The 54,772-nt window shown below is 38.5% G+C and overlaps 5 protein-coding genes across 7 annotated transcripts; 3 read left to right on the top strand and 2 right to left on the bottom strand.

Moving 5' to 3' along the window:
• Positions 1-24,731: 24,731 nt before the first annotated feature.
• gla (galactosidase, alpha) lies at positions 24,732-31,124 on the top strand. The gene is made up of 7 exons (XM_030739534.1): positions 24,732-25,055; positions 27,988-28,162; positions 29,276-29,450; positions 29,588-29,679; positions 29,771-29,932; positions 30,241-30,438; positions 30,631-31,124. The coding sequence occupies exons 1-7, from the start codon at positions 24,895-24,897 to the stop codon at positions 30,958-30,960; spliced, it is 1,293 nt and encodes a 430-aa protein (XP_030595394.1). The 5' UTR covers positions 24,732-24,894; the 3' UTR covers positions 30,961-31,124.
• Positions 31,125-31,247: 123 nt separating this feature from the next.
• Positions 31,248-38,694, bottom strand: rpl36a (ribosomal protein L36A). The gene is made up of 5 exons (XM_030739535.1): positions 38,599-38,694; positions 37,898-38,003; positions 35,007-35,074; positions 32,850-32,972; positions 31,248-31,328 (listed from the first exon to the last, which is right to left on the bottom strand). Exons 1-5 carry the CDS (start codon positions 38,599-38,601, stop codon positions 31,308-31,310), a joined length of 321 nt encoding a protein of 106 aa, XP_030595395.1. The 5' UTR covers positions 38,602-38,694; the 3' UTR covers positions 31,248-31,307.
• A 441-nt stretch (positions 38,695-39,135) lies between these two features.
• btk (Bruton agammaglobulinemia tyrosine kinase) lies at positions 39,136-48,255 on the top strand. Of its 2 annotated transcripts, XM_030738961.1 has the most exons (19): positions 39,182-39,224; positions 40,840-40,917; positions 42,228-42,391; positions 42,513-42,617; positions 43,117-43,198; positions 43,305-43,430; positions 43,526-43,590; positions 43,671-43,858; positions 44,381-44,443; positions 44,563-44,617; positions 44,732-44,811; positions 45,142-45,269; positions 45,724-45,795; positions 46,139-46,310; positions 46,429-46,648; positions 46,752-46,816; positions 46,910-47,028; positions 47,534-47,691; positions 47,789-48,255. In XM_030738961.1, the coding sequence occupies exons 3-19, from the start codon at positions 42,251-42,253 to the stop codon at positions 47,858-47,860; spliced, it is 1,911 nt and encodes a 636-aa protein (XP_030594821.1). In that variant the 5' UTR covers positions 39,182-39,224; positions 40,840-40,917; positions 42,228-42,250; the 3' UTR covers positions 47,861-48,255. The 2 variants fall into 2 exon arrangements, with proteins under 2 accessions (XP_030594820.1, XP_030594821.1); XM_030738960.1 differs by lacking the exon at positions 40,840-40,917 and having other exon boundaries at positions 39,136-39,224.
• A 139-nt stretch (positions 48,256-48,394) lies between these two features.
• Positions 48,395-49,733, top strand: timm8a (translocase of inner mitochondrial membrane 8 homolog A (yeast)). Its single transcript, XM_030738964.1, has 2 exons — positions 48,395-48,610; positions 49,253-49,733. Exons 1-2 carry the CDS (start codon positions 48,500-48,502, stop codon positions 49,412-49,414), a joined length of 273 nt encoding a protein of 90 aa, XP_030594824.1. The 5' UTR covers positions 48,395-48,499; the 3' UTR covers positions 49,415-49,733.
• Positions 49,734-50,362: 629 nt separating this feature from the next.
• LOC115786659 (magnesium transporter NIPA2) lies at positions 50,363-53,509 on the bottom strand. 2 transcript variants are annotated; one of them, XM_030738963.1, is made up of 6 exons: positions 53,419-53,509; positions 53,007-53,139; positions 51,987-52,043; positions 51,602-51,692; positions 51,260-51,420; positions 50,363-51,135 (listed from the first exon to the last, which is right to left on the bottom strand). In XM_030738963.1, the coding sequence occupies exons 2-6, from the start codon at positions 53,137-53,139 to the stop codon at positions 50,504-50,506; spliced, it is 1,074 nt and encodes a 357-aa protein (XP_030594823.1). In that variant the 5' UTR covers positions 53,419-53,509; the 3' UTR covers positions 50,363-50,503. The 2 variants fall into 2 exon arrangements, with proteins under 2 accessions (XP_030594823.1, XP_030594822.1); XM_030738962.1 differs by having other exon boundaries at positions 53,337-53,496.
• Between the last annotated feature and the right edge of the window lie 1,263 nt (positions 53,510-54,772).

The following is a 54,772-nucleotide window of genomic DNA, read 5'->3' as shown; positions in this document are numbered from 1 at the left end:
CTTCCAGCTGGAGAGATGATCCAGCATAATTCTTACCTTCATTAAGACTTTCAAACATCTGCGACTAAAATGAAAGTAAACCAATAATAATCCTAAAAGCCGATAATGCAGCACCACTTAAACTGAAGACACAAATAATGCAAACTGAAACATGGTAAACTTTGCGGTGTCAGTGTTTGTGTTAAGTCTTGTCTTTCAGTAGGTTTAATTCAACATCTGCAAATTTGCTTTGATCATTTTAATATAGCTGTTCAAAAGGGGTTTTCTTTGTTGTTGTTTTTATACAAATCCACATTTTTCAGGCAACAATTTCATAAGAATCACATTTTATTACCGCAGCGTGATGCTCATATAGTTTACCTGTGAGTTTAACAGAGGTTTACAGCACACCATATATTATGGCCTGCAATTTCAAATAACATCAGTAATTAAACTTAATATTTACATGATCTGCATCACTTATATGAGTTACGCTGACTGTTTGGTTTTGAGACAATTATAAATTACAGGATGTTCTCCTTTCCTTTTTTGATGGTCTGGTATATCCTCTACTAAATTAGGTGATAAAGGCAGCGCTGAAGAACCTTTCTTTAGTATTTAGAGAATTCAGCCAGCTCTTGTTATGGTTGTCATGCAGACACATCTGGGTCACGTCACACACTTAGAAACCTATCTAAACTAAATCGATTATTCAAGCCCAGCCCAGGCCTGGAAAGTGAAGCCGGTGCAGGAGTGATTAAAGCTGCATTCTTTCTAATGAGGAAACAGAGTGGTTTCCCCTCTAAATCTTTCCAGTTGATTCAAATGACTAACTCACTGGTGTCCACAGAGAACAAATTAGTGCGTTTTTCACAAAAAGCAAACATTACATTGAGATATTGGTTCTTTTACGTAATTAAAAATCGAATTTTCCATAACTTAAAACAAGCCTATAATTATGATCCTTGTATCCTGATTGTGTTTCGTTTCCCCTTATTAAGATAAACTAAATGCAAAGGAAAAAGTCAGCAAGTAAGTACCAACCAATACAGGGACTGACACCTGTGTGTCTGCGTCTGCTCCACCTGTCTTGCTGCTATGCAAGTGAGCAGAATTTTCTCCTCCTCCTTTTCTTCACTGTCCAACAGACACGACTGTCACTGTCATTAATGCCCAAGAGAGTAGGGGAGGAAGACAGTTTGCATCCTTTTTCCACTGCTGCTCTGACACGAATCAGAGTTGGAGGTGTTTGGCTCTGAGCGGTGAGCTAAGAGGGAACATAATTATTTTTCCTGCGAGATGATGCATGTGTGAGCAGACGCACATCCTTTTCTCATGTGCGTGTGTGTGTGTGTGTGTGTTGTGTGTGTGTGTGTGTGTGTGTGGAGTTAAGACAGCTAAATGTCTCTGGCTTCTCACCAAAGAGAGAAAAAAACTTAGAGACTTACACGGTCATTCGCTGCTCTTAAGGAATGGTCATTACTTTCATTACTTCTATTTCTGTGTCTCATAGTCAGAGTCAGCTGAACACCAGAGACTTTGATACTGTTATTTTGTATGCCGGTGTTTCTAATTCATTTATTTTGTAGACAGGCATAACAGCATGCATACAGAGAAATGCTGGTTTTATGTCACTTTTCAATTAGTTTTGGGGATTACTTTTTGCAGTCACGCTGCCAGTTTGGTGAAAATATTTTTATCATTAGCAACAGAAAAGAGAATCTATCCTAGAGGCCTTCTTCTCCTGGGGGCATTTATAAAGTGAATTGCAAAGATCTGGCGGTCAGTTTTCTCAGGTAAAAGTCTTTTTAAATCCTCTAGAGGTACACCTCTAATACTATGGTATTTTGGAATTTTAGCTGGATGCGTGGGAAACTCCAGTCTCACCTGAATTTTCCCTAAATCACTTTGGAATCACATCTTGTATAAGTACAGTCCTGTTTTACCTGTTATCATTCTTTCAGCAGGTTGTGCCCAGGCTGTAGCCTCTGTAGAGTCATGTGTGCTTTTTAATGACACCACTGTCAGAACAGGTAGGGCACGTTAACCCACAGGACCTGTGACACAGTCAGAAACACAGCCAGGCATTCTTCTTTAGGAAAACAAAAAAACCTTGTTGCTGATCACCAACAAATTCTAAATTCTTCCAGTGAACTCCCTTCTGGTTTGCACCCTTTGCAGCAGTCTTTGGAGTTATCAGTAACTTCTGTTTAACCTTGAGTGTTTAGGTTATAAAGGTGGTTCACTTCTTATTGTACTTTACATCTCCATAATTTATGCTCCTCACCTGATCTGTTCTAGAGCAGATATTAATGCACTACTTAAACCTGTCAAAGCCTTTGACTTTCCCTGATTAGCCTATAGGCAACTGCTTATCTCTGTAAGCTGATTAAAGAACTGACCTTATAAGATTTTATACTGTACTGTTTAACACTGATTGCACCTGAAAGCAAAAAGTTAAAATTTATCCAAACCAAAAATACCTCTAAGCAGCAAATGGATTTAAAGAAATACACAATTTTAATTATGGTCTGATCTACCTGTGCATTGTAAAGTTGTACTTTTTTAAGACTATTAACTTATGCATTTGCACACCCAGTATTTTTTTTTCCCAGCTTTTGCTACTGGCTTTGGATTCAGGGACATTTAACTTTAGTAATGGACTGTCTGCTTTAATGTAGTTTAAAGAGTTTGTTCTATTTGCCAGCATTGTTCTTTTTATGTGAACATGCCACAAGAGCAATCAGGTTAATAATATGTGTAGGCCAATGTTCTGCTACTTGGTGACATGATAGTGCAGTGGTTAGCATTGTCACCTAACAGTAAGAAAGACTGAGTTTGGATAGCTTGGCCTTTCCATGGCGAGTTTGTATGTTCTCCCTGTGTGTATGTGGATTTCTTTTAGGTACTGTGGTTACCTTCACAGTCTAACCTGCGTGTTAGGTCGAATTGGAAATAGATGGAGTGATTTTTTTTTTTAAATAAATGGAAGCATAAATGTAAATACAGTATATAAGGTAAAAACATAGATTGTACAAGTCTAACAAGACATCTGCCTGTCTGTCTGTTTTTCTATGGATACTTTAATTAAAGTACACAAGTGCATTCACCCCAGGTGACAGACTTGAAGCGGACTGCTACTTGGCTGTTGTGCCTCCAGCTGTCCATCTTCTTGTCTACAACAGAATAAAATCAGGGCTTTTTTGTTTTTGCTGTGTTTGTTTTTGTAATTTCTTTAAGTAATCTTCAGGAATAGTTCTCCAGGCTTCTAGAAGGACTCTAGAAGCTCTTCTTTGGATGTTGGCTGCCTTTTGTTCTGTTCTCTGTCAAGATGATCCCAAACTGTTTCAATAATGTTGAAGTCTGGGTTCTGGGGAGGCCAATCAGTGACTGATAATGTTCATCATCTGGTTATGCATTGGCTGCATTGGCAGGGTGTTTGGGATCATTGTCATTCTGAAAAACAAAACACCCCAAAAACTGATTTTTAGGGTCTAAACTGGCCCTAATAATCACAAATATGTCTTATATAAAAATATCTATATGTTCAAATAGATCTACAAATCAGAAAAAATATTTCCTGTAATTGCTTATTTGAAGGTGGCACCAGCTCTGACAATTCAAAAAAAGGTCAGTTTATTCTGCACTAATTAACAGCAGGGCAAAGAAAAGTCCCTTCCTTAAATATCACATATCCAGGCGAATGCCAAAGACAGCATGATAATGAATGCTTGTGATGTCTTTTAAGGTTAGCTTTTCCATCTTGATCTCGGTTGTTTTCAGCAGCAGCTCTCCGGTAAGGCTGAATCTCTAGGACCCTGTCGACGTGCTAATTCTTCTGCTTTGTCTCTGCCCTAAATTAGTGTGCAGTTTAACTTCAGACATCTCAAACAATATAAGTAAATCCTTTTTTTTTAATGATACTACCATATTGCATAATTTAGCAATGATAACCTGAATTTCATTAATTGACTAACTTTATACTGACTTTATATTGACTAATTGACTTTATATTGACTAACTTTATACTGTACAGATTTTCTTTGCCATTGTTTTCTGTTCATTAGCTTCTTGATGAGACTTTCAGTGATTTTTGCCTTTAATGCATACAATCGGTTCATATAAGTGAGAAAGAGTTGTAACGTTTCACTTAATTATTAGCATTATTTCTAGAGGAGACTTCAGTATGACTGTTACATGTTTCACACATTTCCCAGTGCAATGCTGATTTGTTGCTGTCAGTGAGTCGTGGTTTGGATTTCTGCATGTGCTTTGTGCTTTAGCGCATCTTTTTATCTTTGTCCAAGTTTTTTTTTCTTTTTCTTTTTTTTTTTACTATGTCGAAACTTCCCTGTACGTGCTAAGCCAATTAAGAAATACTCTGTAGTTCCAGCACACTCTGGGCTGAAGCAGCACTCACTGACTCGTTGCTTTAGACACCAACACTGTAAGGACTGCATTGCCTCTGTGGCTTATCCATGACGAGACTGCAGCACTAGAAGCATTTTGAGTGCTTCAGCACCTGCAGTCACAGATAACTGTGAGTGCCGTAGTAGGTCTCCCAACCCGAGCCGTGCCGTCCTAATATCAAATCCCTCACTATGAGTGTGTCCTCCTTTTACTGAGGTGGGTGATCTGATCATTAGAAGAAATGTCATGGATCTCATCCTCAACTGTTGTTTTATATGCTTACTGTTTTACGTGGAACTGATGTGCTGGATCCAGGCTACGAGTTCACAGCAATAAATAAGAAAAAAGGCTGCTTTCATGTGGTTTGAAAATATGGGACACTGTTGCTTTGCCTTATGGGAAAGTAAGGAAAGTACTTTAATGAAGCTGTCTCCCAGTACATTCTGTGCGAGGACACTGTGCTTATAAACCAACTGCATCATGGGAAAATCTTCTTTCTTCTAGAAATGGAAACCATCTTTTCTCCCCGTTCGTAATGCCTACTTGGTGCACCTTACTGGAAACAACATAACATCCAGAATCAAAGCTGGTAGGCTTGTAGCTGAGGGCTGCTGGATTTGACAAATTTAATCTAATCTGTACATCAGTGGTGGATGAAGCACAGCAGACCAGTGACAATTTTGCAACAGGGCAGCTATACTTTAGATACAGAGGCAACTGTGGCTGAGTCAGCCTCATCAAAAATGTCATTTGCAGGTCTGTGACAGAATGTGAATGCTATTCTCTACTAAGCCCCCCCCCCCCCCCCCCCCCCCCCCCACACACACCTTCCTAAACATTAACATTGGCCAAAAAATATATAAATAGAATTCACAGCATACAAAGGTGATTGCCATGTAACTAGGATCTTTACATTTCAGAAGGAGAGCCATTCAAGTGTCAATGAACACGAACAACTCAAGACAGGTTGAGAGGTGACTTGCCTTGCGAGCCGATGTGCTGCCTTCAAGGCTGAGGTGTCACATCAACCTGCTTCAACTGTCACTGGTGATGTTGGTCCAGCAACACCTCGAGTCAGTGATAAGGATGGGTTGGTGAAAATCTGCTACTGTAACACAGTGGCCTCTGTCGCCAAGGTGTTGTCTGAAATACCTGAAATACCAAATCATTCTCATTCCTGGGGAGTAAAAATAATGTAGTTTTGGCAAAGCTGTTGGCATGTCATGCAGAAAGTGTGTTTTAGTAATGTTGGTGTCTTTTGGCAACAGTGTCATTAGTGAAATGGGACTGTCACCCCAAACTCATCATTTTTCAGTGTGAAGGGTTACCAGTATGAAGGGGTGTATTTGTGAGTACCCAAACTTTATCAGTGAAAACAAAAGTTTAAAAAGATAGATAGATAGATAGATAGATAGATAGATAGATAGATAGATAGATAGATAGATAGATAGATAGATAGATAGATAATGAAACTAATCAGTTAGAAAAAAGTCAAGTGCAAAACTCAAACATCATAACAGTACATAAACCACAGTCTCCTATCTAATAGAGCTCAACCTTTTAAGACACAGGCAGTAGCTGACAAAACAGCATTTGTCATGCCTTGGGATGAGAACATGTTGGAAATACGTAATAAGTAAAGACTGGATGCTGCTACTTTTGTTTCTATCTTTGTAGGTAAAGTAGGAGAGACTAGTTTTTCTGACTGGCCTCATATTGGTACCTTTTGGACAGTAAATCAGTACTGGAAATCAATGTCAAACCCATTTGTTAAGCTGAGCTCATGATAGGGTAAAGTCTTGCTTGGCAGCTCATTGATGGGTTAAAAGTTTGTCTTCTTCCACAGAACCATTTAAAAATAAGCTGGAAGTGGTCCAGAGACACACAAGGAGGCAACTTTGAAGTCAAAATCAGCCAAATTTAAATCAGTTGTGGCATTAGGGCATTGTTCAAATACTTCTTAATAATTTGTGCCTCCTACAGCTTCTCATCAAGCTGAGTCCAGACTTTTTTTTTTTTTTTTAAATATCCCCATCACACCAATCAGTGTTCATCTCTTCGGAGAGGAGGGGAGCTGCATTGTTTTTACAAGTCTCATTAGTGGCAGCTGCATTAAAGTTCAGTGAGCAAAGAGGCCAATAGTGACTCAGCAGGGCTTTTCACCTACTGTAAATATGTGACAATGCTGTCAATACAGTGACAAGCAAAACCAACAGAGAGCATTAAATGGGGAAAAGCACATTTTAAAAAGATTTCTTGCTTCTCTTATCTGAGAAACAAAACTTGGCAAAAAAAAATATCTGACCAACTTTTTCTATCAAGCTGGGGGAACCTTAAAATACTGATAAAATACAGCAAACCCAGCACTTCCTCTAAGTCTTGTTGCCTTGGAAACAAAGGGGCCCGTTGAGGAGCCAAGAGTGAATAATTCTGTGAGACATGGGGACGTAATTGAAGAGGAGGCAACGAGTCTATGGAGGCTGAAGCATGAAGGTGTGTATATATATATTTGAGTGTTTGTGTTTGCTTGAGTCTGCGTGATGTAGAATGCTCGTGCTGGAGAAAAGGGACTCTGCTGTTTGAAGGAGAAGCACCAGGATCGACACCAGTGATTCGAGCGTGCAAACTCTTCCCTCACCTTTTTTTTTTTCTTCCTCATTGCTGTGAGCAGTCTCTGCAGGAGCTTCAAAAATAAACATCACATCTTTCTTTGTTAACTCGGTGAGCTTTGCAACACAACACTGTTTCCGTGCAAAAACATCCACCACGCCGAAATGTGAAAGACGAGACTCAGGAGGATTCGGTAGATGATACCACCCCCTTTTATTTACTGTCCACTTCCTGCAGAGTAATAGTCTGTCCTATCCAGTTATCCTATGTGTCGCAGCGTGGGCTAAACCTGCTTGCATTTTTTTTCCATTCTCTGCCAGGGCCCATGATGTATGGAAGTTAACTGTATAGCTGAATGTCATAAAATGTTCTTATCTGTGGCCATTTGTCAAATCTTCAACCTTACTGCAAAATCTGAAAGTTCTTCCACAATGTCATTGCGGTTTCTTCTTTCAAATCAGTTTAAAGAGAGTAGGTCATTACTTGTACATTAGTCCTCAAGATTAAACCTGCACCACTTAATGGTTTCTTCTTCTTTTTTTTGTCAATAATGAGCTGAGGGAAGATGTAGGATGTAAAAAGAGCTGGTCGTATGGTTAACCCACACAGAATGGACTCTGTGACTCTCTGTGGTGACTTTTCCTTCTTTTGGCTCATTGTTTAGGATGCCAAATTTCCTTTTTGCTTTTTAAGTTTCATGTTTTGTGCTTTCATTTACCGACCTTGTAGGTCACATACTCTCTTGAGCCTCACATTCCCCTGGCTCTGCCTCCTGCCAACCCCCTATAGTCGTCTGCATCAGGTTTTTGCTCCCAGCCATCCCTTTACATATACATCCCAGTTTTCCTTAATTCTTTGTGGGATTGTCTTTCTTAAATCCTGTGTTCATCACTTTCCTGCACTATAGTGTAACTCTCTTTGGCTTTTCACACTACTCCTACTCTTTTCTGCAACTACATTGCTTTTTTTGCTCACCTTCTGTCTGGATATGTCACCTGTTTGGCACTGTTTGTGTATAAAAGACAGATTCACTGTATCACCTAGTCATTCCTGATGTCCCTTCCTGAAGGCTTGAGGTGAGTATTCTGGATGATATCATCTTTTTTTTTGTAATGGATCTGACTGAGGAAAATGAGGGACTACACGCTGTACAATACAGCTGCAACTTGTCAACCACAAGGTAGGCCCACCCTAAAACACACACAGATTTATCACCTTTTACTGTAAATGTGAACCATTATTTACATAATGAATATCATGCCATATTTAATAACACTTAAAACTAGTGACTGAAATCATAAGATCATCAGATGATGGGTAGGGTCTCTCCCCCACCTGCACTCCCAACTGGAGAGTGCAGGTTTAAGGCATTTCCACATTGGCTTCATTTTTAAATCCTGAAGCTGCATCCATCTTTTATACATAGTCTGTGATTCCAAATAAAGATTTTCTGTCTTTCTCTGCATCATGTTCAACCTTTTCAGACTTTACAGGCACTCTGCTGCTTTAGTTAACTTTCAGCACTTTTTTCCTCAGCAGCAAATCCCAGATTGTTTAGTAGCTTAGAGCAGAGAGCTAAGAGAGAATGACTATTAGACTTAATTTGTCAAATGACCAGAAACATGACTCCACATTAGTGTTTATCTTGCTAGGTATACATGTGCAAAAGTGTACCTGCTCTCTCAAAACAAGTTAACAAGTTTGTTTTATTTAGCACCTTTCATGCAAAAATTCAAAAATGAACCTTAAGTGCCTAAGAAAGAAATAAACCAATGGATTACATAAATAAAACCTCTGTAATACCAGGATTTGAGGATAAAACAACAATAAAAAGCACAAATAAAACACTGCCTTTGTGAAAATAAATGAAAGTCAATAAAAAAAATACATTAAGGCTACAGTATTAGGTAATAATATTACTTCAAAACAACAGCCACGTTAAAAAGATGGCTCTGTAATTTACTTTTATAAAGAGTGCTTGATATCAAGAGTGCTCCACAATTTAGAGGTTTAAAACAGAAAGTGTCCTCACTGCTATTCATAAGACACAGAACGAGAAGCAGTGGATGACAAGATCTAACATCAATTGCTATTTCTGTTTTGGCTCTCCAGGTAAAATTTGCACACACATTCTTGGTTCTCCACTATAAAAAAGTTTTTATAATAGCTTCTTGTCATGAAAGTAAGGCTCTGTGGCTGCTTCATCTCCCCAAAAACAGACTGCCCTTTAACTGCCCTTTCTTTTCTCTTTTACCAAAGCAAAAATGGAAAAAAAAATTTCTGTGATGTTGCAGATTAGAAATTGTTTTGAAACTAAACGAGCTGATTTATTCGAGCTCAAAAAATGGCTGTGCACGTCAGTTTTATTTTGTCTGTTTTAAGTAGTTTTATCACATCAGATGAATTATGATGCCCTTGCAAAAATTGCCTTCTAATCTACAAAAAAAAAAATGATTAGGGAAAAAACTCACAAATTCAGAAAGAAAAACAGAATTCTGAGTGTAATGGCGGTCACAACCTTTAGTATCTGTCAGATAATTAAAGAGCTGTGAGCAGGCTTTGTTTTAACCTACCAACCCCTCATTAGCATTTAATATGAAAAGAACTAAGCATTGAAATTTTAGCATTAGATTTTAACCTATTAGAAATCCATTCTAATAGGTTAAAATCTCATTTGAATCCAATTATGCCTTTGCCATTTGATTCAAGTGTTGTGAAGCTTACCAGCCAAGTGCAACAGGGGTAATGAGCTAAAGCCTCGATTTTCACAGTCTGTAAACAATAGGGGGGGATGGGGGAGCATGGCTGTGGAATTGCAATCATGGGATCTCCTGAATGCACAGTGATCGTGCCTTGTTACCATGGTGATCCTGTTCATAAAATCTTAATTCCTGCATCACACTGACCATGTTTTCCCTCTAAAGAATCATAGTGAGGCCAAATTTTCTGGCTTACTACACTATCTTTGTCCATTAAGATCACTTGTGTTGTTTTGCTGTCACAAAAGAAAGTTTCTCGTTTAACTGATGGAGAAATATGACTTTTTTTTTAAGTTTTCCATGATTCTACTGCACTTTGCATGACAAGGTGACCTGTTCTCTTTCAGGCTATTGCTTATTTCCATCACCAAATAGAGCAATATAACAATACATATCTGTGATAACAGAGAGGCAGAATGTGTGCGTGACATTATTTGTTTTTCTCCTCAAAGCAAAGAGAATAAAAGATGTGCTCTGGGCTGCAAACTCACCCAGAGAAATCAATTTGCAGGTTCATGGTTACCTGAGACATATTGAACTTCTATACAGAATAATTTCTTCAGGTAACACAAAAGCAGTGTCTCAAAGAAAACACAAGCTGAATTTTTCAAACTCAGATGAAAAATTGAACAGAAAGTGCCGGCCAAAAAGCTTGAAAGTGAGTCCATGCTCTCAGGTTACTGTACACCTGGAGTACATTAAAACTTTAAGGTCTTAGTCCAATATACAAGTGTAAGCTTTCAAGCTCCAAACTGCTTGGTACATGGTTAGTCTGGCATAAGAAAGCACCTGGGGCATTTTTGGCACCACAGTTTATCACTATGTGAAAAGGTCAAGATTGCATCCATTACATAGATGCTACATATAAACCATGAAAGATGCTTTTGAACTGGTCAGAAGGTTGACTTTACTCTCACTTTATGCATTGCAAGAGGCCTTTTTTGTTTATTGTCCAGGGCTCCTGTTGTACTTAAAAAAAATCTACCTTGCAATCATAAATAACCTGCAGAGTTTATTGACTCTATAAAGTCAGAAAACAACCAAACAAAGGTCACTCAGTGTGGACTTACACAGCAAAATCGGTGAAGTAAAGCACAATGAGTGGCAGTGATGGAGGACTAAAAAAAAACAGCTCGCAGCTATTCGTGCAGTGGCTGAGAAAAACAGCTCACGCTGGAACAACACCTTTTGACATGACTGCTTTATAAATGTGTTTTTCTGTAAGTGCTAATGAACTCCAGTTCAAACACAAAAAAAAAGTGCTACACTTCACAACATTTTCTTTATTAGTCCGATTAGTCACCAAATGAGAAAAGTGTGCATTACTGTAAATAATTTTACATATTGGTTCAAACCTGCCGACCAGCTGGGTTCTTTCTCTGTGACTGTTTCATGTTCTCCCTGTACCTGTGTGAGTTATCTCCAGTCACTCCAGCTTCCCCCTGCAGTCCATAAACATGCATGTTAGCTTAATGGGTGATTCTAAACTTGCCACAGGTGTGGATGTGAGTGTGAGGTGTGAATGTGTGGTTGTAATCTCTCTGTTAGCCCTGCAATAGATAGCAATAGCATATTGTCCAGAGTGTAACCTGCATGTCACCCAATTCCAACTGGGATAGGCTACCCCCCATGCCGAAACTGTGAATTGGATAAATGCTTAAGAAACTGGATGGATGTATGCGTAGGCAAACTGAGAAGACGAAATACGATTAAAGGGTCACAAAGGCTAATATGTTTTATCCTTGGAGGGTAGCATGAATGTTTTCAGCCTCCTAAAATTTCATTACAATTTTCAAAATATTTCAAACAAAACTTTTCACTTTTCACACGTTACATGGCAAGCTATTCCATCTGCAACAAGCTTGTCTGCTACTTCCTCGCTGTGGTTAAGCATCCAGCAACAGTGAAGAAACAAGTAAAGAGCATTTGCTTGCACTCTCATGAGAGGGACTGGACAAGATCAGACTGCCATTCCCCTTGAAACTAAAATCAAAGAGGTACCCAGTGTGATAAAATGTGCACAGATAATATGTTTCCCTTGGGACTGCGGACACATCAAGTGGAAATCATAAATGGTCAATCCATCAAGTAGATGCTGCTGGTAGCTCCAGATGGAAAGTCCGATGATCACCAGCGTATTTAAGGTTCATCATCTGAGCACAATAATATCAGGACAAAATTTCAAGGCAATCCATTCAGTAGCTGTCTAGACATCTGAGTCTGGACCAAAATGGTACTTTATCCAAGTCACATTGCAAAAATCGATCACTTCCCAATCGATACAAAAATAAAAACAAAGGTACTCAGTACTGACCTAAATCCCCCTGCCATCATTTGGTTTGCATCTAATTACTAAATTAGGTGAAGTGACCTATTCCTTATATGGAATAATGTGTTCCAGATGGAAAGCCTAAAAAAACATTTTTACCAGACTAAAAGCAATACACCACAGACATGACAAATGCCGCAGAATAAGACTGATACAGACATCAATTAGACAGTTTCAAAGTTATTTAAATTAATGTCTCCAGTACAAAGCAGAACAAATAACTGATCTCATCCAAAAATGCATTACCACACAACAGACATTCTATCTAATTACTGTTAAAAACATGCATCATGAGGAATCCTTAAAGGTTGGATTATCCTTGGCAGGTCATCAGCATTTCTGCAAAAGAAACTGAAGCTAAGGTCAGCCTTTGTGTACTCCCTGACTATTTAAGGTCTGCAAACTGAATCTTATATTGATTCTACTATTAAAATTGATTTTCTCAATATATACCGAAGTACCCTCCACACAGATGCTCTAATTCTCTCTACTGGGGTTGCCTCTCCTAAGACCATTAATAATAATACTTCAGATGTAATCATTAGGAGACTACTATTGAGCAACAGTCTCACATTGGTGAAAGAGTAAAATCATAATATGGCACATAATTCTGACAGCAGAAATGCAACAAATGTTTATTATCCTTAAAAAGTAAATATATTGGAAAGGACCAAACTAGAGGAACAGGGCACTTCTTTCGATTCAACCCTTTAGCTATAAGGCACTGAATAATGTGTTTGGTGAATAATTTATTAAGGCTTATTGATTTTTTTTAAAAAAAAGAAGAAAATGCCTAAACATCTGCAGGTGAGCAGAAACTAAATGTCACAACACTCAGAAATCAAAGTCAAAATAATGTTTAACATCAAATTATTAATCAGCGAAAGACTGAATATTAGTAAGAGGGGAAAAAACTGTGTAATGAGCTATTTAATGAATACATGCCATCTTTTCACTTTGCTCCAGAGGTCTTAATCTGCTGGAATACAGAACATGCAGTTACATTGTCCCCTGCTGAGAGTGGAGAGATTTAATCTGATTCCTAAAGGACCAAGAAATCCATCTTTGCACTGTGTGCTTACATCTATGACATTCTTGGAAAAGCAAATGAAATATTCCCGATGGCATTTCATGAATGCAGCAGCATACTGAGCGAGTGGATTTAACCATACAGAATATAAGATTGTTGGAATATATATATATATATATGACATAACGACTTTCTAATTGCATTTTGACTTGTAATAATGAAGCACTAAATTGTATGAAGAATCTAATTAAAGATATCTACAATTCGGTTGGATAACCATACAACTTAGTGGTTCATTCTTTCTAATCACATGGTAATTATAGATATCCTAAATTAAAAAACTGACTAAATACTGAAGTACATTTTTAACTGTAGGCTGGAAGATTTTTGCCACTGCAACATCCTGTCATCTCTCAACTATCCAATCCAGTAAAGGAAAAATTGGCTAAACAATGCGCACATGTGCTTTTCAGACAACTAATGAGTGATTATATAAATTTTTCTAGATATCTTTAAAAGACTTTTATATTGAATAGAAATTAAGATAACATACACTAAGCTGAGATATAATTCTGACTGGACAACTTGTGATTATGACAAATCAAAATGCATCTGCAGATCTTTAAATTGCCAACAGACCCCAAATTTTTGGATTTAAGAATGTCATTGCTATTTGAAAACAACTGCTTGTTTGTTTGTTTTTTAATATAACATTAAAATGGATGGAAATGCTGTAAATACAAAAAATACAGTAATTATTAATAATAAATCTGTAAGAATTTTAAATTGTTAATTTTCCACCGATCTTTCGCAACATCTGCGCACATAGGCGTAGGAACCAGGGGGGATGGAGGGGACGTGTCCCCCCCAATACTGGAGACAGGCGCATTTGTCCCAACCAAAAATTACACAGCAGAGGAGAAAAATACTTGAGTTTGAAATCTTTAACTCGCGTGCTTTTATTTTTGAAGGCACAACATTCACCCCCCCCCCCCCCTCCTCTGAACGGCTCTGAGTGTTTGGGAGGTAGGAGACAGCGGCAGGAGTCAGAAACTCTTGAATGAGGTACAACAGTCTATCGGGATCGTTGCCATGAACAGAGCCGGACTGAGGTATAGGCGACGTATGCGGCTACCACCACCAGGGGGCCCCCAAGCTCACATACATTTGTCATGAAACTTTATGCTAGTGCACTGGTAACATTTGTCTATGCACTGGTAACAATTATCTGCGCACTGGTAACATTTATCTGTGCACTGATAACAATTATCTGTGCACTGATGACAATAATCTGTGCACTGGTAACATTTATCTGTGCACTGATTACAATTATCTGTGCACTGTATCTATGCACTGGTAATATTTGTGTGTGCTCTGGTAACAATTATCTATGCATTGTTAACATTTATCTATGCACTGGTAACATTTATCTGTGCACTGATAACAATTATCTGTGCACTGGTAACATTTATCTGTGCACTGATAACAATTATCTGTGCACTGTAACTATACATTGGTAAGATTTATGTGTGCAATGGTAACAATTATCTATACATTTGTAACAGTTATCTATGCACTGGTAACATTTATGTGTGTACTGGTAACAATTATCTGTGCACTGGTAACATTTATCTGTGCATTGGTAACAATTATCTGTGCACTGGTAACATTTATCTGTGCACTGGTAACATTTATCTGTGCATTGGTAACAAATATCTGTGCACTGGTAACATTTATCTGTGCACTGGTAACATTTATCTGTGAACTGGTAACAATTATCTGTGCACTGGTAACATTTATCTGTGCACTGGTAACAATTATCTGTGCACTGGTAACATTTATCTGTGCACTGGTAACATTTATCTGTGCATTGTTAACAATTATCTGTGCACTGGTAACATTTATCTGTGCACTGGTAACATTTACCTGTGCACTGGTAACAATTATCTGTGCATTGTTAACATTTATCTGTGCACTGGTAACATTTATCTGTGCACTGGTAACATTTATCTGTGCATTGTTAAGAATTATCTGTGCACTGGTAACATTTATCTGTGCACTGGTAACATTTTGTCCCCTTAGAATTATAAGGTTCTATCTACGTTCTGACCAGTTTTGAGATATTGAGCTTTAAAGTTTTTGCACTCTGTATAGCAAAAATTACACATGGAATAAGTCTTGTTCACACATGATTATGAAACACACCCTATATGTATTCTAAATCAGTAATATCAAAATCGTATTAAATGTGCAAATGTTTTTTTTTTTTTGAACAAGTATAATGCAGATAGAACCTTATAATTCTAAAAACTCCTTTTTTGTTTGGAATTATAAGGTTCTATCTGCATTATACTTGTTCAAAAAAAAACATTTGCACATTTAATAGGATTTTGATATTACTGATTTAGAATCAGTAAATCAGTAATACTGATTTTGATATTACTGATTTTGATATTACTGATTTAGAATCAGTAAATCAGTAATACTGATTTTGATATTACTATGATATTACTATGATAATACATATTACTATGATAATATTACTATATTACTAAATCAGTAATATCAAAATCCTATTAAATGTGCAAATGGGGTTTGTTTTTTTTTGAACAAGTATAATGCAGATAGAACCTTCTAATTCTAAAAACTCCTTTTTTGTTTGGAATTATAAGGTTCTATCTGCAAAATGTGATAACTACTACTGATTTTCAAGGAATGAAAAATAGTTAACTTATAGTAAGTTTTAAACCATAAGATTATAGATATAATAGAGTGTCCACAAGTATGGTTAAATCAAATTTAATGAATTCTGTGACTTTTTTAAAATTTCTTCTTTCATGGCAAACTGTTTTTACGGACACATTTCCCTTCCCTTTATTTGAAGAAGATGATGCTTGACAAAGTTTTATCTTTGAATGTTTCAATGCTACAAAATCTCCATCCATCCATTCTCTTCCGCTTATTCTGTTCAGGGTCGGGGGGGGGGGGGGGGGGGGGGGCTATCACAGCTGACATAGGGTGAGAAGCACAATACACCCTGTATAGGTCGCCAGCCTGTCGCAGGGCCAACACAGAGAGACAGACAACTATTCACACCTATGGTCAATTTAGAGTGACCAATTAACCTAACCCCAGTAACTGCGTGGCTTTGGACTGTGGGAGGAAACCCACACAGACATGAGGAAACATGCAAACTCCACACAGAGAGACCCGGGCCAAGGTGGAATTGAACCCAGACCTAGATGTCAATCTAGCTGTGAGGCAGTAGTGTTAACCACCATGCCGCCTTGCTGCACAACATCTATTACACAATTTTAAAATTGTACAATTTAAAAAAAAATAAAATAAAAAAAATCAAACTTTTCATTAAACTCATGTTAGCAGACTGAGCCCTCTTTTTTCCCATCCTTTATTTTTCCAAAGTTTTCTTAAGATAACTCAACATATAATTATATGAAAACCAACAAGTAAAAATAAAATTTATAATAAATAAATAGAACAAAATAAACATTTGATATAAATTTAGGAGGCGTATACTTTGACATATAAACAAACCCAAATTTCAATGAAATTTGTACAGAGAGTCAAACAAATTCTGGATAATTTACCACAATGTTTTTTAGCCTAGATCTTTTTAAATTTTACAAGCTGCAATCTACCTGAAAAAGCATTCTTTAAAATTCTGAATTATGAGTCCATGTCCACTGAGTACAAAAATCCAAATAAAAACTCATCCCACTTAAAAGGCAGATTTTTTAAACTTGGATCTTTAGTTAAAATCATTCTGCTATAAAAATGTCACTGACAATGAACTGTTTTCTTTCGGTTGTATTTATTCAGTTTTCTTTGCCGTCCCTTTTCTGGTGTTTTTTTCTTTTACTTGCTCTTCTGGAGTTTGATGACAGAAATAAAAATAGACAGAGCTCATTAGCATGGTACCACTGCTAGGTCATAGAATATATTAAAATCTGAAGTCATTCTTCAATCAATAATATTTTATACGTGAGGTAACTTATATTATGACTTTTGACTATTCTCAATATTACCAACTACATTGTTTGTTTTTTTATGTTAGCACTGACCACAGACAAACAATACAAAACTAGTGTTAGCCCGCTAGCTTCGTAGCTAACATTGCAAAGAAACAGCTCAGTGCAATCAAAAAAAAAAAATCAAAAGTTAAGAATTTTCCTGCCATTAGTACTTCTGTCTGTTGTCAACTCATTTTTGAAATCCTCAAGCTTTAGATGTCTTGTAAACACCCCCAGCTTACCATGAAACATTTTCTCTATAGCATCTCCTCTGCTCCTTTGCTTGAAATTGGGCACCAACATTACAAAAAAGAAGCAGCCTGATTGGCTCTCTTGTGAACATTTCAAGTGCCTATTGGTTCACAGATAGAACCTTATAGTACCAAGTTAAAGCTTGATTTTGCAGATAGAACCTTATTATTTTGTGAATAAAACGCCAAAAAATATATATATTTGAAAAAAATCTCTTACATATTGTTAATAAGTGGTCAGCAAATAAGTATATGACAATAACTCAGTTTCGTCAAAAATGTCAGAACCTTATAATTCTAAGGGAACGATTTATCCGTGTATTGGTAACATTTCTCTGTGCACTGGTAACATTTATCTGTGCATTGGTAACAATTATCTGTGCACTGGTATTATTTATCTGTGCACTGGTAACATTTATCTGTGCACTGGTAACAATTATCTGTGCACTGGTAACATTTATCTGTGCATTGTTAACATTTATCTGTGCACTGGTAACGTTTATCTGTGCACTGTTCACTGGTAACAATTATCTCTGCACTGGTAACGTTTATCTGTGCATTGTTAACATTTATCTGTGCACTGTTCACTGGTAACATTTATCTGTGCATTGGTAACAATTATCTGTGCACTGGTAACGTTTATCTGTGCACTGGTAACATTTATCTGTGCACTGGCAACATTTATCTGTGCACTGGTAACATTTATCTGTGCATTGTTAACATTTATCTGTGCACTGGTAACATTTATGTGTGCATTGGTAACATTTATGTGTGCACTGGTAACATTTATCTGTGCATTGGTAACTATGCACTGGTAACAGTTATCTATGCACTGGTAACATTTATCTGTGATCAAGCCAGTTTGCCCATGTCCTATGATTATAAAACATATATGTAAATTATACATGCAATCATATCAGTGTATACAACACTATTTTTCCAAGAAACATTTGAAAAATAAGAAAGTAAAAGATCAAATAGTATTTTTTTAATGCTTTTCTCAGAGTATTTATGGATCTGTCAGGTTTCCGATATGTGTCCCCCCCAATAGGAAACTCATTCCTACACCCCTATCTGCGCATGTGTTCCAATGGCAACCTGTGTTTCTGTGGCAAGAGACTGACATCCCCCATCCACCACTGGACCTGGAGAGAGCAATTCATGCTTTCATCAACAGTTGTCTGGACTATTGCAACTCGCTTTATGTGGGATGTGAACAGCGTCTTTCCAATCACCTACAACTAGTTCAAAATGCAGCAGCACAGCTGTTGACAGGCACCAAACGGCGTGATCACACTTTTAGCCTCTCTACACTGGCTTCCTATTGCTTGTCAAATCCTGTTTAAAATACTATTTCTGGTTTTTGAGAGTCTAAACAGATTAGCACCTGTTTATTTAACTGAATTGTTGAGGCCCTACATCCCGATAAGAGAATTGAGGTCCTCCGATCAAAAGCTATTGACCAGATACAAATCTAATTTGAAGAGTAGAGGGGATAGAGCCTTTGCTGTGGTTGCCCCTAAACTCTGGAATGACCTCCCTCTCCACATAAGAGAAGTTCATTCCCCTACTACTTTTAAAAAAACTTGTGCTTGTGCATTTCAGACTGGTAGATAGATCTTCTTGGCATTACTATTGGCACTACTATTACAGTCCTTCATTGTTTATTGCATTGTTTATGGTTTTTATTGTGTTTTTTTTTTGTTTTATGTTCTTTTGTTTTATATTATTTTATTTGTTGTTTTATTTGTTTTATGCCCTGTGAAGCACTTTGGTCAACGGCTGTTGTTTTAATGTGCTATACAAATAAACTGATTGATTGATTCATTCATTCATTGATTCATTGATTGATTCATTAATTGATCATTAGGAAAACCCTTTTCCAAACAGCTGAAAACTATGGAGAGCCGTTTATATTATTCCATGAAATAAATAAAATATTTGTAAAATAAATTTTTATTATTATTTTATTTTATTTTAATTTATTTCAAGATTTATTTATTTATTTATCTATTTATTTATTTATTTATTTCATAATGGAGTTTTATTTTGTAAAGCCATTTTACATATTTCAGTGACTTTTATTATTTAACCCCGTTTTTCATTTGAAGCTCTTTTTATTTCATCTTCTTATATAAAAATGGGGGGGCGGAGTTTTATCATTATTTACAAAACAAAAGTGTCACAAAATAAAACTCCTTTATGAAATAAATAAATATATAAATAAATTGATAAATAAATAAATAGATAAATAAATAATCTTGAAATAAATTAAAATAAAATAATAATAAAAAATAATAATGAAAATTAATTTTAAAAATATTTTATTTTATTTCATTGGGATATTTGTTCATTTCATGGAATATTTATTAATAATTTATCAATAGCAGTATTTATTTATTTATTTATTCATTTATTTCATTTTGAATGAAATGGCTCTCCATAGAAAACTGTTGTGTGGATTTAAGAAACATGAAATATAAACTTAGCACAAAAAAATACATCAATTTGTGCTTTGGAAGTGGAGAGGATGGAATGGCCTACCTGCCAACCTGACCTCAACCCCATTGAATACTTGTGGGATCATCTTGTGCAGCTTGTTTGTGCCAGATTGACAAAATGCTGTTTGAAGAATGGGATGCCATCCCACAGCAGTGTGTGACCAAGCTGGTGTGGCACCATTTGAGGTGAAATAAACAAGCTTTCCAACCGTATATGAATTTTTGCCAAGAAGCATTGTTACAACAAAGAAGTAATCAACCAAACAGACCAAAACACAAATTCCCTTACTTTTTGTGCTAAGTTTTGTTAGCTGACTGCCTCCACCATTAGATATTTGCAGCTTCATAATGTCTGGCAAAGAAATGAAGGCCTGCCAATGCTGGAAAGTACCAAAAAGCAGAAGATTTCAAAAAACATGTGAACTACTCCACCGGTAAGAGGACAACTACTCCAAAGTCACTAGTTTGAGAAACAGATGGCTCACAGGTGCTCAGCTCTCAACTTTATTTCAATAAGAAGAGATCATTTGGAAGAAAAGAACAATTTGTTGCAAAAATGAAGCATCGTGAAGCAACATCATAGTGCAAAATCCCAGATAAAGGCAGGATATAGTCACAGACCCCCTGGAGTCTAGAAGCTGATGGTGGAACAGAGTAAGCAGATGGTTGATGGAGACTTTGAATGAGATGCCCTGGGCAACCCGGATGAGGTGGAGATGGGGAGGAAAAGAAGTGCACAACAAACTGCCTGAAAGGGGGAGTGACAGATCTTGAAGAATCTCAATGGGACTAGGGGCTGATTGGCTTGAAGAGCACATGAAAATAGATTATGGGACAAGAGTAATGACATTGAAATTTTGACTGAGGTGAATTTGACAGAGAGAGAGAAAAGAAAATAGAGAAGCCAGAATAGCACATGCCATCAAAAGGAATACATACAAAACATGAAAACAGACTTTCCTAATTGAACTAATTCTCAGTTATAATGAGCTGTTGTGTGAACAGCTTGACTTATGGTAAATATGGAGCCATCTGACAGGAGCCTCCTGGGAACCTACTACGTGAGGAGTTCCAAGCATGTACCACAGGAAGGAGGCCCTGACGTGGACCCAGGACACACTGGAGAGATTACATCTCTCAGCTGACTTGGGAATGCCTTGGTGTTCTCCTTGAAGAGCTGGAGGGGTTGGCCGGGGAGAGGAAGGTGTCTTCAACAAAAAATCATTATTTCTATCCTTGTTGGTTTTAAAATATATTTTCAACCAATTTTTACACTTGTTTGATTAATAAAAGTATGGGTTTTCATGAAGTCTGACGTCACATGAGACTAAGAACGAAGCAGCTCTACAAACCACAGAAAACCAACGTAAATCCTCTCATCATTAAACAGGGGAGTTTCATGCTGAAAATAATCTTTAGTTCACTACCAAAATGCATGCACAAGTGATTTGAATTTTACTAACATAACCAAGCTGAAAAACGCCGTCAATAAATTGACTAATTTATGGGTCATAAGTTTGCTGCTAAAGGTTATTAACACAGTCCAACGAGGACCTAATTAAAGTAGCAACATCAGCACATGTAGGCTCTTTCCCCTGTGACACTGGCATGAACTTAAGCACCTAATTACACAACAACAAATTATTCCCCAGCGAGGATATGTGAGCCATACAGTGTTAGTCGTCGTATATATGGAAGCACAACTTTTTGATGGCATTTACTTGCACTGCCACCTGTCCCCATAGAAATCAATACAGTAATGAAACTCAGTGGTGAGAAGGCACACTGTAACACAGCTTTGCCTTTTATTTTATCCCCCTACACTTCATAACAAAGTTGCCAACATAAGTCAGCCATGACAGTCTCTTCAATTATGTGACAGTGGGGAAGAAAGGAACATGATGGATTGGTGTCAAAGCTCCGGGGAGCCATATACGACAGACAACAAGCACATATGTCAACAATCTCGGTTAACCACTGTAAAGATAGAGGCATGCTCCTCTTTTATGTAGCCCTGTGAAGAAAAAACAACAGCAACAACAGTCTCCATCACAACTGTGGGCGACATCCCATTTTTACAAGAAGAAAACTGTGTATTCAGATGAGCTGGATTGGCCCATCCATCAGCAGGGAGGGGAGTCAAATTGAAATCTGACATTTAGAGCCTCAACGCGTTTGCTCACTGGCTCTGATATGAACTATAGCATGTGACAAATTGTTTGTATCAGGCCTGTCCCAGGGTGAAGCCTCTGATAATGTTTAGGGTTGAAATAGGCACCCTTGACATTTCACTGAAAGGTCATGTTTTGTGTTCATTAATGCTCCCTTTTTACATGCACCCAGCAGTGGGGGAGGGTGGTGGTGGTGGTGGTGGTGGTGGGGTGTATTGTCATAATCTGGGTGTGTGCCAACTCAGGGATGCTGCTTCATTTGTTCAGACTCCTCTCAATATCAGGACGCAAGGAGTCATGAGCAACAAAGACAGACTGTCAGGAGCAAAATCACGGGGGGTATTGGGGGGTTACTGAGGCAGTCTGCTGATTCTAATTATGTCACCTCTCCTTTGCAACTCTGTGCAAATCCCCCAAAATAACTGATCTGACTGACAAATAAACCAGTTGTAGCTGTCCCTTAAATTGCTGCAAAGTACTATGATTGGTGCAAGACTCATCAGTCTCTCTGCATGTGTGAGACAATTTCAGAAATAAATATATCCAGGATTAATTTGATTCTATACAGGGGTGTCCATTTACCTCTAAATTAAGAAAGCTACCTGCAATCCACTTAATGGCAGTGGCAGACAAATTAGTATCTCGCATCCATAGTTAAAAAACAATTTGAAGCGACATCGATGTGTACAAAGTCGGCATTACTGCTGATGCTGTGTGAGGCATTTTTGATTAGGCAGGCTCCCCAGGGAACAATATGATAAACCGGTCCTTTTTTCTTTTAATAGTGTCTGTTGGAAAGCAGATACAAGTTTCAGGTGAACTTTTTTATTTATTTAAAAAGATCTCCTATTTTTAAACATGGGCACGAGGTGATGCTTCCCTGTATTAATCTCCCCTTTACTTGCCTAATAAAAATTAAGCATGTATATAAAGTCTTTCTGAGGCCCTTTATCTATTGCTCTCAGCAAGACCAGATTACCAACCAGACCTCTGAGGTTTAATATGTGACAAATAATTTGATGTCACTCACCGGCAAAAATCTTTCTCCAAATTTGATGATTTAATTTTTTTAAAACTCACACTTATGTTGAGACAATCACTTTAATCATTAAACTAAAATAAGTTGACAACAGAATAAATTCATTATATCAATTTAATAATTTTACTGAACTTAATCTAAAGTAAAATAATATCTTAGTATAGTGTTTTGTTTTAACAAGTTGAACTGGCATGGATAACATAATGTTATCCCTGCATATTCTGCAAATATTCCAAAAAGCTTCTTGTAAAGTCAGGAACACCTGGCTTTTTTCGTCTTCGAGTAACATAATGTTTCAGTGGGGTTGAGCTCAGGTGACCGTGAAAGAAACTCCATGGCAGTCAACACTCCTTGATGTTTTTTGGTCTTCAAGTATTCTTGCAAAGCTTCGAGGTATGTTTGGGCTCTTTATCCTTCCTCGGTATGACTCCTTCTCCACAAAGATGCAAGCCAGAAAAGATACTATATCTCTGGAGTGCTGCTTCTCCTTGGACACAGTGGAGTGGAAACAGTTGATAACATTCTCATACTTGACCATGTATTGCTGTGGGGTTGATACTCTTTCACGTACTACTTATTCCCACTGCCACAATGCTACTTAAAAAAGCAATATCCTGCTGGAAACCTGATGCGCAGTCATACTATAACAGGTGTACGATTGCTATGAGGTGAATTACTTGAACGAGTTTCTTAAAGGATCAAGTCCACTTGATCTTAAGTGTACTGAAAACTATCAACTTCAAAGAAATAAAACTTGAAAAAAAAATTATGTTAGAAGTTGATTAACTGCAACTTTTTGAAACGGGAATTTGCCCTACAACATCAAATCACCTATATGCATTTATCTCTGTTAAACATATTGATGGAAACTGAAATTCTATTTCAAGTAATGCATGTTTTAAGAAATGTAGGATTCAGACAGGCATTTGAAATGAGATACTGAACATATAAGTGTATCTTTAAAAGGTTTTGTAGACTGCATCTGTTTTAAACTGTGTTCTAAACTTGTGGAGAGTGCCTTATTAACTGCTCTTGATATATCTTGAAAAAGGAATCAAATAATTTCATTATTTAATCTCATGGTTTAACACAGAGTTAAAGAAACAAGACACAAGGGTGAGCAGATGACAGACGAGTTATATGGCGGTAGAACTAGTTGCCTATGTCTGATGTAAGATCTAACACATTATTTACAGTAATTTGAACCAAAAATATTAACTGTATATTTGTAGTTTAGTTAGTTATGTAAGTAATATCGCGATATCGTTCAGTCTTTTGAAATATCTAGTTTTAATTTATTTCTATTTCAGTCAAATAAAATGTTTCTCACACGCAGTTTTATAATAGTTATAATAGTTCAGTTTATAATAGGTTAATGTGTACTACATTTACTAATTCCTAATCTACCTGATTGTTGCTGCTATTTTTGTATTCTGGAGAATCACAAGACACAGTCACCTGTCGCTTCACCTGACTTCTCGTACTTTTCCTTATTTCTGCCGTGAACCGCCCTCGCTCATCGTTTCCAGTAAGGCTATTGGACGGTAACGGACGCATTTTAATTCTATTGGTCCAGAATTGTGTCATTCATCCAGGGGAGGCGGGCTGGTTGCCTTTGGCACGAGGAAATGAGTAGCGAAACAACAACAGTCGCTCTTTACCGGTGTGTGTACAAGTGTCCAGCTGCACCTCTAAGCTGGTTTGCCAACCGCCAGTAAAACAAGAAGAAGAAGAAGAAGAAGAAGAAGAAGAAGAAGAAGAAGGGTCGAGCTGAAAAGTAAAAAATGAGCAGGGCTACGTGTCTTCTCGCGATTATGAGCTTAATGAGTCCTGCTGCTGAAGCGCTGGACAACGGGCTGGCGTTGAAACCAACTATGGGCTGGCTGCACTGGGAGAGGTTCATGTGTAATATCGATTGTGATACGGACCCTGATAACTGCATCAGGTAAGGGGGGGTGATCAGCACAGCCTGATGTGTTTGGGTGCTAAAGCAAAGCACTTGCCTAAAAGTTCCAGTTAAAACTTAATCTCTACATCTCCCTGAAGCACATTAGCATACCTCACGTAAGAAGCAGCATTGATTACCGGAAGTGGCGTTTGCATTTGCCCAGGCACTCAGGTAACTTGAGAGGAGAAAAAAATGCTTATGAAAAATAATAAACAGGCCATCACCCTGTTTATTACATCTTTAATCTGCCTTGAAAATGTGAGATTTTTATTGAAGTACAGAGGAACTCGTTATGAAAGGCTGTCATAAGAATAAGAGCAGGAACACGTGGTTGTAATGGCTGTTGACAGCTGATTAAGTTTCCCTTTCTTTGTTCTTTGGATTCAGGCATTGGGGGGACGTTGATGTGTGAGATATTGCTGTCAGCAAGTATTGTGATTAGATGATTTGCAAAGGACGCAACATAAAAGTCATTTCTTGTTAAATTCCACATGAGAAATATGTAAGGTAGCATATTTACACAGGTGGACTGGATTGGTTGTTATAAAAATAACACAAATATAAATGCAAAACAAAGCCTTAAAAAAAGATAAAACTTGCAGATACACTGTAGAAAGAGATCATGTTTGCTATCAGTCAGGATGATTATTTCTTCTTCAATTAAATAATAGTTTTGCAATCCATACTTATTTTACACAGAACAAGAAAATGCAACAAGTCCTCTGATTTGATTAGCTGAACCAAAAACTGTTTGGTTTGCTTAAGAAATTATGTTATTCCTTATTTTTCATCATATATGTCCAAACCCTTGACTGGTACTGTGTGTGTGTGTGTGTGTGTGTGTGTGTGTGTGTGTGTGTGTGTGTGTATATATATATATATATATATATATATATTGAGTATGTGTGTGTCTCTAAGCCTTTAAAGGAGAATATGGTGGCTGCAATGAAGAAAAGCGAGTATATCAACGTTCAAAGAACTCGGGTTTACACTGCTTTGATGCAGCGTTTCCTGCTGCACTAAACAGATGTTCTGATGGTGTACATGTTAAAAATGAATGTTAGTAAAAATTCAGTGTCCAGCCCAACAGCCTCAGTTTTACTGGCCCATGTATATTTTTACTGGCCTGCGAAAATAAAAAGTTTTATTTTTATATTTTAAAATATGAATACAATTTATATATAAATGTATGTATGTTTATAGTAATCTTGCATTGAGATAAATGTGGTCTAATATACCCCATGCCCCCCCCTTCAGATTCACCCCTGCATGTATCACTGCCATATAAAGGAGGTTGGCTGCCGTCAGCCTTCAGTGAGCTGCCTAATTTAAACATCGTATCAGACTAAGTTAACAGTTTATCTGCACATTTTATTGTAACTTCTGTAGCTTTTCTGTAGATTTTTCACTGTGTTAAACAAACAGTGGTGGATGGGAGCAGCTACAAAGTTCACTTTTCTTCACATTGACGTTTGTTGATCAGGTGCTTTGATGAAGGACTTCCCCGAGCTTTTTCCTAGTGAAGGTTTTAATGGCGATTACAGGAACAAGTGCTGCTACTGACACTAGAAAAATGTTTTGTTCATTTCTGCCCAAGCTCACCATTTCGGTAGCGACTCCATTTCCCCACACCTTCGGAGCTGGTGTTGCATAATCAGTCATTTTGGTGAGAAAACTTGGACTGGATGGGCTTAATGTCGTAATGCCTTTAATTCATACACGTGGCATTTCTCTTGTAGGTCTGTTTTTAGTCACAAATGTGGGTAAATCGCTCACACACGGCAAAAACTGAGCCCTGCAGAATTTAAACAAAACACTTTTTATAATCGAGTTATTCAAGCTACCCGATGAATTGTTGCAGCCTTTTGGCTCATAAATCATGCTTATGAGCCAAAAGCTCAGGCTTAGACTGCTCCAGACAATTTTTAATTTTCTTTCATTCTTTTTAATGAGAGGACAGACCCTATTATGGTCATTTCATACACAGCAGCACCACCCATCTGCTGTTCAAACCTTCTGTTTGCAAGGGTGGGTCAATCAGCACAAATGGAAGGTGTTCTCAAAGGATCGAGGAGCTAGAACAGCTGATTTCAGACAGAATGAACTGAGTGGCTTTAGCGAGGCTCAATATAAGATAAGGATTACCGTGGTCACCAGCATAGCATTAAATGTCTGCTGAATGAATCTTTCTGTCATCAGCAACCTGGCATTGACTCTTAGAATATCTCCTTCAGCATGCATTATACGCTATATTACCAAAATTATTTGCTTGTCTGCCTTCACACACAAATGAACTTAAGTGACATCCCATTCTTAATCCATTGGGTTTAAATGAAATAAACCCCCTTTGCAGCTATAAAAGCTTCAACTCTTCTGGGAAGGCTTTCTCAGAATTTGAATTTGGGAATTTTTCACCATTCTTCCAGAAGTGCATTTGTAAGTTCAGACCCTGATGTTGGACGAGAAGGCCTGGGTCACAGCCTCCCCTTTAATTCATTCCAAAGGTGTTCTGTCAGGTTGAGGTCAGGACTCTATGCAGGCCAGTCAAGTTCTTCCACACCAAACTCGCTCATCCATGTGTTCATGGACCTTGCTTTGTGCACTGGTGCACAATCATGTTGGAACAGGAAGTGGCCACAAATTTGGGAGCAAGAAATTGTCCAAAATGTCTTGATATGCTGTTATGAGAGTGACACATTTTTTCACAAATGTTTGTAGAAGCAGTCTGCATGCCTAGGTGCTTGGTTTTTTACAACTGTGGCCATGGAAGTGATTGGAACACCTGGATTCAGTGATTTGGATGGGTGAATGAATACTTTTGGCAATATAGCGTATTTGTGTGTGCCAAATTTCCATTAAACATGACATTGCACACTGGCATCTAACTGCTACTATCAGCTCCACCTGTCTCCTCCTGTTCCCTTGGCAGTGAGCGTCTGTACATGCAGATGGCAGATGTGATGGTGAAGGAGGGCTGGAAAGAGGCCGGTTACGAGTACGTCTGCATCGATGACTGTTGGCCCTCCCACCAGCGTGATGCCCAGGGCCGCCTGCAGGCAGACCCCAAACGATTCCCAGGAGGCATCAAGAAACTGGCCGACTATGTGAGTATTAGATATAAAAAGGAATGAAGCGTCTGGATGTGAATGTAGTATTAATGCCATAATTCCTCTGTGGACATCAAACAGAAGGAGGTTCAGAGAGACTCAGTAAAAATGAGAAACACTTTACTAGCTAGAAGAAGCCAAATGAAACTGTGAGAGGATACAACTGCTTCCAGTTTTTTGGCAGCAATATGAATAATATACACAGTTAAAGAAGGATAAACCATGTTATGTTCAACACACTGCTGTGATTTTATGTTATGCAGTATTATCTGTTTAAAATTTCAAATGTCAAAAAGTTTTTGAAGCCCTGATTAAATATCTCTAGAAATAAAAGTGATTACACGGTCAGCTTATGCATTCATTTTACATCCATCCAAGCTGACCTGCAGGTATTTACATAATGAAGGGGGAAAGGACCAGATGTGGAACCCAGGTCTCAAATTACCTACCCAGTACAGCACCTGGAGCAAGGGGAGATGTGCAGGCATATATAGTCTTGGATAGGACTGTGCTGCCGTTCACCCTCTTTGCTGCAGACTCACAATAGAAAGGAGCTGGAAGCCATTATGACAGGAGGATTCCGGCGTATAAGGCTTCATGTATAAAAAAGACAGCTAAAAAGTAATGTTCAGCAGGAAAGGAATATATTTAGGCCCACTCAGGCAGACTTGTGTCTTGTATTAAAAGCATCAATTTTTCAGCTGTGCAACATTGCCACCTACTGGAACAAATACATCACCTGCTCAGAAAGTTTATGCTTGTAAGCTGAAAAAAGCTTCTTTTTTTTTCAGTAATGTAGCCCCTTTAAATGATTTAATTTTTGAGCATTTTACCCAGTGAAAACCACTTGCTACAGTCTGTGCAATCCAAGAACTGAATTTTTCATTGCTCTGTTTTAAAGGAGGCCTTCCATAAATATGCAGATTACTTATTTCTCTCTAGTTTCATTTGCATTGCTGCAACATTTTAACCAGAAATGTGAGATTTTATGGCCACCAGCACTCATATGACCCTGAATTGGACAAGCAAAAGAAAATGGATGGCACTGGTGCCCCTATTTGACATTCAGTGAGGTGAATCAATAAATATTTTATATTTTTATGCATTTAGGTCCACTCTAAGGGCCTGAAACTGGGTATCTATGCAGATGTGGGAGAAAAAACCTGTGCTGGATATCCTGGAAGCCTGGGTTACTACGAGACAGATGCCCAGACTTTTGCTGACTGGGATGTGGATCTGCTCAAATTTGATGGTTGCAATATGGTTCTGACTTTGCTCGGAGAAGGTGAGTTTTTAAGAGTTGCAGTGCCAGTGTTCACATATGGTGCAGATGTATTTCCTGATTACTGCTAGTTCACCTCACTTAACAAGGACAATTTAAGCTGGTCAAAGGGTTAACTGCCAAATATTTGCTGTTTTAAGGCTACATAAACATGTCGAAAGCACTGAACAACACTGGAAAGTATATCCTGTACTCTTGTGAGTGGCCATTGTACGAGTGGCCTTTACGCCAGGTGAGAACCTGCCTTAATGTGACTGAAGACAATGATCCAAAAATAAACAGTGTGTATTACTCACAAAAAAGGAGTATTTCTGTGCCTTCAGCCTAACTACACTGCCATCCGTGAGACTTGTAACCACTGGCGCAATTTCGGTGACGTGTTTGACTCATGGACTTCTGTCAAATCCATCCTGGACTGGACTGCTCTTCATCAGGACCTCATCGTCCCTGCAGCTGGACCTGGGGGCTGGAACGACCCTGATATGGTACTTTGTTCTGCTGGAGGTCTCGGACATCCTGCCTTTTGACTTTGAACTAACCACAGAACCAGTGGTTTTACTCTCACAAATGTGCTTATTTTGCGTTTTTGGTGAGCTGTACGAGTAAGACCCCTCTAACATTTTTACATCATTCTTTGTGCAAACCACACAAAGGAAATAATAGTGTAAATTTGTGAGTTTAACAGGTATGTTGATTTTGCTACATCAGCTGTGTTCATCTTCTCATCTAATGCTAATAGTAGGTTGTGGACACACTTGTGAATTTAGATATTTAATGAGTTTTATTTCTCTAGCTCATAATTGGGAACTTTGGCTTGAGTCACGACCAGCAGGAATCTCAGATGGCATTATGGGCCATCATGGCAGCTCCTCTGCTCATGTCCAATGATCTTAGAGACATTTGTCCTCGCTCCAAGGAGCTCCTGCAGAACAGACGCATCGTAGACATCAACCAGGACTCAATGGGAAAGCAGGGATCCCGCACTGCTAAGGTGTGTGTGAGACAAAGTATAATCATCTTCTGCATTTGTGGTTCATGTGGTTTAGAAATGCTAAATGCTTTGTGATCAGCTTGGCAGGCTCTCTGGCATTCAGTGCAACTGAAATGTGGATAACAGCAGTCAAAAGTACACACAAAAAAAAAACTGTACTAGTAATCAGTAAAACTTCCACTTATTCTACAGGTGGACAGTTTTGAAGTGTGGGAGAGGCCTCTGTCTAACAACCGTCTGGCTATTGCTGTGATGAACATGCAGGAGATTGGCGGCCCTCGAGGGTTCAACATCAAGGCTGTCCCCGGTTGGAAGATCTGTGATCCGCAGTGTAATGTCACACAGATCCTGCCTCAGTACAAGGAGATGGGAGTTCAGAATCAACACAGCAAAATAATTGTAGCTGTCAACCCTTCAGGCACAGCTCTGCTGACTGTCACTCCCATCAGCAGTGACTCCACGAGGCTTTACAAGCTCATCTGGAAGGGTACATCTGTCAAACGAAAGCACACTATTTTGTAGTCCTTAGGTGGTTATTAAATGCACTTTAGATCTGTACAATATTTAAATTGTCTGGGGAAAAAAAAAAAATTTTTTTTTTTTTTTTTTAAATCTTATGTAAAACTGAGTGCATACATGTTTGCTTGATGCAGCCTGGAAACTGATTACTCTGTCACATTTATGTCCAATAAATTGAATGCTTGCTGTTAACAGTCTAGACCACTGAAAGGTTAATTTACCGTAAGAGACAAAGTTTGAATATAGGACCTCATGGAAAAATATTTTAAAAGAAAGATTCAACTCCAAAGTATGTTTTGTTCCATTTATTGAAAATAGAGACAACTTCTTCCATAAGAGTGGACCACAGTTTAGAACTGGATGACCTGGCCCTGTAAGAGAACAAAGGGAACATGTTAAAATGTGTAAGTTGTACACTTGGTTTCCTTAAAACAAAAAAAACAAAAAAAAACAAAAAAACCTCAGAATTGCTGTGAATGTAATTATACTCAGACTTTTATATTATAGCTAAATAAAACCGAATATGGTATTATCTTCACATCTGTGAATTTGCCAATATGCAGACTGAGCAGACAGCTGTTAACCTTCATACACCAACAGCTTACAGAGAATACACAACAATTCCAAGCTGAATATTTGTATAGTACTAATTTCAGACAAACACATGAAGCTCGCATATATCTAGAAGGAAAATCTCAGATTTAAGTTCAACAGAAAATCAACCTTGAAGAAGACAGCCACTTTAACTTTCCTTTGACTTGTATTAACAGTATAAATACAGCATACTCAACGCAAGCACAGTATGCTAAAACATCAAATCAACCCTGAGTCCCATCAATCAAAACAAATATGACCCCCCCGAAAAAAAAAATGCAAATTCTTTATCTGGGCCACATATTTAAACTAGCAGACAAACACTTCCTGATCCATCCTGTAGCGTATGAAAGGCACGTTTACTCCTTGTGCAGCCATGGCTCAATTTCAAAAACTGTTTTCACTCATTATCTGAAAATTGTGGGTAGAATCAGCTCGGGACATTGTCCTTTACCACATGTAACAGTCGGAGAGTTTGTCAGATACTTTTACACTACTGGGAAAACCTCTCTTTTTTAAGAGGGTGTTGCCTAGATAGGACTGTCAAAAAATATTCTTTAAATCAAATACATATTTTTTTTTAATCAATCAACTGTCAGAAGAGAGAACGAAAAAGAAGGGGGAATTCAGCACTACCGGCAGCTCTGTCTCTGAGTTAGATTTCCACCAGAAACACCATTTATGGCTAAGGCAAACACGGCTTTTTGACAATTTTGACAAGACATGTGATGACCACTTGCTTGTGAGGAGAACACTACACTATTACCTGTGCTATTCTCACGCTGTGACAAACGAACATTGCATACTTTGTATTAGAGAGGCTTAAGATCATTTCATATCCGATCCGATTGCATCCCACATTTGCATTCTCATGCACTTCCTTTGGGTAATATCTAGAAAAGTGTGCCGTGTCTGACACAGACAAACTTTTCTTTCCTAGCAGGAAATGCATGTTTAGCTGGACAAACAGGTGATATGCAAAATGTGCATTTTATCACGCTATCTTCTTGTGTTGTATTCTGTAGTTCTCAATTCTGGTCATATTTGCCCTTTTTGGATCACTGTCAATGCATCGCCTGATTAAAAACAAACTTGTAGCTTTATTGACATGATTGTGGGTAATTATCAGTTTAAAAATATGTGGAGCAAAATGACTCCATACAAATATAAAAGGTGAGTTGGTATACACTAATCATGACATCAAAGTGTACATTTTAGAAAGCATTAAAATGACTTGGAAAAGCACTCGTGAAATAAAAGTTATCAACTTTAATTTTTACAATACAAGTGAGTCCTACCTTTCTCTTCTTGTCACCACCCAACTCGAAGTGCTTACATCTCTTGATGGCCAGCATTCTCTTGGATCGGCAGTTGGGCTCCACACACTCGAGCCTCAACACAATTTTCTTTGTAGTCTTAGCCTGTGTGACAATATTTCAATGAGTCATTTCCCCTCACACATGCGTCTTTACATGACACATCCAACAGTACAATGCTGTGCAAAGGTATTTGCCCGTTCTTGATTTCTTTTTGTTTGCATTTGTCACACTTAAATATTTCAGATCAAACACACTTTAATATTAGACAACAATAACCTGAACAAAAAAAAAAAAATGCAGTTTTTAAAACTATGATTTTGTTTAAGGGACAAAGGTTATCCAAACCTATGTGGCCCTGTGTGACAAAGTAACTGCCCCCAACTCTAATAACTGGTTGTACCACACTTGGCAGCAAGAACTACAATCAAGCGTTTGCGATAACTGGCAATGACTTTTCACATCTCTGTGGAGGAATTTTGGCCGACTTTTCTTTGCAGAAGTGTTCTCAGCCACATTGGAGGGTTTTCGAGGATGTACAGCCTGTTTGAGATGCTTTGGCATGACCTTTAATCTGATTTAAGTCTGTACTTTGACGAGGCCCGTCCAAAACCTTCTCTTTGTTTTTTTTTTAGCCATTCAAAGGTGGAATTGCTGGTGTGTTTTGGATCATTGTCCTGCTGTCTTAAGTGTCTCATCAGCCCACAGAATATTTTCTTAAAAGTCAAGGGGGTTATCAAGAAATTTTTTTGGCAAATGTGATAAGTTTGTCTTCTTTTTGCTCAGCAGTGGTTTTCTCATAGGAACTCTCCCGTGGATGCCATTTTTGCCCAGTCTCTTTCTTACTGTTGAATCATGAACTCCAACCTTTACTGAGACAAGTAAGGCCTGCCATTCTTTAGATGCTGTTCTGGGTTCTTTTGTGACCTCCCAGATGAGTTGTTGATGCGCTCGGAGTAATTTTTGTAGGCCAGCCACTCCTGGGAAGGTTCACCACTGTTCCACATTCTCTCCATTTGGGGATAATGGCTCTCACCACAGTTCACTGGAGTCCCAAAGCCTCAGAAATGGGTTTGAAACCCTTTCCAGACTGACTAAATGTCACTGACTTTGATTATCATCTGTTCTCGAGTTTCTTTAGATCATGGCATGATGTGTTGCTTTTTGAGATCTTTTAGCCTACTTCACTTTGTCAGATTCTATTTAAATGATTTCTTGATTCAGCAGTCTGGCAGTAATCAGGCCTCTATTTCCACGTTTCCACTGCAGAGGTGCGGGTGCTTGTGCCGGTTCCAATGAACCGGCGAACCACTTAAGAACGGGCCTGCGTTTCCACTGCACTTTGCGAGCTGATCTTTTACATATCAGTGTGGATGAATCCTCGTCTGGAAACAGAAGCCAAAGGGCACAAACATGGCAGAACACGCTGTTGTGCTGCAAACATATTTTACGGTCCACACAAAACTACTGCAGAGTCTGTGTGCAGCACAAGGTAAACACAGCAATTACGAGCAAGACGACAAGTACACACTTTGCGTCCTTTTATCTGTGATATGAACTGATACAAGTGGCAAGTTTGGCCCAACCTAATTCACAGCTGTGAAAAATCGCATCGCTTTTCTTGAGTAATACACACCATGCAGTGACATAGCGGTATAAAACTTTACATCGACATGGCAGAGTCACGCCCTTCTGCTACTTGTGTCGTGCGTTCTTGGTTCCAGACCAGCTAGTTTGTGGTGCTTTAGTTGATCCTGTTTTTCAGACAAGCACAGAGTGTGTTTGCGGTGGAAAAAAACGCTGAATGGTTCAAACACTGGCACTGGCACCCGGTCAGTGGAAGAGGGGCTTATGTGGCTAGAGAAAATGAATTAAGTTTTGCAAAAAATGTGGATAATCACAGGTAATTTATGATTTACCAACAGGGGAATTACTTCTTCACTCAGGGCCAGGTAGGTTTGGATCCACCCCCCCCCCAAGTGAAATAATCCCATAAAAACTGCATTTTGTATTTACTCAGGTTATCTATCTAAAAATTAGTTTGAGAATCTGAAATGTGTGTGACCAGTATGCAAGCAAAATAAGAAACCAGGACATGTTAAATACTTTTTCACAGCACTATATGAGAAAGTTAGTTACCTTCTTTCGGAAAATTGGCTTCGTTTGACCACCGTACCCACTCTGCTTCCTGTCGTATCTTCTCTTACCTGGAAAACATTTTCAGTTCAGCTCAGTCAGTCAACACATATTTGAACCACTTGTAAAATAAAGCAAGGATGCACTGATGAATGTGCTTTGGCCAAAATTGGCAGATATTTTATTTTCCTTTTGTGACAGGAAAAGCATTACTGGTGAAGTGTGATAAACAGCTAAAACTCCTATCTTTGATTATTTAGAAAATTGTGGCCAGTGTTGTTCCAAAAAGTGATTGCCATTTTCCTTAGTAATTTACTTCTACAGGGTTTATACAGGAATCCTAGAGTTAAATTTACTACCTTTTACTACCTATTTTTACTACCTCTAAAATATTTTTACTACCAGGACGAAATCGAGCAGCAGCCTTTTTTGGGGTAGCGGTGGATTCACAGCACTAAGCCATGTACGATGATAGCCCATCTCTCAAAGACAAAACTGTATCCCACTTACTTGAAGGTGTAACTGTGACTTTGTCTTGACTAAGACCTCATACACATTAATATTCCAAACACATTTCAAAAAGTGGCGCAGTAGGTAGGCGCGCGTCTTGCAGCCAGTGGGTTGCGTTTTTGGTGACCTGTCCCTGTGCTGCGTTGTCCTTGGGCAAGACACTTAAACCACATTTCCTAACGGTAGTGCCGGTCTTTGGCTGCGTGACCGCAGATGCTCGTCTCTGGATGAGTGATCTGGAACAATCATTTCGTTGTGTGCCTTGTGCGCACAATGACAATGAGTTGAATCTATCTAAATTTGTTTTTTTAAGAATATAAACAAAATGCAATGAAATTCAAGTTTCACAAGCCAATTATTTATTTTCCAATAAAATCTTGGAATACTGGTTTGCTGCTGAGGTGTGACGGCAATACTACGGCTCGTAGCTGACCTTGAGTTTGCAGTTGCAGTGCTTTGTGTAGCACCAAAAAACAAAATAGGAATCTGCTCCCTACGCGCAAATCCGCTGCTGGTGAATGGTGGATGCTCGGTGTGATTTAATCGCCGTCACACCGTTTCAGGTCAAATTTATATTTTTTCTGCACACTTTACAAAACACCTCTCGATCATTCCCCATGACCGGCTTAACCGCTGGGGTCCGGGGTATATTTGGCCATTTTTTACTACTTTTGTTTTTAGCTTCATAGTTGACCTTAGAAACTGTTTACCTTGCCTTGTTTGGTATAATTTTTTTTTTCATCACGACCTCATGTGTGTGACTGTATAGTTATTCTTTCATTTTGACATACTGTATTAAGACATTGGACTTACAATCACATAAAAACATAAATTCAGGGTAGAAAAAAAAAGATTTTTTTTACTGTAAAATTCAGAAACATGCTTAACAAATTATTTTTACAATTAAAATGCAAATATAAGTTGTAAATTTGCAAAACTTGTGTAAAAATATAGTAAATAGTAAAGTTAAATACAACTATTCACATTAAAATGCAGGAAAGGCCTCGGGTGTTTTTGTGTACAACTATTTGCACAGCAATCAGGACTCACATTAAGATGCTAGACAAATTATTTATGCCACCTCAAAAAACAGTTTCTGTCCTCCACAAGACTGAGGGGCCCATCACAGGCAAAACTTGCCAGTAATGTCTCTTTTACCACTTTTTCACCTGCTCCGCAGCAGTCAAATGCACCCAAATGCATCGTGTTACCGCATAATTTTCTGATTGGTTGATTTTTCCACCAATAGGAAAGGGGATGTATTTTGTTTTGTTTTTATTAGCAAGCACTTCCTGTTAGCGAAACTCACATTTTCGCCGTTTATTTCTGCACAAAACGCGCATCGAAGGTGAGGACCATATACAGGAAAAAGCATGACGTAAATTATTGGGCATAACTCTCGTTTTACTTGGCCTATTAACGTAATTTAAAAACTGGCACATAGTTTGAAGTCTGCACTTTCGATTCATGGCAGCAGCGTCCCGATGCTACGTCATCTGAAATCGGCGATGTCATTTTGACGCGCCAGTGCGTCCGTGTACTCCGGAGGGTTAAGCCAGTCTTTGCCGAGTCATCGAGCCAAAGTTGTGAAAACTACATTTTCCCATGACGAGGCGCAAAATGACTCCGCGCATGCGCACAGCAGATCGGACAGTGGAACCGCTCGTCAACAACGTCAGCTCAGGTCCTGCTGAGTAGTTTTATTTCTATACAGATCTTATAGTTAAACGAACTTAAAACAAAAAGTCTGCATCAATGGAAAGATCAAAATATATTAAAGGGGTGATGAAAAATTTACTACCAAGTCAAATTCTGTTTACTACCTTTTACTAGCCTTAATTTGACCTCATTTAATTTACTACCCCGCGGCAACCCTGTCCTAATATGTTTATTTTGGTAAACAGGTTCAAGTTAACAGGATTTACAAAGGGGTTATATATAAAATTAAGAAATTATCTGTTTTGCAAGTGTCCTTACTTTCGTCATAAATACATTTGTACTAACTGTTTTCTATATGTAATCAATCCATTCCTTTTTGGCCACTTAAAATATATAAAAAAATGTTATGTCAGGTGCAATTTCTGCTGCCCTCTTGGCCAGATCCATCTCAAAAGTACATTTTTAATTTCAATGAGACTCTTTACCTGGATAAATAAAGGATATATAAAAGTCACTTTGCTAAAAATTGACTGCAGCTTCTACCTTGTGACAGAAATGTTCTTTCTGGCTCAAAAGTACTTGATATAATTCACGATAGATACATTTGACAGATTTTAGGTCTACGAGTCATTTACAACACTTTAAATACTGAGTCACTTTTTTGGCAGGACACCTGTGTTAAAAGACACTAGTGTAACCCTTAAAGAAAGGGCAAACATATTCACCCTGTGCATAAAGGGAATCCTTCCCCTTCTTGTATTGGGTAACTTTGTGGGGCTGGTGCTTCTTGCACTTCTTGCAGAAGGTCCTGCGAGTTTTCGGGACGTTCACCTGCACAACACAGAGAATAACGTTTGAGCAGACAAGCAATAAATACACAACGATTTCCCTGAATAACCTGTAAGAGCAAAAGTGACACACAAGCCACTTCGAACAGGCTCTAGCCGTAAAAAGCACATTTATCAATGATTAATAACGCAGCTGAGACTGAGTTATGTTAAAACATTGTGATCTTAGTGGACAGAAAGCTTGAATTTATAATTTTAACTGTGAGCGGCAGTGTTGAGGCAAGCTAACATGCTAGCATCGCTTCTATTTTACCGGCAATTCAGCGTAAGCATGCGCTGATGTAATACTGTCAACATAATAAAGTACTTTTTAGCATAATTGCTACCTGACTATGACAGATTTTTGCTTGCTTTTTTAACAGAAAGAGCGGCTGGAGCGTAACTACCACCAACAGCGGCGTTTCGCCACCAAAATAACACCCATCAACCTAAAAGGATTAAACATGCTAAATATGGCCAATGCCACCATCGTTGCATGTATCGAAACATTATCGACAAATTTAGGGTTATTACATGTAGATATTATACTTTAATCGACAGGATTGAGCTGGATTGTTTAAGCTGTAATAGTTGCATACCATGGCTGCGACCCGATGCAGTAGGAAAGAGGAAGGAGAAGGCCGGAAGCAGTTCTTAAAGTAGACCAATGAATAGACCTCAGCCGTGGCGGTCTGCCCCCTAGCGGCTGGATATGCAAAGCGCACAAAACCGAAAAAGATAACAAAGCGCTCTAATCTTAGTCACAGTCATAAAGTGCAGGACTTAAACTGACAAGAATCCGTAAATATATTAATACACCAAGCTATACATTTAGTCACTGAAAAACACAAAGTGCAGACTTTATAGTGCCTGCAGAAGTTATAATGTTCTTTTTAACAATCTAATGGGCATTTGAGAAAACAAGAAATCCCCTCAGGTAATAGTTTAACTATATGTAATATCCACATATGTCCCCGTGTTAACGTTTAGCCCGCTTCCACTTATCACCAAAACTGTCTACAGGGGTTGATATGAAAATCAGCAGCAAGAAAAAGGAGAAGTAAGCACCGCTGATTCCTCTCGATGGGTGTGTTTTAAGCTTGTTGCATCACAGACCAATGCACATTTTATGGAAAGCCAGCTACTGAGGCAAAGGTTCTTGTCACCCTTCAGGCCTCAGCATCTACAGTTGTCTATCTGATGTGTGTCATTTTTGGGTACCTGGGTAAGTACCAATGCTTTCTAAAATAAGTATTTTTAGTCACTTTGTTCACAGAACTAAAAATGAGAGAAGCAGACTTTGAGTACACTTCATCTGAAAGACTACGTAGACTGGTGCAAGTACTCAACTGAAACCCACCATAATTTAGTTTGTATGCAAATCTTTACTGGAACATTTTCAGCTAAACCTCAAGGATATATAGCCTATTGAATGTTTTCTGGACATGAATGCACTGTTGTGCGCTGAGAAAGTGCTGAGAACTTGCTGCATGTTTGTACACTTTCATGAAAGTGTTTTTTTTTTTTTATAGCACAAAAGTGGTTAAATACATGTTGCATCGCTGGTCAGATAGTAGCTTCACATGGTTACCAACACTTTACTTTATGCCTGATGGATATCTTGCATTAAACTTTCATACGGACACTGAGATGTTTTTAATACGTGCATGCATCATGGGAAATTTTCATATCCTGAGAAATACCCCTCACAGGTTACCACAGTGTTTAAGTGTATGCAGTATCTTAATATGCCTGAGTATTCTTTGTGGTTAGAATACCTCTTGTGACATTACTCTCTTTTTTTCTCTCTCTGTTTGTTATGTATGCACACACACACACACACACACACACACACACACACACACACACACACACACACACACACACACCCACACACACACACACACAAGTACACGTTTTATTGCACATACCACTTATCTACCAGGAAACATCAGGAAATACAGCATCTTTAAAGGTTCCTGTTAACATTAGTCTTCCATGATAAGCTTGTGTCTGCTGTCACTCACAGCAGACATTATGCAGTTAAATTTGTACATTTTACAATTTAAAAAAAATATTTTCATGAGTAGTTATAATTATTTCTGTGCTACCTAATTGCCCTACACACACACACAGGGTGTAGTGATACAGTGGCCTATTTAAGAGTATAGAGTTCAGGTCACTCACAGAGTGAAATGCAAATGCACATTATATTCTTTTGCAATGAAAACCTTTACATCTGTGATTTGTTTTTAGTTAATTTGCTAAAAAAAAAAAAAAAAAAAACTGGCCACCATCAGTACATAACATGCCTTTCAAATGTCCAAATCATACATAGCAACATTTGAGAGAGGTAGTGTCAGGTAAGAAGAGCTGCAGGGTATAGAGTTTCTTCTCTCTTCATATTGCAACGCAATACTGATGCAACTTCCCTATAGCTTTGTCTGTGTCAGCCACCATGAGTCAACTCCCATCAGAAAAAGCAAAAAACCATAATTCTGTAAGTAGCCACAATCCATCAGTAGCTGCACAGTTTCAGTCTGAAGGCTTCACTTATTTAGAGGCAAATATCAGTGTTTTGAGTATCCGTTATCAGAGTTTATTGACCTTCCCTCAAGTTAGTGATGTGAGAAAACACAGGTCGTGTCAAATGAGGAATGAGTAAACAATGTTTCACAGAATAGGGAACACCTCTGTCTGCTCACGACGGCACAAACAAAACCAGTGGGTACTGTCGCTCGAGTGTGAAGAAATTTCAGACAGAAGGGTGCAACAGAAGCTTCTGGTAGGGCTGCAGTTACACTTCATGGTGATAGAAGGAAGTTCTCTCTCTCTCTAAGCTGAAAATAGGCTGAGCTGAAGTGCGCACACATCTGACAGAAACTGACGCATAGTGAGCATTCAGCTGTGTGACACGGGTGAGTTTGAGAATTTGATGGCTCACATTTGAACAGTAAGTTTGACCCTGTGACTTCCCTGCATTAGCTCGTTTTTGCTGCCTTTTGAGAACATGTTGTTGGGAATACAGCAGTTTTTTTTGGTCGTTTGATGAGATTCCAGTTTTAGTTCTGCATTGGTCACAACTAGATCTGACTTAGCTTCCTAATGACGGGCCAGTCTACACACTGACCTGTGGCTGGTGTATCTACTGACATCCAGTTGGGTAAATCATTCAATATCAATGTCATTCGACTTTCTTTTCATTAGTTGTCACGATTTTTCTGAACTAAGTTCCAGCTAAGTTTTTTCTTCCAAAAAAAAAAATCAGGATTTTAATGTCGCTGCATTACTAATTTTGATAAAGGGATGTTACTGTCCCTTTATCAAGTGGAGTGGCGTAATGCTCCCCTCCACTCTCATTTAGAGACTGTATGTCTTGTTTTTGAAGTGCAAGTTTCATTTCAATGCAGGTTGTTAGGAGGTGCTGCAAACAAGACACAGTATGCTGCCATAAAGCATAAAGAGAGCCTTTTTCATTTGCCTACTTATCTCATGATAATGGTAAAATGTATTTATGTGCCAGAGGGAAAGGAAGTCTGATAGTAAGAGTGATATTTTACATGATATGATTGCCGGCAAACAAATTTTATTTAGATACTGCTTCTGTAAACACCAAAAAACTAATCATATCTACTTTGTATAGGGATGTGAAATGAAATAACTATACTATTTCTGGATCATAAAATAGCCTTCAAATCAGGTAGAATAGATTCATGCTAAAGACAAAGACAAATTAAATACCATATTCCTTTAAACTAGCTGAGAAGATGACCAGGATGTAACAGCTGAGAGAAACAGATGTGCCACAGAGGCAAATGTTGGAAACCGATGATGTTGCCAGGATGAAAAGCAGGGCTTATGCAAACTACAGCTAATCAGACACTGATATGCACTCACACTGCATGGCTGTTCATCTCGTTTCACATCTCCAGTCTCACCTGTTACGGTGGCATTGCTCCAGCTCTATGAACATTGGTTAGGTATTAAATTCTGTTAAAATGCTTTTCAAAGGAAATAAAAACACTGAATAAGTGCAAAGTGCAGCAAAACCCAAGGCTTGATTATAACGCTGAGCACAGTTAGCTGTGACTTACAGTTAGCCAGTCACAGCTCTCAAAATGACTGTTGTCGAAGTCGAGGTGTGAACATACTACTTAGTGATGTTCTCTCACAAAGAAGGTGTTACACTGCTCTCATGCTTTATAAATGCATTCATCACTTGTTCCAGTGTAGATGAATCCTGATTGAATCATGTCAGACTCTATACTGGAAGAAATCTTCGTTAAAAGATCTCAGCAGAAGAAGAAGACCTCACCCTTAAACTACAAAGAGAGACTGTTTGTTCTCACTCCAGAAAAAATAGCCTACTATGACTATGATCCTGACAAAGCGGTACGTATATAGAACTACAGAAAGGTTTGTTTCATATTAATGTTGGCTGGCAACTTTGAACCCCAAAATACACATTTTGCTCTTTTTCTTGGGCTTGCCTGTTTCCTCTTCTGCTAAGCAGAAGCGAAAAGGTTTGAAAGGGTCAGTTGACCTAGAGAAGATCAAGTGCGTTGAGATAGTCCAGCCAGAGCCCAATGCCCCCCCAGAGCGCATCTATCCATTCCAGGTAGGCATTTTTCTATCTAATATTCACTACTAAGGTTACAAACAGGACTCATTCAAATGCTTCTATCCTGTCTAACCCGTCTTTGTATGAAATTTATACTTTGCTTTCTTTCACTGCTACCTCTTCTTAGCCTCACAGCAGCATGAGTGAGGCTGTCCAACAGCTGTCCAGTCCTCCAACAGTTAACACTGTGAAAGTTCGTGGTTAAGAAGTGAAACTACCTCTCACACTCAGATGAACCAGGGGCTTTTAGTGCCAGTGTTGCCATAAATAGTAAAAAAAAATTAGGATAAAAATGCCTTAATTAGAAGAAAACCCAAAGTGACAGTTTGTGGGGTTTATGTGTTGAATTTCCCTTAATGCATTTGAACAGAGTTTTGCCTCACTTGCGGCAATCTATACTGCAATAGCATACTTTCTTTTATCAACTTCAGAATGAAAAAATACAAACAAACAAAGAAATAATCGCTGTCTTGATGTGATGTGGATTTTTCCACAGATCATTTATGATGAAGGGCCGCTGTACATATTTTCAAAGACTGAAGATGTACGGGTTCACTGGATAAACAAGCTTAAAGAATGTAAGTGTACATGTACAGTCTTGTTGCAGTATCTCATACCCGTCTTACAACAACATGACCATATCTTATGCATCTTAAGTTCGCGTGTGTTAATTTATGTGTACAGTGGTGCGCTTCAACAAAGACCTGATGCAGAAGTACCATCCATGTTTCTGGGTTGATGGGGTGTGGCTGTGCTGCCACCAGGAAGTTAAACAAGCCATGGGTTGCAAAGTGCTTGATAGTAAGAATGGTGAGAATTAGACTCTCTGTAATTTTAAAGTCTGAAATGATCAGTAACTAAACCTTTAAATTTATCAACACATATATCAAATAATGCCTTTATAGGTTTTACATCTCAACCATCTCGGCGAAGGGGCTCCAGGAAACCACTTCCTCCGACCCCTACAGAGGTACCCAGTACTTTGAGATCACCAAGTATGCACTATTTTGTTTTTTCTATATTAAATGACCAATCTTTTTTTTTTTTCAGGAAAAGCCTACTCGTCCTTTGCGTCCACAGCCTCCTGACCCGCCTGCTAACCCTGCAAGCATGACTGTCGTAGCTGAGTACAATTACACACCCATGACACCGCAAGACCTGGAGCTACAGAAGGATGAGGAGTACACCATCCTGGAGAGGTCTGACGCAAACTGGTGGAGAGCCCGAGACAAATACGGGTGAGGTGACTAGAGATCGCACAAAAATTAGGAGACCTACAAATGTCATGACCTGACTCAAAAGAGTGCGACAAAGAAGGAAGACTGCAAGTAGTTCATCACACAATTAAAAAAACAAGAGCAATCAATTTACACTGGATACTTACAATGCTGTCTAAAGTAAACCAACTGCAAGCTCCATAATCATGAAGACAGATATTCAGTGATCTGTCTTTGTGATTATGGATGATTTTGAAGCACGCAGATAAAAAATAATTCTTACAAGTCTATAACGAGCGGAAGAAAGTTCTAAAAATGGCCATGCAGATTTTAACTTCCAGGGCTGCATGACTCTTACTTCAGAAAAATGAGAAAATTTGCATAGAAATGAATTTATCTACTATTTGATTCATTTGAATGATGTATAAGAGTCAACACGACATGCTGCCGGTGTTGACAAATATTTTATGGTTAAGCAAAAATGCATGTTTTGTGTGGGCTCGTCTGTTGATGTTATCTATAATCTTTTCTTTTCTTTTTTAGGAATGAAGGTTATATACCAAGTAATTATGTTGTTGAAGCAGAAAAGGGGCTAGAAAGATTTGAGTGAGTATCAGTGTTGTTTTCCTGCCTCTAAATAGGTGTAATTATGTCATATATGTGTGTACTTGTTGTTGTATTAATACAACAGAATCCAGGAAACATTCAAATTATTTTTTTTACAGCTGGTATTGCAAGAATATGAACCGTAGCCAAGCAGAAAAGCTGTTAAAGACTGAGGTAACCCCATAACTAAATTATCAGTGTATAATATATATACGACATCACCTAAAAATAAGTTTCTGGACTATATGTAAGTCAAAACTCATGAAATATGTTGCTTCCCGTCATCAGAACAAAGATGGAGGCTTCTTGGTACGGGACTCAAGCAAAGCCGGGAAATACACTGTGTCTCTGCTTACTAAGGGCGGTGGGTGAGTAAGCTCAGTGGTGTTAAACACTGCTACCATTTATATAGAATATCCACTGGCTCCAGTCATGTGTGAACGCGTGAAAAGAAGAACTGTTTGTAATGAAAGCGGAAACCGTGGCCCACAGTGGGAGAGAGATGTAAATTATGTATGCAAAACCAGGACTAATGCATCTGCTGAACTTTTTTTATTCCAAGACTGAGCTACACTGTTCAGAACACTGAGGAGATTTTACCTGATTATGCATATATGATAAATGGTTCCTGTTGTGTGGTTCCAGTGAAAATCTGTGGACCAAATCTACTCATGCTGCTCTTACTCTTCTCTCCACAGGGAAGCTGCTGGAAGCTGCCGACATTATAACATCTGCACCACCCCGCAGGGCCAGTATTACTTGGCAGAGAAGCATAATTTTAACACCATCGCAGAGCTCATCAACTATCACCAGCACAATTCAGCAGGTCAATATAACAGCCCGGGATATATGGCTATTTAATAACCCATATTCTGGACTTTAATGCTGTGGTATTGGTTGCACAATACAATAATTTTCAAATTTGATTATGGTAACAGGAAAAAGGAAATGAGTCATAGGGAAGTAAGTGTGTGTGTGTGTGTGTGTGTGTGGGGGGGGGGGGGGGGGGGGGGGGTTAGAAATGGGTTCAATTATTCTTTTCTCCTTATTAAGTTCCACTTTATTCAAGTTAAATTTATAGTTTTTTTATGCCAAAGAATTAAGAAACATGTTTTTTGTTTGTTTCTTTTTTAACGTCTTCTTTTAAGGTAGTCCATTCAAGCACATATCCAAGTTAAATGATTTAGTCAAATCATACAATCCGCATTTCTGTCATCTTACCCATCAAAAATGACCATTTTAATAGGTAATGTGGTTTGTTTATTTATTTCCCTCACTAGGTATGGTAAGCAGACTCAAACACATCGTTTCTAACCGGACACGGCCCCCATCCACAGCAGGGCTTGGTTATGGTAAGTGTATGACAGCACTTGAACTGCAGACACAGTTTTAACAGTGTTTTAACAGTGTTATGGGATATTTGTATATTTGAGGAAGTACTTTCACTTTTGTGTCTGCAGTTAGAGCAGAAGATTGATAATATTTTCCTGTCTGTGTAGTGGATCAAGCTGAAGTCCCCTGCTTTTTTAGCTTCAAAAAAGAAAAATCTTTTCAGTCTTTTTGCTAACCAAGAACAGTATCTAATTTATCTCTCAGCAGCAGTGCTAAAAAGATATATTCAAAGTGTCAAACTGTTATTTTAATGAGGTTGCTGCATCCTAAAGGAACTCCTTCATTCTCTTTTGTTTGATGCAGGTGTGTGGGAGATCGACCCACACCACCTCACCTTCATCAAGGAGTTGGGCTCCGGCCAGTTTGGCGTGGTGAAGTATGGGAAGTGGCAGGGACAGCATGATGTGGCCATTAAAATGATTAAAGAGGGCTCTATGTCAGAAGATGATTTCATAGACGAAGCCAAAATCATGATGTAAGCACAACCAACACTCCTGATAAAGCTGATCTCTCATACTCAAAGGGTAATTCTTATAACTTCTTTGAGGAAAACCAACGCATAACACTTCCTTCTCTTTTTTTGCTCAAACAAGGAAGCTTCGCCATGAAAACCTGGTCCAGCTCTATGGTGTGTGCACCAAACAAAGGCCTATTTATATAGTGACTGAGTACCTTGCAAATGGCTGCCTGCTCACATACCTCAAGGAGGGTCTGAAGCAGCACCCAACAACCGTCCAGCTCCTAGAGATGTGCAAAGATGTCTCAGAGGGCATGGCCTACCTTGAGTCACACCAGTACATCCACAGAGACCTGGTGAGAGACAATTACCTACTGTGTGAAAGTTGAAAAAGAAAAATCCCACTGCATTCCACTGCTGAATGTTTAATGATTATGCTTCTGTTTGTTTTGTCATCAGGCTGCCAGGAACTGTTTAGTAGATGGAAACGGCACAGTCAAAGTGACTGACTTTGGCCTATCAAGGTAAAATGCTTCCAGAAAGAACATTCACACTGGTAAATCATGCAGTACAATATTATCCCATAATTCCTCCTGCTTCTCCATATCACCCATCAGGTATGTTTTAGATGATGAATACACAAGCTCGGCAGGTGCAAAATTTCCTGTTCGCTGGTCGCCACCGGAGGTCCTTCTTTACTGCAAATTCAGCAGTAAGTCAGACATCTGGGCATATGGTAAGTAATGCATACTCTACACTTTTTTTGGGGGTTATTTTGTTGATGTATTTCAAAGTGAGTGGACAAAAAAACTCCAAAAATAAAACATAAAGGAATAAAAGACTCAATAAGTAAATGAATATTTACTGTGCTGCATAGAGAAAATAACTGTGGGGAAACAAATAGGGGTAAATACACTGGGAAACTCATGTATAAATAAATACACCAATAAATAAATTGTTTAAAAATCGCATTAATTGAATAATTAAATGGAAAATAAATTTATGTCACATTTTATATATTAATACCTACATTTTTTTCACAAATTTGTATGCACGTAATTGTATGTTGTTTTATTGATAGCCTTTATTTTTTTTATTTTGACATTTTTTGGGCCACTTTGGCCTTCTTAAAACTGATGAGAAATATTCTCATCACTTTTAAGAGTTATATGAAATTTTTGCAGCATTTCATATATAACGAATAATCATTTTAAATTCTAACTGTTCATATAATTTATCAGGCGTTTTAATGTGGGAAGTGTACACTTTGGGACGGCTTCCGTATGAGCGCCTCAACAACACGGAAATAGTGGATCAGGTGTCGAGGGGGCTGCGCCTCTACCGCCCCCAGCTGGCCAATGAAAAGGTTTACAGCATTATGTCAAGCTGTTGGCTTGATGTAAGTGAATTTTGTATTTTATTGCGATCCTCAGCAGATGGTGTTGAATTGCGAATATTTTCTGAATCTTAGAGTTTCTCTCTGATTTTTCTTGCAGAAAGCAGAGGAGCGACCCAACTTTCAGGAGCTGGCGCTGACTGTTCAGGATTTGCTGTATGAGCTCCAGTAGGCCTCAGAGTAATTTATCAGCATAAAACATCAACAGTTCACGCTGAAGCATACAGAGCAGCATCTTCAGACGTGCCTGGGAAGATAACACAATTACTGAAAGAGTTAACAGCACACCGAGGTCCTGTGAATATCACCATTGCTCACTGATTATACTGTCCTTTTCGTCACATAAGTAAAAGTACGTTTCTATAGAGTAGCGTTTAAATTGTGTATATTTTATGAAACCCCACCGGATTGAGATTGTATGAATTTAGTGACTTTTGTTTAATATTTGTGGAATGTGCAAACATCTTTACCTGTCTAAGCAAGCTTTGTAAGCCCATGTGTATTGCACAAATAAAAGCCAAGTATGCCCGGCTTTGAAATGTCTGAAACATAGTGTGGAATAAATATGAAAAATGAACATGCTGTTATCCTCATTCACGTATTAGAAAACAGATGTTTAAATGTGCCATCAAATGGATACGGCTGTTATTACGCGTGCATGATGACGGAGCGTGTCACAGAAACGCGCAACGTGATTGGCTGAACTACTTCCCGTTTCCCGTCGTTCATACACACGTGAAGGTCAGCAATAAAGCCGTTCGGCGCTGAAAAATTGCCAAATATTACTAATACAACCTCTTTATAAGCAAGTATGGACGGCCAGGGAGCGACAGCAGACCCTCAGCTTCAGCAGTTCATCGAAATAGAGTCTCAAAAACAAAGATTTCAGCAGCTGGTGCATCAAATGACGGAGGTTTGCTGGGTAAGATAATCGCTAAGCTGTCAGTACAGCTCTGCTATTTGCCTTTTTTTTAAAAAATACTATTAGTCTAATGTTTATAGCTAATAGCTAGTATGATTTGTATTACACAAAAAGTTACAAATTCGTTTTTGTTTTTAATTTGCTGTGGCCAGAAAATTACACCAAAACTGGAATGAAACGTTTTATAAACACCGGCTGAGTCCTGCCTGTATCCAAGCACAGTGCTTTTCTTAAGCAATCATTAACGTTTTTTTTTTTTTTAACCTTTATAAGCAGACATTCAAGAGTAAAATGTTTGCGAGGCAAACGCTTACATTTAATTTCCCCCAAGCCACTACCCCGATCTAATCGGCGCTTTGGAAAAGAGTAGCGGGGTGAAGTGAAACGTGGGGGAAATGTAGTATTTTAAGGTTAATGCCACACTGGACAAAAATCAGACTTGTGTGAGGTCACGAAGTACCGCTAGAGAATTTGCTTTGTGCTTATTAACGGGTACAAAATACACTTTTGACTTCTACTTTCAGTGTTTAGAAGGAGCATGTCCGAGTCATGAAGTGGCGCTCCTGCGCTACAATGTTACTGTGACGTAAAGTTGTTACTCTTTAACAGGAGCTATTGCTTCTTCTCGGTGTCTATTTCCAGGAGAAGTGCATGGATAAACCTGGGCCGAAGCTGGACTCGAGGACGGAAACTTGCTTTGTTAACTGCGTGGAGCGATTCATTGACACCAGCCAGTTCATCCTAAACAGACTGGAACAGACTCAGAGGAGCAGGGGGTCGTTCTCTGAGTCCATGTCAGACTAAAAACTGTCTCTCGGAACACTAACGGGCATATGGGCACTGCTCTGAGAGGAGTCGCATCCCTGACCCTGCTGTCTGTACAGTACGTATGAACTGTCCAGCCAATGGGGAAAAGGAACATAAAATGTTACCTTTCCATACAAGTGCCTGAGATTAACACCAACTATGGACTCCTGTAGTTTTGTCTTCTGCTGGCATCTGAGTGTTGCAAACAAACTTAAACTGTGGTCAGTGTTAAGTCACAGAATTCAAACTCAAGCTGTGAAACTGAGTCTGAATGTTAAAACATGCAAGAACACACTGAGCTGGCCTGCTGGGGTTTGTTTATTTGTTTTAGGTTTTTTTGTGACAGCACAAGGACTTAACTACATGCTGGTGTAATTAAAGGAACTAAAGATGTCTTGACAGAAGAGGCATGATCAGCAGCTAAAGATTCTGGGCTGTATATATGCAATAAACAAAATGCCAAACAATACTGTCCATCTTTTGGAAGCGTGAGGTCAACTGATGTTGTAATTATGTTTTAATTGGCATTATCAAACACACAAAATACAGTTCAAGCACAGATATGTTACAGCTTGGCACACATTGGGAATTAATATATACAAGTAAATAACATTCTTTGGTTTGTATGAGGTAATACAGTGACTGACATGAAAAATTATTCTAATTTAAATTCAGAGCATATTAACACTTAACCCTAACACTGACTCCAAATCAGCTCACACATCTTTATGTATGATGAAGGTTAAAGCTGCAAAATTGTGACTGCATTACAGTCACAGATGGCACAATCTAGCTCATGAAGGCTGTTTTTTTTTTTTTGTTTGTTTTTTTTTTTACTTAATATGCTGTAAAAAACAAATGTACACACCAGTAAATTATTCACATTCATAAAGTACACCACCTATAATGTTCTGAAAAAAATGTCAATTTTAAATAAAAATCCAGTGTACCGGTAGCATTACACTCATTTTAAAGCTTCCTTGCTCATCCATTGAGTTCTTTTTGTAAGATGGACTATAATGCTGTGATATGCATTAAAGTTTTAGAATTAATATTATATGGTAATAATAAGGATAGTGGTCCTCCTTAAGGTGCTCTTTGGTGCATACCCCACCCCCCATTTAAGCTTCCTCCTCTGGGCAGATTCAACTCATCTGCTTGTAAGTCATGGCTGGGAAGAGCCAAGTATGGCTGCTGGCCCCATGGAAAGCCCTGAGGACCTTTCCTCAGATAAAGTGGAAGGGAATCCCAGGTAAATGTAATGTCCTTAAAGGCATGGAGGAGAAAAATTCCCAAAATGATGGTGAGGAACCCACTGATTGTTCCCACTATTCCATCAACAGTCATTCTTAACCATTCCTTGAAGAGGATTGCTGAGCAGGCCATGACAGATGTGGTGAAGAAGACGTAATAAATAGGAGTCACTAGTGACGTGTTAAATATGTCAAGGGCTTTGTTCAGGTAGTTGATTTGAAGGCTGACACAGATTACCAGGCAGATGACTAGGGCCCAGAACAAGGGTTCCTTCAGCACTGCTGTCCCGGCAAACAGCTCCTTAATGCCAATGCCCAGACCCTTGACACAAGACACAGAGAGGGAGCCAATCACAGAGCAGATCAGGATGTAGACCAGCACATTCTTCTGTCCAAAACGAGGAGCCACAGCAAAGATAAGAATCAGGCTGCTTCCCACAACGCACACAGCAAACACAATGAAACCTAATGGGAGCATTCAAGAATGAATTAGTAACGTGGAAAAAAAAAAAAAAAAGCATCTAAGCCCTTGTTGGGATTCAGCTTCCACAGTGTTAATCAGATCGCAATCAAGCTGGTCTGGGCCTACCTGGATCTAAGAGCTTCTGAGACATGGCAGTGAGGGAAGCCACCTCTTCTTCCTGTGGTGCATGGATAACCATGACGGTGGAGCCCAAGACGCAAAGCAAACAACCAATCTTCCCATGCACATTCAACCTCTCATTCAGAAAGTAAGAGGACAGCATGGCACTGGAGAAGAAAAATAAACATAGATAAACACACAGCTGGACACAACTGCTTTTAGCAAACTATAGTAAATATACTGTATTTATTTGGGAGTATTTTCGGACCCAGATGCATTTCCATACCACACCAACAGCATGTTTCATTAATAATAGTGTTTTACAATATAAAACTTAAAAACATCTACCTGACAAGTACACTCAATGCTCCAAGAGGAGTCACGAGTGTGGCTGGTGCAAATGCATATGCGGCAAAGTTAGCAGCCTCTCCAGCTCCCACTACAACAACAAAGATCATCATTAGTATGCAGATATATTCATAGTTGGTGAAGCTGCTTAGATTAAACATTTTCTTCCAAGCCTACATGTGCAAATGTGCTCTTTGAAGGAATGTGTACTTGGAATACTTGGTGTGGGTACAGTGCTTGCTGCCATGTCATCAGCAAAAAAAATACCAAACCCACAAAAGCCTTGTTTTGTTTTAAGGAAACAATGAAAACAGTGTTTCTGAGAAGAATCCTGACCTTGTCACCCATTAAAGGGCAGAATTAAGTCCGCAAACAATTCACTTACTTGAAATTAGTCCTGCCCACCAGAGCCATTCTTTCAGGTAAGCATGTCCTCCTTGACCTGTGAGGTACACAAAGAAAAACTGCAGTAGATGTCACAATAACAGTTGCAGACTTCCCTCACTAGATTTAAGGGTCATTGGAGGGTCAGTTATGAACAACCAGTTTAACTTTATCAATCATGACACAATGAACTGAGGTAGCTTGAATTTACACAGGCTTTCTGATAACCAGTGCAGCATACTTTTATTATTCAGGTACAAATGTCTGTGTATGTGTTCTTCAAACACAAATGCCAAATATACCAATCTTTTGCTTCTTAAATGTAAGCATTTCATGCTTCTCCCTGTCTTAAGTGATAGCTTTATGCCTTAGACTCTTGATTAATTAAGAAATCCCTAAAAATCACCAAAACAACAAAGGTAGCTGTTGGCTCACAGCCACAAGTCTATTCATTCTTTATTTGGAAAAAAATGTAATTTAAAATAAGGGCTAAATAAGTTACTATAACAGCTGCTTGTCAAACAGGATTATATACTGCTGTGGCTTCATACTTGGCTGTTAGAACCCCCTAAAGGTACCAGAGAAAATTCTTAATTTTTTTTCCAAATATAATATCGGATGTTTTCTCGTTTTTATGCTTTTAGTTGTGTGGTCTGAATCATTTATAGTCTGGTTATTTTTCAGGCAAAAAAAAGTCACATTCTCTTATTTCACCTTCTAAAATGTGATAATCTGATGGAATTTTTAGTTTTATTAGATAGTTAAGTAAATAAGAGTCTCATCATTAATGAGATTGCAGTATATACGAATACAACACAGCTGCGTGATGACTAACCTACCTCCATCTTACTTTTAATAATGAAAGTTGGCTCATTTCCATCATAACAACTGCAATAACACTGATTAAAAGGCTATTTCATAGTGTTTTTACTTGCTGTTTACTCAAGCTATAATTAAATGTTCTAAATACTTTTTCAAACATTCACATAATCTACATTAATGTCCAGTTTTATTTCATCACCTGCTCGCATAGACCCTTTGCTGGCCAATCGCAGCAGGCCTTTCTTCTTCAAGATGAAACTTGAACCGATAAAAAAACTGGAGCTCACAGCCAGAGAGAGGCCGATGTAGAAGTCGAACCGGTTCACCTCCATCTGAAACAGCGGATAACGAAAAAAAAATTGATGTTCCTGGGTGTAAATAATCGACCTACTTTATAAACGAAACTTTCCAGGAATCAGAAGGCAGGAACCCCATGTTAAAGTCATATGACAGGCTGACTGTACCGCGACGAGTTGAAACTACCCCCATTAAAACCACCATAAATGCCGAGCAACAGGAAAATACGTACCGCTCTGACTTGGCTGTAGTTTGTTTAAGTGTAACACAGCTTTGAATGCCCCTTTAACGCCACATTTTGTAAAATGTTTTACCTCCGTCGTCACATCAAACCCAATCGTCACATTCGCTACGAATCGCGGGAGGAGGAGCAGCTGATTGGCTGGCCGTCACCAAGCAACTTCCTGGTGACTGTCAAGGAAACGGCAGCCAGACACCAAACAGCTGATCTCCAGGCTTTCTCATGGCATGAAACATTTAATCATTTTTGTGAAATTTAGTAATAATGAATGTTTTTCTTAGTTACAGTAGCAAACGACCGCAAAGAAAGCTGTATAACAAATAACAAAAGAAGGTGTTATAATATAACAATAATAAAATAGTACTGGGCCACTTTACAATTGCAGGATATTTTCTGTCCCACCCACGAATTTGAAAATAATCCATGCACAAAACACTAAGACATACATTTGTTGTGTAAATTACACTTGTAATGAGAAAAAAAGTAAAGCCAGTTGTTGAAAAGTGGTTCTAAAATATTATTTAAAATACAAAATAACTCTCGAGAACGTCCAAAATGGCATTTGTCTCTTGTCCCAACTTGTTGATAACCAAATTGCATGTCACATATAACAATTAAAATAAGTTATAAATCCACTTTTTTGGGGGGGGGATTTTGTTGACACATCTCTTGTTAAACCATGTTATTTAACATCAACATATTTTAAAAAACAGTAATTGCAGCCCTGTTACTGAAACCTATTTAGCCTGGAAAAGGAAGAGGCAAATCAGTAAGATGGCATGACAAATTAGAAGTAACATGATCGAGTCACGTGCAAACACCATGGGTAGACCAAAGGTCAGTGCTCTTTGACATATTAATAATACTTTCCTGACTAGATTGAGTGTATCACTCTAACCACTGCAACCCTGTTACCTATATTACCAAAGCAAGACATCCATCCATCCATCCATCCATCCATTCGCTTCCGCACATCCTGTTAAGGGTCGCGGGGGGGCTGGAGCCTATCCCAGCTGTCATAGGGCGAGAGGCAGGGTACACCCTGAACAGGTCGCCAGCCTGTTGCAGGGCCAACACAGAGGGACAGACGACCTTTCACACTCACATTCATGCTCTCATTCACACCTATGGGCAATTTAGATTAGCCAATTAACCTAACCCCAGTAAGTGCATGTCTTTGGAATGTGGGAGGAAACCGGAGTACCCGGAGGAAACCCACGCAAGCACGGGGAGAACATGCAAACTCCACACAGAGAGAGGGAGAGGCCTGGGCCAAGGTGGAATCGAACCCAGGCCTTCCAAAGCAAGACAAATTAATTAAAAAAAAAATTTCCTTTATTTATATAAGTACAGTTATCCTTGACTTCCAGAGTCCATTACATTCCACAGCTTCTATCTTTTTCTGAGAAAACACTTATAACAGTGTG

This window comes from Archocentrus centrarchus, chromosome 10 (assembly GCF_007364275.1).
Source record: "Archocentrus centrarchus isolate MPI-CPG fArcCen1 chromosome 10, fArcCen1, whole genome shotgun sequence".
In the NCBI taxonomy this organism is placed as follows: domain Eukaryota; kingdom Metazoa; phylum Chordata; class Actinopteri; order Cichliformes; family Cichlidae; genus Archocentrus; species Archocentrus centrarchus.
The sequence above is the reverse complement of the archived record's forward strand: the minus strand, read 5'-3'. Positions and strand labels throughout refer to the sequence as shown.

Bases quoted from the DNA above. Each gene is read 5' to 3' on its own strand.
- gla (XM_030739534.1), top strand. From the start codon at position 24,895: ATGAGCAGGGCTACGTGTCTTCTCGCGATTATGAGCTTAATGAGTCCT. The intron at 29,451-29,587 runs GTGAGTTTTTAA...TGCTGTTTTAAG, and splicing joins TCTGACTTTGCTCGGAGAAG to GCTACATAAACATGTCGAAA. The intron at 30,439-30,630 runs GTGTGTGTGAGA...CTTATTCTACAG, and splicing joins AGGGATCCCGCACTGCTAAG to GTGGACAGTTTTGAAGTGTG.
- rpl36a (XM_030739535.1), bottom strand. The intron at 32,973-35,006 runs GTAACTAACTTT...ATTGTCACACAG, and splicing joins AGCCAATTTTCCGAAAGAAG to GCTAAGACTACAAAGAAAAT. The intron at 31,329-32,849 runs GTAGGACTCACT...GTTCTCTTACAG, and splicing joins GTGGTGACAAGAAGAGAAAG to GGCCAGGTCATCCAGTTCTA.
- btk (XM_030738960.1), top strand. From the start codon at position 42,251: ATGTCAGACTCTATACTGGAAGAAATCTTCGTTAAAAGATCTCAGCAG. The intron at 43,431-43,525 runs GTGAGAATTAGA...ATGCCTTTATAG, and splicing joins AGTGCTTGATAGTAAGAATG to GTTTTACATCTCAACCATCT. The intron at 46,311-46,428 runs GTAAGCACAACC...TGCTCAAACAAG, and splicing joins GACGAAGCCAAAATCATGAT to GAAGCTTCGCCATGAAAACC.
- timm8a (XM_030738964.1), top strand. From the start codon at position 48,500: ATGGACGGCCAGGGAGCGACAGCAGACCCTCAGCTTCAGCAGTTCATC. The intron at 48,611-49,252 runs GTAAGATAATCG...GTCTATTTCCAG, and splicing joins AAATGACGGAGGTTTGCTGG to GAGAAGTGCATGGATAAACC.
- LOC115786659 (XM_030738963.1), bottom strand. From the start codon at position 53,139: ATGGAGGTGAACCGGTTCGACTTCTACATCGGCCTCTCTCTGGCTGTG. The intron at 52,044-53,006 runs GTGATGAAATAA...TGTACCTCACAG, and splicing joins CAAAGGGTCTATGCGAGCAG to GTCAAGGAGGACATGCTTAC. The intron at 51,136-51,259 runs GTAGGCCCAGAC...TGCTCCCATTAG, and splicing joins TCAGAAGCTCTTAGATCCAG to GTTTCATTGTGTTTGCTGTG.